At 45.9% G+C, this 71,587-nt stretch overlaps 3 protein-coding genes and 1 pseudogene across 7 annotated transcripts; 1 reads left to right on the forward strand and 3 right to left on the reverse strand.

The window, feature by feature from the left end:
* Nucleotides 1–15,165: 15,165 nt before the first annotated feature.
* LOC103651435 (guanyl-specific ribonuclease pgl-1) lies at nucleotides 15,166–17,887 on the reverse strand. Its single transcript, XM_035966601.1, has 8 exons — nucleotides 17,831–17,887; nucleotides 17,628–17,704; nucleotides 16,833–16,895; nucleotides 16,668–16,742; nucleotides 16,455–16,553; nucleotides 16,131–16,372; nucleotides 15,980–16,057; nucleotides 15,166–15,690 (listed from the first exon to the last, which is right to left on the reverse strand). Exons 1-8 carry the CDS (start codon nucleotides 17,885–17,887, stop codon nucleotides 15,353–15,355), a joined length of 1,029 nt encoding a protein of 342 aa, XP_035822494.1. The 3' UTR covers nucleotides 15,166–15,352.
* A 22-nt stretch (nucleotides 17,888–17,909) lies between these two features.
* On the reverse strand, nucleotides 17,910–24,404 carry LOC111589258 (uncharacterized). Of its 3 annotated transcripts, XR_004857387.1 has the most exons (5): nucleotides 23,865–24,404; nucleotides 23,646–23,726; nucleotides 23,461–23,538; nucleotides 18,594–20,034; nucleotides 17,910–18,521 (listed from the first exon to the last, which is right to left on the reverse strand). XR_004857387.1 is itself a non-coding variant. In XM_023302066.1 (4 exons), the coding sequence occupies exons 1-4, from the start codon at nucleotides 23,976–23,978 to the stop codon at nucleotides 20,294–20,296; spliced, it is 363 nt and encodes a 120-aa protein (XP_023157834.1). In that variant the 5' UTR covers nucleotides 23,979–24,404; the 3' UTR covers nucleotides 20,041–20,293. The 3 variants fall into 3 exon arrangements, 1 of the variants encoding a protein (XP_023157834.1); XM_023302066.1 differs by lacking the exons at nucleotides 17,910–18,521; nucleotides 18,594–20,034; nucleotides 23,646–23,726 and adding exons at nucleotides 20,041–20,357; nucleotides 22,955–23,061; XR_002750327.1 differs by lacking the exons at nucleotides 17,910–18,521; nucleotides 18,594–20,034 and adding an exon at nucleotides 20,583–23,061.
* A 241-nt stretch (nucleotides 24,405–24,645) lies between these two features.
* On the reverse strand, nucleotides 24,646–27,941 carry LOC103651438 (probable sodium/metabolite cotransporter BASS2, chloroplastic; annotated as a pseudogene).
* A 21,632-nt stretch (nucleotides 27,942–49,573) lies between these two features.
* LOC100273982 (uncharacterized) lies at nucleotides 49,574–51,895 on the forward strand. 3 transcript variants are annotated; one of them, XM_008674274.2, is made up of 3 exons: nucleotides 49,574–49,790; nucleotides 50,261–51,038; nucleotides 51,141–51,895. In XM_008674274.2, exons 2-3 carry the CDS (start codon nucleotides 50,313–50,315, stop codon nucleotides 51,471–51,473), a joined length of 1,059 nt encoding a protein of 352 aa, XP_008672496.1. In that variant the 5' UTR covers nucleotides 49,574–49,790; nucleotides 50,261–50,312; the 3' UTR covers nucleotides 51,474–51,895. The 3 variants fall into 3 exon arrangements, with proteins under 3 accessions (XP_008672496.1, NP_001141840.2, XP_020405180.1); NM_001148368.2 differs by having other exon boundaries at nucleotides 49,726–49,790; nucleotides 51,144–51,817; XM_020549591.1 differs by lacking the exon at nucleotides 49,574–49,790 and adding an exon at nucleotides 49,798–50,036.
* The last annotated feature ends 19,692 nt before the right edge of the window (nucleotides 51,896–71,587 follow it).

Consider the following 71,587-nt stretch of genomic DNA (forward strand, 5'->3'; position numbering starts at 1 on the left):
AATATTGTGGTGACAAATGAAAATTATTCTTCACGAAGCATGAAAAGAAGGGAAGGTGTTTTTTCGTCAAAGACTAAAAAACGATACGTATGTAAAATTTCATGCATCGTAAAGAATTAAACAATAAAAGCAGGTATATTACATTCAGGGCTACAAGATGTCACACATATTACATTTCAGAAGTTTAATTTACAATAGTATTTAATCTTCTCTCAGAACAACTTCTGCAGCCTCATTCAGGAGCCGAATGACGACTTCGTCCATAATAGCTTCATCCATCTTTTTAATTTCGTCGTCTCCTTTCGGTTGAGGGCCCGGAGACGCTTTAGCAGGATCTGAAGTAGGACAGGATACAGCTACATTGCTATTACAAATTGCAAACGAAGCTTAAAGTCAAAAATTACAACACAATAAAAACTATTAGTTAATACCTAATTGCCCTTCGGGCTCTTCGCTCTTCTCAGCAGCCTCAGTTACTTCTCTAGCATCGTGAATGCCCTTTTCGCTTTTTCGAATAATTTCTCGGGCCATTTCTCGGCCACCATTATCCCAGATATCGGTGAAAAATTTTCCACCAACCATGCTAGCTTCGGCCGAAGGATCCCTTGCATCTTCGAAGGACAAGGCAGCTTCGGATTGCGCTAAAATCTTTATATGCTCACAGCCCTTTTTCTCTAAAATAGTGGCAATCCCCCTGGCACCCGAGAAAGCACATATGTCTCCGCGGCTATTTAAAATTTCTTCGAAGGCCTCAGCTTCGTGTTCGATCCATTCGATGGGACCTTCGGGGTTGCCTCTTGTAAAGTTTTCCTCGCTCGAGAATGCGCCGACGCTGGCGAAGCTAGCTTTTAGCTTCTTAACACATTCTATAGATTTGATATAGCATCTTTTCTTGGACGAACGAAGCTCTTCAACAGTTCCCTCTAAATGACTTGCCCATTGGTCGCTGAGTTCTCGCTTCGTTTCTTCAAGTATGCGTTCTTCTTTGGCTCTGGCCAGTTGTTTCCGTAGATCTTCAATTTCATGCTTCTGAGCCTCAGCTTGACTTTTAAAAGTAGCTTCGTTTTCTTTTATTCTATTTATCAATGAATGTAATATTTTATCTTTTTCGAGACCTTCGTTCCTCAGTTCAATTACTTCGGAACGAAGGTTGCTCAGAGCTATAGCGCACCCTTCATCCTCAGCATCTTTTTGGGCCCTGAGGGCATTGCTAAGTATCAGACCCTGCAAAGAAAAATGTCAGATTTAAGCAAACGAAAATTTTAGTCTCAACAAAAATTACAAAGATCCCATTTGTTGTACCTTTAAGCTATTATATGCCAGGCTGTCGGCCAAATCATTTTTCGATAGCACTGAGAGCCCGTCTTCCAGTGTTGGGAATCCGAAGCTCTTGCTCATCTCCCGACAGACAGAAATCTCCTTGCTGTCAGGGAGACAATACAAAAAGTCTTCTTCTCCACTGCCATTGAATATTAACGCCCCCTTTGGATACTTCAGTTTTTGGGCGTAAAGCTGGGCCTCTTGTTTTTCTTTTTCTGATAATTGTTTCCCCGAAGCATGGCGAACAATATAATCAAGGACTTTGGGGGATGCTTCGGGGGCAGCAGCACTGATTTCTTCAACAAAAGATGGCTCTGTTATTTTTTCTTCCTCGATTTCCAGGGATTTTATCTTCGTGGGTTCTGAGGACCCAGCTTCGGCTTCAGTTTCTTGCTTTGGAGCTTTAGTATCAGAGACTTCAGTTTTTGCTTCGGGGATGACAACAGTCTTCTTCGGAGGTGTGCTTGAAGATTTAATTGTCTCCAGAACATCTAGCACATTGACCATTCTCTTCCTTTTCGGAGTCACTGCTGGCACCTTTTGGTTTTTTACTGTCTCAATATTTGCTTCAGGACTCAAAACTTCTGATGTTTTTGATCCCTCAGTTGCTTCTTTTACTTCTTCCATTTTTTCTGTCGATGGCGCTTCGGCCTTCTCTTTCGTTTCTGGTAACAAAATCTTCGGTTCTTCCAATTCTATCCTTGTTGGCGCTTCGGCCGTTTCTGCGACTTCTGGCAGCAAGGTTGGCTCGGTTGGTTTTTCAGCTTCGGTGGCCGAAGAAGTTTCCCCGGTAAACTCAGGCACCGAAGCTGGTTCAATATAGCACGGCCGATGTGTGAGGACCTTTATCCTCTTTCTTTTCGGTTCTGGCTCGCTAGGAGCAGTTGCAGCTTCTTCTTTCGCAGAGGTTGTGTTTTTTCTTTTCTGCCCTCGAATGGGATAACGATAGTCAGGGTAGACGAACCCGATTGCATCAAACACCCGATTAAGCCTTTTCTTTTTTCGGCCTCCGAAGGCTGCTGACAGTGCAGTATCTTCGGCCTTCGAATAAGCCCCAAGCAATTCATCACTTAAATTTTCAATGCTTTTTAACCAGTCATCGTCTGGCTCAACGAATTTATCTCCAAACTTAAAAGTGTACTTCAACCTGATAAGTCCACCTTCGTCGGCCTCTTTTATGGTTTCTTGCGGCATTTCCCACTTCTCCGCAAGCGGCCATACCCTGAAGGCAATATGCTCTTGTACCAAATCTCTCGTTCCAATAAAAGAACAGATAACGCCGAAGGCTCTCTGGCATTCTTCGGCAGCTTCATTCATTTCAACCTTCGGCCTCCAAAGGCCGAAGCTTTGCCAAATAGGGCGCATAATTATACCTTTGATATCTTCTCGTACTAACAGGTCATTCTTCACATAAAACCATTCTGTCATCCAGTCGCCGGGCCATCTCTTCCGAAAGGTTGGCACGGGACAGCTTGACCCGGATCGAGAAACGAAACTGTAGCAGCCAAAATTATTGTGATACTGTTCCTTACCCCAAGGTTTTGTTTCGTATGATAACTCGTGTATATTGCAGAAACTTTTTGCATCAGGCTTCAGACCTTGGCTTCTCACGGCCCACACGAAGATATTCAGCCTTATGATTGCCTCGGGGGTAAGTTGGTGAAGATAGACTTCGAATATTTTCAGCACCTCTACGACAAACTCGCTCAAGGGAAATCGTAGCCCAGCTTTCAAAAAGCTTCGGTACACTACGACTTCATTCTCTTCAGGATGTGGACAAGTCTTTTCCCCTTCGTCGGCCCTGACAATGGACAAATCCCGGAAATACCTTCCTCTCATGTTGACAAGATGATTTTCTTTGATAGTTGATTTGCCGAAAACCGCATGGCTTGGTCGCCAGGGGCGATCTTCGGAGTCTTCACCACCACTGTCCACATCATAACTGTCACTGTCACCAGTATCTTCAGACAAACCTTCCAGAATCTCTTTGGTGATTTTTTCTGTATTGGTCTTCGACATCGCTATAAGAAACCCCAAGTTTTTCTTTTCGTCGAGACTCAGCTTCATCTCAGCAGCAGCTTTCTTATCTTCAGGCATCTTCGGAAACACTAAAAAACTGTTTTCAAAGCCGAAGCTTCAAAACTAAAAACTCAGCAAATCTTAGTGCACAAGAGCTAAAAATTGAGTGAGCGGGAGCAGATGGCAAGAAAGCGTGCCAAATGAGTTTGCGGTATGACCGTATTTATACGCCCAGTGCGTTGAAAATTGAAAGACCCCGCTTGTCAGTGAATGTTGCTATTCTAGCAAAGGGAAGGTGTTTTTTCGGACCTTCGGCGTAAAGCCTTCATCCATGTCGCAATCTAAATTTATTATTTTAAACAAATTAATATTGCGAGGGGCTACTGTTGGGGGCCTTCGGCTTACGAAGGTCCTCAAAAACAGGATTTAACAGTATTTCTGGAGTATAATGTGTGAACAGGTATCTTCGGACTCAAGTCGGTATCACAGCAGACCAGAATGATACGAAGGTTGATACAGCGCCGAAGGTGTGAGCAGGAAAGCTTCGGCGTGGTAGCAAAAAATGAAACCGACTTAAAGATGAAAAGGCTATTCAGACCTCGATAGATTACTATAGAATTATTATCAAATGTAAAGGGCATAAATGTAATTTTGCATAGGCTGTGTCCTGTGCCTATAAATAGGTGAACAGTACCCCCGTACTGTTCACGCTGATTTGACATTCACTTTCACGTCACGCTTGTACTCTCTTCTCCTTCAAGTTGAAGGTACATTTGTAATTCGACGTTATTTCTGTTTATACATGATAATAATATATAATGGTCTATGTTATCATTTATATTCCTTATAATTCATCCTTCGTCACTGTATAATGTGTTTATGAAGGTACGCTTTTCATAACCTTCGTCCGAAAACCATTATATCCTAAGGGGAATAATGCTTCGAAGGACGAAGGACTTAACCGATTAACATTTTCTATGTTGCCTTGTTCTTAACTCATAGCAGTTGAGAACAAGTCCCCAACACTTGTATACACACTTTTAGAGGGGAGGTTACTATATAATCTAATCCTTTGAGACTAACACTGTTTTCAAAGACTATTATGTGTGTAGTAGTCTCATTTAAGGAAAATGGAGTCCTTGGAGAAAGATAATAAGTTTCCACTGCAAGACCCTTTATTCTACAAGTGGTTTCATTCCACAATTGGTATCATCTACATGTCTTCTCCAATTTTGAATAGACTATTCCATTTCACATATTGTACCCCCCATGTTGCCACATATGCATATGCTTTTAATTTCTTCATTTGGTATCTCTAGAATATATCTTTTACCATTTAACTATGCATAGATAAATGGGGAGTTAGTCTGATCATTTATGTCTTGTTTCCTCTTGTATATATATGTTTTTTCTAAGGAGGAGATTTTACGATCAGAGGAGTATGTCTTTCCTCAAAAGGGGAGAATGCTTTTCCAAATGCGGAGAACTTTCATTAAGGAGGAGAAATCTTTTAAGAGGGCAAGTCTCTAAATAGTTTCGTATATGCTTTAATATGTCTTCCTTTTCGGTGTTTGATTTCGAAGGGGAGAAATTTGTGGACCAAAACAAACCAATGTATATCAAAATAACAAAACCACCATTTTAAATTTTTGTGATCTTTTAATTGGTTAATTATGATTGGTTTCGGTCCAAGATAGGAAGTATGTGGATTATGGAGTTACAAGGAGGCTTAAGTCCATAATCAGACATTTTGGAGACTAATTTCATAAGCAAGAATTTTTTTAAAATCTAATGACCGCATATATTTCAATTTGGTATCACATTCATCTTGCCTATGCACATGCATCCGTAGCAAGTAGATTGCAATTTTATTTTGTTATTTAATATTTGCTTGCTTTGGTTGTGTTGTCATTAATCACTTAAAGTGAGAGATTGTAAGGAAAACGTACCCTGACCCATCCGACTATGTGATTTTGGTGTTTGATGATCAACATAACTGGTGAACTAATGTGTTGCAAGTGTTTGTGTTATGTAGTTCACATGATGCAAAGTGAATTGCACTAGGGTTCTAAGGATGCAAAAACCTCAAAGAAGACTTAAAAAGACTCATAGAATACTTACAAATACTTTGCATAAGTCCAAGATACAAGACCAAAATAGCCCAAGCAAAGAAGATAGAAGAATGAAGAAATGTATTGTCGACTGGTTCATTGGACTGGTTACGTAGAGAGCTCTTCAAATCGGCTCTCGTCCAGCTAGCTATCCCGACCGATCCGGTGGTGCACTGGACTTAAGTCCAACGGCTAGTTTCCAACGATCAACTGACGTGGTGGTCTCTGGACCGGTCCGGTGGCACACCGGACCACTGCGATAGTGCAGAACAATAGTCATACTTCCAATGACTAACTAACATGGAGGGCTCCAGACTCGGTCTGCGACGCAGAAAATTTGCAGTCCTCCAATGTCTATAATTGAAGGTGGGCACTATATATACCCCCATAGTCAGACATTTAAAGGTGTTGAGAGTTGGACAACCTTGCTATTGAGTTAATACACATATCCATTGCTCCATACATCCAAGTGGTTAATAGAATCACTCTATGATTAGCGTAGGTTCTTTGCGAAGTGCTTATGTTAGTTAGACCGCTATTGCGTTTGGTCTAGGTTTGTTTCTAGTTGATTGAGTGAGGTTAGAGAACCCTCAGAACCCTTGTCTCTTGAGCGAGTTGTTGTAATATTGTACCAAAGTGGGGCAAGGGTCTTGCGAGTCCACACCAACCGAGTTTATGGTGTGGCCGCACCGTGTAACGGATGGGACGAGGCCCACGACGTTTCGGCCGAAAGCTATATAGTGAAGATGGTGGGAAGCGTACGAGAGAATGCCGAAAGCAGAGCACCACTTGCATGTGAAGGTTCGTGGCTCTCTACGGAGTTACTCGACCGGGTGCTTGACCCTCGTGTGGGCTTGCTTTTTGTAGAAGGACACCAATGAGAATTAGTTAGGACCTTGGGTGGTTCTGGATACCTTGGTAAAAATACCAACGCGTCCACGGGAGTTTGCATTCTTTACCTTTGCTTTTTACCTTCCGCACTTACATTGATTACTTAAGTTACAATCTTTACTATTCTTAGTTTAGAATATATGAGATAGGAACTTTGGTTGCATAACTCCCTTTTGCGGTAGAGATAGCAACACTTAGACAAAACCTAGTTTGCACATTATTGTTTAGTTATTTGCATAGGTTTGGTTTAGAAGAATCATTTGTGGCCTATATTAGCGAGAGAACTAGAAGTCCTAATTCACCCCCCCCCCTCTTAGGCTTCCGTAGTCCTTTCACCCTTGTCCAACTAGCATGTTTCGGTGTCTGGTACATGCAACACACCACATGATATATCACGCAGTGCATTTTATGGTTGGCGAGATCGACGATAGCTCGATGGTTCGTGAGCAACACGGCGGAACACGAAGGTTTATACAGGTTCGAGCCACCGGAATGCGTAATACCCTACGTCATGTGCTCTCTGTCGATGATATTGATCTGAGTTTGAGGTTCCAAAATGGAGTTCTCTATTAGATTAGGGGGTGTGCAATCGTTTCGTAGGGGTACCTGTCCTGCCTTATATAGACGATGATGACACATGTGATATCTATCTCCCACAATATGGGAAGAACAAAAGGAGTTGGATCACATGTGTTACTTTATTTGTTAAATAATTTCCTACTCATTATATCTTTAGGTATCAAAGAATTTGTTATACCCTATAAATAATTACATATAAATTAAATTCTCCTAAAGTATTAAACGCATATGTATTGTCGATAATGCCTATTGTCAACGGTTCATATTATAGTAAGCATTCTAATTATAGGAGAGTTACATGCTTTCTCTCTTCTAGATTTTAAGATGCTTTAGTTTTTCTGATATACAATTGTTACTACAGTATATATCTAAATTATTTGCTTTGTCCTGGAGCCTGTTCTATTTTTTAGGATATCTATATTTAGAGAGAGAGAGAGTAGTCAACGACTCAACGGAACCTGTTCTAAACTTTTTAGGGCATCTTTTATTCAGAAAAGAGCGAAGGGAGCAGAACGCCGAAAACACTGGGTCATTACTTGCCCAGGTCCCAGGAAGAAAATGAAGGGAGAAAGGAGGGTGCCGATTTGATCACTCAAACAAGTGTATTCGCCGGACTTGCCAAGTAAAGTAGGGCATTCCGCCCCTGCGTCCCCGGCCCGCTGACAAAAGGGAAGGACGATTAAATGACAAAGAGGCAGAAAAAGATAAAAGACCTCGTCATCATCATCTCAATCATTCACCGTCCGCTGGGACGGGACGGACGGCCAGTGGAGTGGAGCCAGCCAGGCATACGGGGCCGCACCGCACGCAAAGATCGGGCAGCAGAGCAGGGCGCAGGAGGTGGGGTGGGGGAAAGGCGTGGCGTCAGCCTCAGGTCATCTCCACCGGCCAGGGCAGGCGCCAGGCCTGTGGTCGCTGGCCCACGCGCGCAGCCGCAGCACAGCACGGCAGCAGCATGCAAGGAGCACGTACTACTGCGGCATGCAGGGCTGGGCCACGCGGCTAGCGCCAGCGGCGTGGGCGTGTCCCTGACTGTGAGTACGTGTGAGGTGAGGTCACGCGCACGGCAGGCGGCAGGCCGGCCGGTGCGTCGCGCGCGATCCAGCGGACGGGACGAGACGAGACGAGACAAGCTGCGTGCGCGCGGGGGCACGTAGGATCCATGATCCGCGGGCCGGGATATTCGTCGCTCCTCTTCCCCCAGCCGTACCGTACGTCGTCCCCAGTCCGGCAGTCCCCACACCGCGCCCACGAGAGCTTTTCCCGCCGGGGAATGCGTGACGCGAAGGTTTCGATGGGATCGGGCAGGCAGGCGTCCAGCGTCGCGGTCGCCCCACACCGGCGCGCCACCACTCCACCATTCAATTGCACGCCTGCAGTATAGATGTCCATCTGGGCCGGGTCCACCGGGTGGCCCGCGACACGGCACGAAAATGGCCCGGCCCAGAACCGGCACGGCCCAGCTTCTAACGTGCCTGGGCTGGCCCGGCCCGTTCACCGTGTTGGACTGGGCCCCAGAATTCGGCACGTCCGGTTTAACCCGGCCCGGCCCGTCTGAGGGGGAGGCACGCGGCGGCCCGGTTACGTTAACCGGCCGCGCGCGACGCGCCCCGCGGCCCAGCCCACCCCCCGCCGTCCCATAATGGGACGACTCCGCCTCGCTCGCTTCGCCAGTCGCCACTCGCCAGTCCCATACTCCCATTTACGCAGTCGCCCTCGCCTCGCTCGCTTGCTCTCGACGACTCCGCCCGAACCCTAATCTCCTCTCTCCTCTCGGATCTGCGCGCCGCCGTCCGCCGGTGTCTCTTGTGCTTGGAATCAGTTGCACGTCGGTCGCCCGCGCCGTGCTTGGACATCTATGCTTCCTCTCTGTCCTTACCTTCCTCTCTCGGTTCTCTCCCTAACCCTAATCCCCTCCGGTGTTCCTCGCTCCACGGATCTCGGCCATCGTCCGTCGTCTCCGGTGCTCCGACTGCACAAGGTGAGTCCCTCGGGCCCTACTCCTTTCCCTATTCTATGATTCTATCGGTGTGTTCTTCGGGCAATACTCCTAACCCTAATTCTTCCGGTGTGTTCCTCAACGTAGGTATCGGTTAAATCGGGTGCCGTGCAGTCGTTGAGGAGTCGGAGACGGGTGTCGAGAGCCGAGAGCCGAGAGTCGGAGACCGGTGTGTTCCTCGTGCTCGTTGTCGAGGTCAAGGTCTCAATACTATGGATCTTGACCCGGCTGCAGAGGATGAGGAGGCGGAGCGACAACTTGAGGACCACAATGAGGCGATGGATGCTAGACAAGCCTTATTGGGTGTTGGTGTCACTCATTTAGATCCGGTCGACCTCGAGGATTTCGTTGCCTCTAGAACAGGCACTGCTACGGACTCCACGAGCCCACCAGCATCTACCACTGCCTGTGCTGGTGGCGGCTCAAGGAAGAGATCCAAAGTTTGGAACAATTTCGACGAGTTAACCAATCTGGTAAATGGTAAGCGTGTAAGGTATGCTGCTCGATGCAAGTTCTGTCATGAGACATTAAGTGCTAGATCCTCTTCTGGTACTGGTCACTTGCTTAGACACAATTGTAGTGCTAAGAAGGCACATGATCGATCTGGCCAAACCCAAACTGTGCTTAAGTACAACCCTGATGGTTCTTTGCAGCGTTGGGAGTACTGTCCTTCTGTTGCAAGGAATGAACTTTGTCGTTTGATAGCTAGAGATGATCTACCTCTATGGCATGGCTCCACTGATGCATTTCAAGAATACATCACTCGTGCACATAACCCTAGATTTGTGCATGTTTCTAGGCAAACCACTGCTAGGGACATGATTAAGTTATATAATGAGCGTAAGGTAAACTTAATTGGTACTTTGAAAACTGATGTTACATCTGTTTGTCTAACCTCTGATATTTGGGCTGGCAAGGCTAAGGAAGACTATTTAAGTGTAGTTGCTCATTTTGTGAATTCTCACTGGGAAATAGAAAAAAGGTTGCTTGGTCTAAGGTTAATTGATGGTAAACATAGTGGTGTTAGTATTGCTAATCTGGTTGCTACTGTGATAGATGATTATGCTTTAACTGATAAAGTATTTGCAATCACCTTAGATAATGCTTCATCAAACAATACTGCCATGAAATATCTCAGACCTTTCTTGTCTGGTTACCTACTGATGATCATTGGACAATTGCTGAAAAAGTTCTTTCTTTCCTAGAATTATTTTATGAATCCACTGTTGCATTGTCTGGTGTGTACTACCCTACTGCTACTTTGATGCTGCACCATATTCTGAGGATAGCCAGACATCTAAATTCATTTGAGAATGATAGACTTCTTAGGGCTGCTGTTGTTCCTATGAAAGATAAATTTTTGAAATATTGGAGGGATATTCCTATTCTATATGCTGTTGCATTTATTTTAGACCCAAGGGCTAAGATGAGGGGTTTTAACAAACTCCTTGTCAGGTTAGCTAGCTTAACTGGTACAAATTATTCTAATGTTCCAATTGAAGTTAGATCTAAACTATCCAAGATATTTCAGTTGTATGAAGCTAAATTTGGTGACACACGCCTGCGTGCTAATCAACACCCAACATCTCTTGGTTCTGGTAAGAAAAAAATGGCATGGGATGACATCTATGGTGATGATGACTATGATGGTGAGTTTTCTGTGGGAAGGAGACCAGGTTCTAGTTGTATCTCTACTGCTGCATCCACTTCTGAGCTGGCATCTTACTTAGATAGTGATACTATAACTGAGTTTGATGAGGACTTCAATGTCCTATCTTGGTGGCATCAGCATAAGCTCACTTATCCTATTCTTGCTCTACTTGCTAAAGATGTTTTGACAGTCCCAGCTTCTACTATATCTTCAGAGTCTACCTTTAGTCTTGCTGGCAGGGTGATTGAAGAGCGTCGACGTCGCCTGGCTCCAGATATGGTCGAGGTTTTGTCTTGCATAAAAGACTGGGAGCTTGCTGATGCTCACCTGCAGCATACTGTGGAAGAAGAGACACGGGAACTTGAAGCTGAACATGAGAACTTGTACCTTGATGATCCAGAAGAACACAACCAGTAGTTGGTGGTGGACAGTGGACTGGTGGAGTGGTGTTTGGCTAGCTTAGTTGTTTGCCTGATGCCTGATGGCTTATTCTTGTAATGAACATGAACTCATGGACTGTACTGTATGAACTTATGCCTTAGGGCTTAGGAGCTGTGGCTGTACTCTTTTTTCCTTCTTAGGCTTTTTTTCTCACGAGGTGTGAGTTTTTGCCTAAGAAGGTTTTTAATGAGGCAGCCATTGCACACAGCTCCATAATTATCTGTTTCCATATTATATGTGTGCTTGTGTTTTTCATATTAGTTGGTTGCCTGATGCCTGATTTTAGAATTTTAGTATTTTAGTTTTTTTTGTAATTTTGTGTTTTTTCGGGCCAGTGGAGGGCACGGCCCGGAATGGCCCAGAGGTTTTCGGGCCAGCACGACACGTTTTGGGCCTCTCTGGGCCGTGCTTGGACACATGTCCTGGCACGTGACCCGAACCGGCACGGCCCGAGGCAACAGCGTGCCGGGCCAGGCACGACCCTGTTCGTGCCGTGCCTAACCGGGCTCGGGCCGGGTCCGTGCCGGGCGGCCCGGATGGACATCTATAGCCTGCAGAACGGAAGAAGGGAGCGACGAGCGCGGCGCGCGTGAAGGCCATTGGTAGCTAGATCAGCAGCAAGCTTCGTCCATGCAGCAAAAAAAGTCGACGACGATGTAGTGTAGCGCAGCTTTATTTAAGAAAGTTGCCCAATAGTTCCCAGTGGACTGGACTGGACATGACGATCTTCTATATCGGTTCTTCAACGCCAGCTGGTCCTTGCTAGGGTTCATAGTACGTGTCGATTTGACGTTACGTACAGGCCGGCCGGAGAGATACAGAGTAGCGCGCGGCGGTACGTATGGGCTGGCATGGCGACTGCGTCCGAGCTTATGATGGCACCATGATATGTAAGCTGGATCCTGCCCCTGCTCCTGCCCATCAGAGAACGATGGCACAGAGCCATGCTGCGCGCACGGAAGCGATGGAGCGTTCGAGCGAGCCATAATAATGTCTGCGGCCGTCTCCCAGCCACATCAGTACATCACTATGCTCACTCGGAGTGGTACCGGCGGCCTGCGTGCTGCTAGTCTGCTACTATAGTACGTGCCCCCTACGTGATCCTGTCAGCGGCCGGCGCAGCTGCGCAGTACCCGCCGGCGACCCTCAGGCATGCACGTTGTTGCGTACAGTACAGTGCAGTTGCCGGTGACCTCACGGCCTGGTGGTATGTGCGTCACAGCGCTGCGCCCGCGCCAGCTCCATTCAATGCATGCGTGTGCTCCAGCAGTAGTGTGCACTGAGGACTGGGGCCAGATGTGCAACGCATCAGCAGCTAGGCACACACCACGCATGCTGCATATGCAGACGAAACGACGTACCGGTTTTGAGTTTTACCTACCCGTGTGCCCGTGGTTTTCACGTTAACCAGTACTCCACCAGCAATCATGTCAGCGCGCGCTAGCCAGGTTGATACTTGGCAACGCAAGTCAACCTTGATTAGATTAGATTAGATGGACTCCGCACGATAGTTTGGATTATTACGAAGTTGCAATGTTTTTCTTTACAAAATGCTCTCTTCATCCAAAAATAGCTTGTAAAGTCGTTGTCCTCAAATCAAAGTATAAGTTAATCTAATTTATAGAGAATGTGCATATATATTGAAGGCACCCGATTAGTATCATTGGATATATCATAAAACTTATTTTTAGTGTATTTGTTTAGTATTATTATAGATATTTCTTTTTCATAAAGTTAGTCAAACTACCCAAAGTTTGGTTAATTTTGTAGGAAAAACCAACATCATTTATGAACCAAAGAATTGTAATATTAAAATAATAATAGAAATAGATATTTTAAAATAATAGACATTTTATAAACTATGCCACTGCCTATAAGAGTAACTTCAAAAAAAACTTCTTGATATACCATTTTATATCAATAATAATAGAAATAGATATTTTAGTAAAATGGTTCTCAAATAGCTTCTTTAGTTGGATCTTTAAATATTGATATATTTTATTCTGAATTTCTGGCTGACCAAAAATAGGGAGCAAAACAAACTCTCCCAAACACACATACATAAAGAAACTATTGCATGATAAAAAATAAGATTTTAGATTTATATTTAAGAAAGCCTTTTAAAAATGTTCTTAGACTACTAGGTGAGTGCCCGTGCATTGTGACGGTGTACAAATTATTCGATATTGTTAGTGCACAGCAATTACATGGAAACGAACAACATATATATCAACACCAATATCTGACATATGAGGAATGGACATGTCAGTCCGTAATAGCAAGTGATTGTTCCCCAGAAGACGTGAATGGTGAGATTAGGAAGAAGGGATATTGGGGAAGTAATCTTCTATTTCTTAATTGCCAAATGTTCGACTACAAGAGATAAATAGGCATTATGCCATCTAACAAACATAGATGGAAAATCTCCTCAAATTGAGACAGTGGTTTCTGGCTGCGGTGACTCGGTCTCCATCGATGATTTGTTGCAACTCAATGTTCAGGACCTTGAGATAGTGGTTTTTGGCTGCGGTGACTCGGTCTCCATCGATGATTTGTTGCAACTCAATGTTCAGCACCTTGAGATAGTGGTTTTTGGCTGCGGTGACTCAGTCTCCATCGATGATTTGTTGCAACTCAATGTTCAGCACCAAATTAAATTGACTTTCGCTAACATCGTTCCTATAAATTAGACACAATCAGCTTGATGCTATAACAAAACAGAGAAAATAGAAGTGGCCAAATCAAAAGAAGAGAGAGTATAACCATTGAGTTTAGAATCACATGAAATTATCTCATACAAGGGAATCCTGGTCAAGGTTTTGCTCTTTCTCACACAACATTGAATTATCTCAAACTCATAGCAGGGTACTTTATTCACCTCATAACCATTAGCGTAATTTTTTGGTTCTCACAACAAATCTTGACTTCATTATGAGGCAAAGAAGAAAAATTACAGCTTCAGCTTCTGTCAACATGTAAGACTGGTTTTAAGATATCAAAAAGCTCAGGTAGAAAGTCAAGAACCTAGAAGTGAAAGTAGTACAAAAAACTTCTTGATATATAATTTTATATTAATAATAATACAAATAGATATTTTAGTAAAATGGTTCTCAAATAGCTTCTTTAGTTGGATCTTTAAATATTGATATATTCTATTCTGAATTTCTGGCTGACCAAAAAATAGGGAGCAAAACAAACTCTCCCAAACACAAATAATACATAAAGAAACTATTGCATGATAAAAAATATAAGATTTTAGATTTATATTTAAGAAAACCTTTTAAAGGTGTTCTCAGAGCAAGTATAATGGAGTGATGTGAGCGGGCTGCAAGATATATTATGCCAGATTTATAGTGATATGAAAGAAAGAGAAACAGAGAGATAAAGAAAACTGGATTGCTCACTGGTAGCTATCTGATCACAAACTTCAGAGCACGTGTAAAAGAAAGAGATGGAACAAATATTAAATGTATAGTTCGTATCATGAAATGGTTATTATATGAGTAGACTTTTTAATGTCTATTATATATATATATATATATGACATGTCAACACTACGAGCTATTATTAAACTTGCTCTAAAAGCAGCAGCAGCACGGGCAAGGCACTGGGTCAGATTGTCAGAAGAGAAACGAACCCCTTTGGTCACGTTCGATGTTTAGCCAATGCAGGCTGCAGCTTAGCTGCTTAGGCGATCCAGGCATCGATCGATAAAGCGCGCCAACAAAAAGTAAAGATAAGAAACCTGCCTATCACTGTATTTAGCAACATCCTCTATATACATAATCTATATCTGTCTTTTAAAGTCTTCTCTAAAAGTTTCTCTCATCTATATCTCTCTTTTTCAACAACATCCTCTATATGCATCATCTATATCCGTCCTTTATAGAGATTCTCTCCTCTATATCCAATGGCGGAGCCAAGATTACAATAAGGGGGACCGACCAATTCATCAGTACTAGGTGTGTGCCCGTGCGTTGCAACGGAACCGTATAATAACACGATAACTTATGTACATATGTGTGTTATATTGTTATAAGAAAATGTTTCGGAATCCATTTGTGATCCTACTCATACATAAATTTTGTTATTTTAATCTAGCTATTTCACCATTACATTGCAACAATAAGTACCATATAGACTTCTATATATGATTTTAATAATGTCATTGAGTTATAATGATAACGCGATTAGGGAAGTGTTACTTACAACTCAAATCTCAGAAAAAAGGTACTAAGAAAGCACGTAAATAAGGTAATTAACTCTGTCACATGAACCAAGTGAACAATGAAATATCTCCATTCCAGCAAACAACATGACAACCTAAAACTCGGAAAAAGATCAATACAATATTGACCATATATCATAGCCATCACCATTGTCATCATTTATCAAGCATGGATAATATCGATCACATCGCGCACCTCCAGCATGCATTGAAAGCTCTGTTTCCACCCCTAATGATGAATAGGTCGAAGCAGAGGTCCTTAACGGAACGACGGTGCGGGCGTCCCGGGCGAGCTTGCTGCACCAGGCGAGGCGAAACTGCTCGAGCACGTGCGCGACATCGGTGCAGGTCCGAAGCGCGGTGACCGCGGAAGCGAGGCCGGCGTCCATATAGAGGCAGGGCTTAAAATACCACATGAGCATGAGCTGATGTTTTTGTGCTTGGTTCACCCCTGTCATAGTACAGAGAACAATGGTGGTCAATGATCACAATGTAGTCGGAGGAAGGCAATTGAATGGTGTCGAAAGGAATTTTGGAGATACAGTCGACGACAACACTCTGCAAATGCATGGGTAATCAAATTTTGTCAATGTGCCAAAGTCCAAACTACAGCAGAACAAGAGGACTGACTATGATCAACAAATTAATATAATGGGAAGGCAAATTCAATGAGAAGGAGGACTCAAGTTGAAGTATTCAGTTTTAAAACACATGTATGTTATGCAGGGCAATAATCATACCTCCTCGGTAACCCCAATTGCCTCTTCCTCGCATACCACTTCCTGTGTCTCGGTTATATCCACCATTTTCTGGATCAACTTATCAAGATGTGTCATTGCCTAAAACATCACACGAGATCAAGGATATCTGTACCAAGACATCATTCAGTACCTTGATAGTTCCCATATCTGCCTTGGTTATAGCCATATCCACCACCATACCCACTTTGATTATCATAGCCACTATATCTGTCTTGATTATCATAGCCATTATCTCCACCTTGATTGTCATAATACCCACCACCCTGATGATAGCCACCTTGGTTGTTTCCATATCCACCATAGCCACCGTAGCCACCTCTACCCCAGCCCCTTCCACGCCCACGCCTCTTCCTCGACCCCGTGCATAAGAATCTAACAGAGCAACAATTAAGATGCTAGATAATCAACAAAAATACCACAATCAGTGTGAATAATCACTGCCATACCTTCATACTCCAGCTGCTGGAATTGTGCTGGTGGTCTGCGTGGTTGGCGATGTGGTGGTGGCACCTGCTGTTGCCTTGGTTGTTCAACATACACTGGAGCTTGGTACCTATATAAAGATATTAATGTTACAACCATTTATATAGTGCACAAGTACTTTTCTATATCTTATAAAATAAAATCGGCTCCTAAGCACATGAAAAAAGATACACATCTGACTCACCCGGGAGTGTGCTTGTCCAGCTCTCTGGGGGACAGTGTAATTGAAATCATGGAAACATGCTGAGTCATATCCAATCTGAAAACAGGGAAGCCTTTAAAAAGGTAGGAATGTGGATTGCACACACAAAAACGCAGATACGAAATAATCTAGGAGTAGAAATTTTACGGGACAAGGCCTTCTTCTATGGGTTCCCAGACATCAGTGAACAATCGAATGCCAGATATGCATCTTACAAATTAGGCAAATGAATGCAATGCAGAAGCACATTCCTAGAAACCAAATACGAGGCCTATTTTGGTTAGACAGCAGCAGCTAAAAGTACGCGGGGCTGGCGGGGCACGGCTGTGAGCACGGGAGGCAGAACGTGCGCCACAGACGGCTTTGGACGCCTACATTACGTACTTAAGAAGTAGTACCGATAATGAATTCCCACCTGCACACATTAATGCATAGCCTTTCACAATTCATAGAGCATGCTAGAATGTCCCATTTACTCAATTCTCAGTATGCACCAAACACATTAACATATTGGAGGAAATGTAGAAGGTTAGGAACCGAAACATGATGCATAATTGCATATGCAAAATCAATAACTATGCAAGATTTACTGACTTACATATTGTGTGCGATACAGGATTCTTCGTTCACTGGTGCACAGATCTCTTGCTAGCTGTTTTAGCAGTAATGTTCTGTTGGCTTGCTTTGCATTCATTGAAACTTCTGGAGAGCCAGCGCCACCCTGAAACATTATCGGTTCACTCTAAAAACTGATCATGGTGATTTGTGTACAAAAGCATTTATCAAAGGATGACATGATCAAATAATAATGATGATGATAGGATAACAGATTGTCAAGATCTTATGAGAGGTTGTAGTGTGCAAGAGATGACATGGAAAGGACATCACCTCTAAGTACTTTGTATATTTTCTATATTAGATTCACAGCAGTCCAAGATAAACTGAAGGGTCTGTTCTTCCAGGCCAGGATAATTCAATCCAGGTTTGGATGAAGTTTTATTAGATTTAGCAGCAGCCATCTGCAAGGATAATTTGGTAGATGTTATTACTAAGTGACACAAGCTCAATTCATACTGAATTTCCTTCTAACTATAGCACTGTTGACAATTTGAAACCATATCAGTTTCAAACTAACAGCCACAAACCTCCTCAAAGCATTGACTCATGTCAGGTGGACTAACCACAAGGAAGGCATAAGCCATCGCTCAACTGGCCATCCTGTTGAGAAAAGATCTGATAATATCAGAAATATACATTGTAAAATATACATTGTAAAACTGATCTGGAATTCAACTACGCAAATCTGATAATATACATTGTAAAATCATCACATGGAATTCAAATAAACAGAGAATGATGTACATGATGCTGAGCTGATAGTAGGTTCAGTTTCCCCCAAACAAAATTAGATGGCATAAGCTGGCTTATTCTGGTAAAAGAACTGGTTTCTGTTTCAATAAAATGCATTTTACATCTACTATATGCAATCATGATTTTCGTAATCTATTCTGAGTACTATATTTTTGTATTCTATTCTGAATACTATGTCGAAGTAATCTATTCTGAGTACTATATTTGAGGATAGTAGGTTCAGTTTCCCCCAAACAGGAAGCATGCTTTTTGAATTTTGCTGCACCATTGATATGAAACCCGCAATTGTGCGGATTAGCACCTTAATGAAGTTGTATAAACCGTCTCCAAGGATCAAAGCGATGGAAATGAAAACCCTGTAAGCCTGCAACCCATGTAAACTTGAGTCTTCCAGGTTAGCTGGGTACCAACTCCCCTTCTTCTTGGCAATGAGAGGCCACATTAAACCCCATGAGAGGATACCACCTAGCAGAACAGACACATTCACGATAGTAGATGTAAAATGCATTTTATTGAAACAGAAACCAGTTCTTTTACCAGAATAAGCCAGATGCAAACAGTACCAACTCCCCTTCTTCTTGGCAATGAGAGGCCACATTAAACCTCTGCACACGCCATTATAATTATGCAGTTAACAGTAACAGACCTGTGCTACTGAATTAAGATAGTGTCAATAACTTGAGAGGTGAGTTAGTACATAGCTAGGCATGTCTGCATCAGTACCACCTAAACCTTGCACACATGGCAGGAGATTTGACTTTTTGCACCACATGTGACGTGTAGTGTTTATGCAAGGCATGAATCAGCTGTCTTCAGAGAAATGGTTCAGTTGTCACAGACACATTTTTTTCTTGCCCAAATCAGATGCATGGTCCCATGAACCGAAATGAAAGGACCCTTCCTTCATCATCAGTCATCACTAATAATGAGATGAGATGAGGCGCCCTTCATCTAGAAGCAGGGAGCAGTGACCTATATACCATCACACAACTTAGATTTATGAGGGCCTACTATTAGTAGGATAGCATAGTAGGACGTGCATGCTTAAATTGACAGGACACCCATTTCAAATCAGTCACTATCGTTAATTTAGTGATGTATGATAATGAGATGTGGCTTGGAGAAATCTAAAATTCAGACTTTCAGAGTAGTATCTCATAAGCCATTATCTCTCAAGTCAGTGATGATATACAGTTAGGCCTGCCTGGTGAAGGGCTGGCGGAGGAAGCCCATCCTCTCGGCGGCGGCGGTCCACATGCGGACGAAGAAGAAGCCGAGCAGCCCAGCGGAGACATTGAGGGAGGGGATGATCCCCGTGGTAAGGTTGAGCTTCATGACTATGACGCTGAACATGACGGCCAGCAGCGCGCTGACGACGAATGCCCGCAGCGTGAGCTGCTCCTGCCACGACGGCACCGCCTTGTCCGCGAACACCCGCTCCACATACGCCTGGTCGTCGCCCCCAGCGACGCCATTGCCGCCCAGCCCCTCGCCCTCGCCCTTGCCCGCGTGGCGGTGCCGCAGCGCGGGGGATGCAGTCGCCGCCTCGGACACCTCATCCTCGGCCCCGGCCCCGCCCTCGCCTCCAGCAGTGGTGTGCGGCGCCATTTGGTTGGGCGCTCGTGCTCGGGACTCGGGTTGGTGTTTGGTGCCCCTCGCCCTCGCCTTTGAGTGGTGGTTCAAATCGCGGGGGGCAGCGAGGGGGAAGGCGGCGATTGTCTCGATGGCATTGGGGAAGGCGACGATTGTCCGAGCGGAGCGAGGGAGACGACGGATGGGGGCGAGGGGACGACGATGGAGGGGTACTGTGCGGAGAATGGAAGGGCACAACACAGATAATGGAGGGGCATGGGCGTGGCGGCAATGAAAGCGCGACCGAGATCCCGGGAGGGAGCGGAGCCGATGATGGCGGCGACGAAAGCGCGACCGAGATCCCGGGAGGGGAGCGTCGGGAGGCAGAACATCACTACTTGGACGCCTACAATACACAATTAAGTAGTAGAGATTATATGGTGAAAAAATATTACATCATATTACAAGCTTAAACACTCGATATGGAATACAATTTCTAGTTCTTTATAAATTACCTTAGTCCATGAGTTCATTTTCTAGCTAATTGATATATTGAACTAAAGTTGTGGCATAGTAACAATACCAAATAATAAAGACGACATAACGATGAATGTCCGATTGATGAGATTCAACTTTTATATAATGACTCCGTATTCATGAGACGTCTAACAATTTTTGAGAGAATTCAAAATTTCAATTAGCCTCGAGGATCCATGAAAATTCGTCAACCTGCATAGGTACATGTCAAATTAGTCGTGTACACACCAACTGTCAGGTGATAACTTTAGTTGAAATTTGTAGATTTTATTATCCACGAGATCTAATGTAGTGTGTGTGTGTGTGTGTGTATATATATATATATATATATATATATATATATATATATATATATATATATATATATATATATATATATATATATATATATATATATATATATATATAAGTTAGCCATATTTGGATCTAGTATTTGTAGTCTATACGGACGTCCCAGCTGCGACATGTGGTTCTGGTGATCGATGTTGTTAGCGCTTATTATGTTGCTTCACGTGATCACCTTCTCTAGTTTTTGTAGTCTATACGGCTATGTCATAGGCAAGTCAAGTGGTTAGCGGCAATCGACAGCTGCCCAGCTAGACGATAAGATGATTCATATAGAGGTGAGGTTTAGATATGTGTCTGCAACCAAATTAGGTTTAATGTCTTGTGCCATCAATTGGTCATTCAACAAATATTTTATCTTATTTTTTGGTCTCTTTTAGACTTTGTTGGCATACTACAAGAGTTATGTATTATATATTACCAACAACTATATTAAACCTTTGATTAATTATGTTGATAAAATTTAGAGTATATACATTTAGACTACACAACATTTAGAATATAGCCTTGGAAGGGGCCATGGCCCCTGCCCCATGGCTCCGCCCCTGTCTATATCTCCCCCTCTCCAACAACATCCTCTCTATATACGTAAATACCTATATTAAAGACATATTTTACTTTTTTTAATATATATTTGTCATACTTTCAACTATATTGTACGTATTTTAGTTTTGTTAATTCTGTTGCTTAAAGTATTAAAATGGATAGAAAAGATGAGGAGACTCTATATATAGATAATTTAGCAGTGTCCCCTAAATTTAGTGGACCGTTTAGAGAACACTATTGAACATGTAGAGGATGTGAACCTTCTCTAAAATTTAGGTAAAATTTAGGGTACACAATGTTATACAACATCTGTTGGAGTCTTACAAAACGTAGTACGTGAGTGCTACAACGGAGACACACAAAAACAGAATTTACCTCGTGACCTCGATGTTAGCATACCTCTTCCGGTCATGGTATGTTGCAACATGCAAAATCGAGGTTCCTGTTGGAATTTATTCTTCCGAAGGTTCTCAAAAACACGGCTAACCATTTGCTTTCAGCATACTACTGAATATTACAGTAGTTTCGTCAAAAGAAAAGCTTCGACAAAACACAAGAGAAGCACGACGAAGCAAGCTTCGTTTAACGGGCTTCGTCACGGTGAAACGGGAAGTCAATGTAAGGAGAAGGTGTTCAAGTTAATAAGTACAAATGGCGATACTGTCCTTGTGACATTTTGTAAACTCTGTATGTAATTGTTGAGGGCATGAATGTAATAACGCATAAAGTTTTACGGTTACCTATAAATAGATGAACAGTACCCCCGTACTGTTCACGCTGAATTGTAATTGCTCTCGCGTCATCAACTTCAAACAAGCCGAATGTATCAATTTAATGTAAACATTATAATTTTTATACATTTGTTATGAAATAAACATATGGATGGATATTACATTTCATGTATATAAATTCTTACTTTTATGAATAATGAAGACTTGTTTTCCGTGACATTCGTCTGAAGATCATTATACTCAGAAAGAGATAATGCTTCGAAGATCGAATGTTTTTAATGTTTGACATTTGTGTTGCCTTGTTTTTGGTTCACACCAATCAAAAACAAGTGAACAACAATTCCTTGTCCTCTTCTTAAAATGAGTTTTTTACAGCGCCGTAACTGCTCTAAATGTTACTCCCTCCGTTACAAAATTAAAAAAATTGTTTTTACATTTTTAGTTGATTCATACAATAATCAATATATGTGTTATATATATATGTCTAAAGTTATTATCATCTATTTAAATATAGATATAAAAATTAAAGGCTAAAACAACTAATATTTTAAGACGAAGAGAGTACTAACTAAGAGTAGTTTAAAATAAAATTTGTGCAAACAATAATACAATATAATCAAAATTCTATAAACAAGGTCAAACTTTAAATAGTTAAACTTAAAATAACTCTAAAAATTAATTTGTTTTGAGACGCCGAGTATTGAAACAAACATATCAGTTTCCTTAAAATACTCCCTCTGATTTAGAATATTAGTTGTTTTGGATCTAGATTATTATATCCATATTCATATGAATGATTATGAATTTAGATATATAAATATAGAACACATAACATTAATTATTGTATAAATTCAGTAAAAAAAGTAAAACCAATTTTAGTTTGGGACTGAGGAAATATTAATTAATCACGCCTGCATCGTAAATTCGTAAATTCGTAATAGAGGATCAACATTTTGATACTGCTCTGCACGGAAGCTACGTATTTCCAAATCTTTTTAAGATTGGCCGAATTTTCAGAATCGAGCGTTAAAACTTATGACACTAAACTAGGTAGGAGACCGTGCGTCACTATGGTTTCTATATATCACATAATTATATCTTTTTTAAAGAATGTTCTGATGGTGTTCCGTAAAAGAAGTGGAATGGATAACAGAGAAGGGCTCCAACCAGAGAATGCTTGGTACACATCTCTTCATTGCAGCGAAGTGGAATTTATAGTCCCTTGCTTCAAACTGAAGAATGTTGCTTTTATCTCTTTCTTGCCCTACTCTTCGCTTCGATGTCCAACGAACACGAAGGACAAAGGTAGTCAGCGCACGAGTACAGCGTTGACAAAGAACAAAATTTGCTACGGAAAATTTAATTTTGAATCTACAATTTTCATAGAATCAGGAGCTCTGCAACATGCCGAGCATGAAAAAACGCCGTCACCGACACAAAGAAATGATCCATCATATAAAGACTGGACTGCATATGTTTATAGAGAGTAAATGAACCAATACTGGCACACACACATTCGAACCTTTATCATCTAGACCAACATACTAAAACCCTGCACACGCTGACGCTGGGTGAGAATGCAAAAGGAGGTGATACTGATAACGTAAAGCACATAATACCAGTACATCATGTCTCTACCTGAGCAGTAGATGATGTAGAACAAAATCAAGTACCTGAGGTGTGTTTATGTTCCTCTTGGCGAGGAAGAGCCCGAGTGCAGCAACTGCGACGATCGTATTCCCAGCTAATCCCTGCACCGTACAAGTTTTAAGGAGACCTCAGAAGTCAGAACCACACCAACGGCAACCCACACTGGAGAACAGCAAACCACAGAACTGCAACTGGAACAGCAACCCACTTGAGATCAAAAACAAAAATCAAGGATATAAATCCACGAAGCACGGCCGAAACGCCTCCCGTCGTCGTCGTCGTCCCATATCTGCACCGAGAGATCGCCGCCCAAAACACTCGCGGGTTATGACCACGTCGCGATCGGTAATTCAAAAACCCGAGCGTCCAGCGCTCGACGTAAAAATAAAAAACAAGTAGGGGTTTGGCGGGGTTTTAGGGATCGCACCGCGGGGTCGCTAGAGCACCGCGGGGTTTTAGGGATCACACAGCAGAGGAACGCCGATGGCGCCGCGCCCGACGGAGGATTCACGAGCACGGGCCGGCCTCGATTCCGAGTCATCCCCGGAGGAGGCCGTCACTGCCTTCTGAGTCGTCCCTAGAGAAGGTGGAGGAGGAGGCCGCGGCGCCGGGGACCGGCGAGGTGGGCCAGACCCCGCCGCACGCCGAGAGGAGCCTGAGGAGCGGGCCGCATGCTCCCGCCACATCGCCGACCGGGGCGTCCACGAGGCGGCGCGGGGATGACGAGCGGGCGCGGAGGCAGGGCATTTTAGGTGGTGTGGGGAGGCGAGGGCGAGGGTCACAATCGGCCGCGTACGAGAAGAATGGGGAACGGAACGACCGAGCGCCCGAGCCGAAGAGCGGAACTATCGACACGGAGTTCGCGGGAGAGGGTGACGACAAGGTTTCCGGGGAGACGATGGGATGGAGGAGCGCTAGGGCGGACGTAGTCAAGCGCGGATGGGGAGGCGGGTATTGGGGTCGGGGCCTCGGGGGTGTGGGGTGTGGGGTGCGTGGACGGGGAACGAGGCGGGCGCAGTCGGGCGCGGAGGGGGAGGCGGGGGTAGCCGTGGTAACGACAGGGGTTAGACTCTTGATAGAGTAGTGACACACTGACACTAAATTAATACCAATAGATATATCATAAACTATATTTTAATTTTATTTGTTTTATACCATAAATATTTGTAGTTTTTAATAAATCTGGCTAAATATAAAAAAACTTGACCTAGGACAACTGCAGAAATTGATTTATTTATGAACGTACCGGGTATGAAATACTATAGTACACAATAAATGTAGGCAAAGCGGAACCCCTAATGATAATCAACAATAGTGCAGGCCTTCCTATCTACGCCTAAAGTATTGGAACATGGAAAACTAGGAGCTCATGTGTTGAGTTTCTTTACTCCTTGAAATCATTTTTGTCATTCGCTGGAAGCCATTTGTTTCTCCAGTAAACTGCAAGGACACTCCTTCCAAGCTGTCAAGGAAAAAATAGAAGACCTTTGATAAATATATTTTATTTAAATCGCTCAAACAAAAAGCTAGTGGTAAATGCAAATGAATGAATGCAGGGATTAGAGAGGGAAGTAGAAAACTTACAGCCATGCATGCGCACAACGCTGACAGCTGAAGTAACAACAACGAGTGCATTTGTAAACTGCTTTTGAGCAAGTAAAAATCCAAGTGCAGAACTCTGCCACAAAAAAATGTGAGATTGGTAAGCACTAAACAAACGAAAATGCACAACTGCTATATGCAAGGGTTACTGAAGGGTAGTCATCCAGCTAAAGATGTTTTGATGCTTTGTGAACCAAACTGCTAGTATAATCACCGAGGTTCAGTGTGTAACAACCTCATTCAACAGAACAGAGTATGAACCAAACTGCTAGTATAATCACCGAGGTTCAGTGTGTAACAGTCTCATTTTATTTTGTATCAATTGTGGAAGACGAAACAAATTCAACAAGAGGCCGTCTACCCATCATTAACCAATTGTCAGATAACAAGTTTGAGCAATTAGCCAGCAAAATAATGCTATGAATACTGGTGTTTAAGCAACCTACATAATACATAATAAACCATACCAGCACAATAATTTATACAAATAATTGATCAAAATAATTCTATACTTGTCCATAACTATCTAACAACATCCCAAACAATGAATAAGAACCATTAAGCTTTTAACGGTGCTACCAATTTCTATGCCTAGATGAGAACAAATTGAACCTGTGCATATCAGCATATCTTTACCTGCATCCCACATTCAATTGAGATGGTCCTAGAGGTTGATTCCCCAAAGGTAGATAATCTCGATAACCAGTACCCAAGAGCAAATGCAGCAACATGAAGCAGAGTGACAGGGATAATAAGTTGCCCACCTTGAGTTTTCAACGCTTCTGCGACTTGTCAATCTTGCAAAAGTTCAGTTTTGAGTCAAAACTAGAGAAAAAATGGTATCCTATATAACCTATATATAGTTAGAGCCCACTAAGGGTTATTAATAGTATTTCTCTGCTCTCACATTGAACCATGTCATCAGAAAATTTTGATCGTCGGATCATAATAAGCCTACTGTTTTTGTCCATCGGATTTGGATCACAAAGCCTGCTTATAATCTTGGTCCGTTTGATGATAGCACGATCAGCCTTGCATTGAATTATCTCATTAATTGCTGCCATTAACTTATATGCCTGCTCGGTTCCTATTGTACAATTCATTCAAAGTGTCTTCTCATTTTGCTACATTTCTAAATCTACTTGCTAACGAATGATGCATCAGTTATTTTCCTCTCACCACACTCACAAAACCAAACCAATTTTCTATTGGTCCGTGACTGATTATATTAATAGTAATTAATGTAGCATACTAATTGATTTTATCTTCCCTGTCTATATATTATTGAACCACAAAGGTGGTTTGAAGGATTCCTCGTTGTCATCAGAGATTCAGAAGTCTAGCTTGCTCACTCTCTATGCCTCGGTCACATTCACAGTTGTTGCTACAATCCGGTATATCAAGTTTCAATAGATGGATGCTTGAGTACCTATTTGTATCTAATGAAAAATCAGTATTGTTTCTTCACAGGGTCCATGTATAGCCATTTTTATTGGTTGTAAGTATTATTTATTCTTCTTAAAACTTCATATGGTTTCCATTGTATCATTTTCAAATTGAAATGAAGTCTAACTAAGGGGACTTTTGAATGCACTAGAACTAATAGTTAGTTGGCTAAAAATTATTAGTAGAATTAGCTAGCTAACAAATAGTTACCTAATTATTAACTAATTTACCAAAAATAACTAATAGCTGAACTATTAGCTAAGATGTTTGGATGCCTCAACTAATTTTAGTCACTAACTATTAGTTCTAGTGTATTCAAATACCCTCTAAACTCTACTCGTTGATATATGTGGTATGATGCACCATGCAATTGATATATGATGGGTCATAGGCGGCAAAAGGTTCTGATCGCCTATAATAATTTCCTTTCAATATTTTGAGCCAAAGAAAAATTTAAATGGTTAATTGCATGGTGCTCTCCTGCTCTAATGATGAATACTTGTTCTACAAAAGCTCTTGAATAAATAACACGGGTGCCTCATTTTCTCACTATTTATCTATAACCTTTTCTTTTCATGGCATTTGGCAATAACTTCAAGCGACTGTATTTTTGGTGCATCATACCACTGTGTTTATTCATATACCATTGTGTTTATGTTATTGCTAACGAAAGTTGTATTACTATTTACTGCTATTTCTTTAAGTTTTTCTGCTACTTAAAATAGCTTGCAGCAACATGCTAGGTATTACCTAGTTCATACTATTAAAGATATCATTATGATGAGCAAATATTTACTAATATACTCCATTCGCTCCAGATTGTAAATCATTCTAGTATCGTACTAAGTAAAACTTCTTTAACATTGACCAAATTTACAGAAAAATACACAAAATTTGTAACATCAAACAAGATTCATTATATACAACATGACAATGTTTTGATAGTACATTTATATTATATTGTAGGTGTTAATATATATTTCTAATAACTTGGTCAAAGTTAGACAAGTTTTGACTTAGAACAAAACTAAAATGACTTAGGACAACATGGCAATTTGAACGGAGAGTATAATGGAACAGTAGACCTGTACACATTACTATTTAAGAAAAAAATAAGGAAGACCTTACCAATCCTCACATGTTTGTTTTAGGCTAGAATGGGTTATTTCATTTTCTTGAGCTCAACAAAAGTCGAATTTTGGTTTTTCATGAAATATATAAAAAATGATTTTGAATTACTAACAAACAGTTATACAAAGCCTTGAATCTTACTCAGGAAAGTTCTTTATAAGACTTATAGGGCTCGCGCAAAGCAAAGTGGTGAGGAGGACATCAATCAGGGGCATTACAGTGATAATGAGCTCAGGAAACTTATGAAAACTGTCGGAGACCATAATTAGGGGTACCCCCAAGACTCCTAAACTCGATTGGTAATCACCATCAGCACAAGCTGCAGAGGCCTGATGGGCGCAATTCAGGTCAAGGCTCCGTCCACTCAAGGGACACGATCTCGCCTCGCCCGAGCCCAGCCTCGGGCAGGAACAGTAGACCCAGGCGGATTCACGCCTCGCCCGAGGGCCTCCTCAAGCAACGGGCGCACCCTCAACTTGCCCGAGGCCCAGCTCGGACAGGCTTCACAGTGAAGCAACCTTGGCCAGATCGTCTCGCCAACCGACCGTATCGCAGGAGCATTCAATGCAAGGATCGCCTGACACCTTATCCTGACGCGCGTTCCTCAGTCGGCAGGGCAGAAGTGACCGCAGTCACTTCGCCCCTCCACTGACTGACCTGACAGGAAAACAGCGTCGCCTGCCCTGCTCCGACTGCTGTGCCACCCGCCAGGGTGAGGCTGACAGCAGCCGAGTCCAGCCTCAGGCGCCATAGGAAGCTCCGCTTCGCCCGACCCCAGGGCTCGGCCTCAACCTCGACCTCGGAAGACGGTCTCCGCCTCGCCCGACCCTAGGGCTCGGTCTCAACCTCGACCTCGGAAGACGGTCTCCGCCTCGCCCGACCCTAGGGCTCGGCCTCAACCTCGACCTCGGAGGAGTCACCGCCTCGCTCGACCTTGGGCTCGGACCGACCACGCCACAGGGGGTACATCATTACCTTACCCCTTGCTAGCTCAGGCTACGGGGAACAAGACCGGTGTCCCATCTGGCTCGCCCCGGTAAACAAGTAATGATGGTACCCCGCATGCTCCCATGACGACGGCGGTTCTCAGCCCCCTACAGAAGCAAGGAGACGTCAGCAAGTTCCCGACAGCCCTGACAGCTGTGCTTCTACAGGGCTCAAGCACTCCTCCGACGGCCACGACATCACATGCACAGGGCACTAGCACCTCTCCGACAGCCATGTCGGCATGTACATAGGGCTCTGGCTCCTCTCTGCCGGACACGTTAGCATATTGCTACACCCCCCATTGTACACCTGGACCCTCTCCTTACATCTATAAAAGGAAGGTCCAGGGTCCTCGTACGAGGGGGTGGCCGCACGGGAGGACGGGCTGACGAACGGACTCTCTCTCTCTCTCCCTCGCGAATGCTTGTAACCCCCTACTGCAAGCGCATCCACCCTAGGCACAGGACAACACGAAGCCACAGTTTTCCCCTCTTTGTGTTCCGTCTCGCGCCGACCCATCTGGGCTGGGGCACGCAGCGACAATTTACTCGTCGGTCCAGGGACCCCCCGGGGTCGAAACGCCGACAGTTGGCGCGCCAGGTAGGGTCCTGCTGTGTGTTGACGAACAGCTTCCCGTCAAGCTCCAGATGGGTAGTCTCCAGCAACCTCTCCAGCTCGGGACACTGCTCTGTTTCGGGAGTCTCGAGTTCATGTCCCTCGACGGCAGCTATGACATGGTACTTCTTCCTCCGCCGCGCGACAGCGACAACGGTGGCCATCAGCCCGCCCGGCGGCGGCGGAATCGACTACGTCTTCCCCCCATGGCAGAAGAGCAGCATCCGGGTCTGTCCCGTCACCTTCCCCGCCGCAGGAGGAGGAGGCGGGGCAACCATGGCCAAGCAGGAGGCGACACCTCGTTGACTGTCGAGCGAGTCGACGACGCCGCCGCCCCAGCGGGAGACATGTCGGGCGTTGACCTCGCGTCTGAGACGAAGACGAGTGTCGTTTCCCCGCAACACGCCAACCCCAAGCGGACGGATGATGCCAGCACGCTCGCGAAGGACTTGCTGGGTGTTAGCCTCATACCTGAGATAACGGTGCAGTCCGTCCCCGACGCGACTTCGTCACCATCCGTCGATCAAGAGGTACCATCCGTTTCCCACCCTGTGCCTTTTAGATTCAGCTTCGACCTACCAAGTGACCCCGCTTCGGTGGACACTTTCATAAAGGCATATCCTAACCTTCCGGGGTACCATATGTGGTCAACCTGGGACCGACTGACGGCCGTCTCGACCTACGGGCCCCCGGGTTCCGAGGAAGATGACGAGCCCGACTCTGGTTGGGATTTCTCCGGGCTCGGTAACCCCAGTGCCATGCGAGACTTCATGACCGCATGTGACTACTGCCTCTCCGATTACTCCGATGGTGGCCACAACCTTGACGACGAGGACTGTGGCCCAAGTCGCGAATGTTTCCACGTCGATCTAGGGGGTCTCGACGAAGGAAACCACCTTGGTATGCCGGAGGACGACGATCCCCCTAGACCTGCACCTCGCGTTGACATCCTTCGAGAGCTAGTTGTGGTCCCAGTCCCTGCGAGGGGTCAAGACACACAGCTCGAGCAAATCCGCGAGATGCAGGCCAAGCTCGACGAGGAAGCAGGACAACTTGTGCAGCTCCGGCAGAACATCGGGCAGGAGTGGGCAGGCCGAGCACTAGCCAGAGAAGCGCGTCGTCCGGCCCAGGACGTCCAGCACCACATCACTGATGATGCCAGGGCAAGGCTGCCCCCGGCTTCCAGTGGCCAGAACCTGGCTGCAGCAGCAATACTACTCCGAGCGATGCCGGAGTCATCCACCTGAAAGGGAAATGTGCCCTTGGGCCATTTCTAAGTGTTTTGGTGATTTAGTGTCCAACACAAGTGCCTAAGTGTAAAAAGGTGAACAAAGTACAAATCAAGGATAAAGGTATGTTTCTCAGACTTAGTACATTGTTTTATGGACTAATGTATTGTGTCTAAGTGCTGGAAACATGAAAAATCCAATTGGAAATGTCTTGGCTCGAGCAGCCAAGAATCTGCTGAGTCTGGGTGCACCGGACAGTGTCCGGTGGTGCACCGGACAGTGTCCGGTGCGCCAGGCTGGCTCGCTCGAAGTGGCCGCTCTCGGGAATTCGCCGACGGCGTACGGCTATAATTCACCGGACTGTCCGGTGTGCACCGGACTGTCCGGTGAGCCAACGGTCGGCCGAGCCAACGGTCGACCGCGGAATCTGCGCGCGACACGTGGCCTGGCCAACGGTCGGAAGGGGGCACCGGACTGTCCGGTGTGCACCGGACATGTCCGGTGCGCCAACGGCTCCCAGATCTGCAACGGTCGGCAACGGTCGACTGCGCCGTTTAAGGAAAGAAATCGGGCACCGGACAGTGTCCGGTGTGCACCGGACTGTCCGGTGCACCCGACGACAGAAGGCAAGATTGGCCTTCCAGATTTGCTCTCAACGGCTCCTAGCTGCCTTGGGGCTATAAAAGGGACCCCTAGGCGCATGGAGGATACACCCAAGCAACCTTAGAGCATTCTTGATCATCCACACTCAGTCTTTGCGCATTCGTTTGTCATTCTCAGTGATTCGAGCTCCGTTCTAGTGAGAACTTTGAGATAGTCTTTTGAGCTCGATTCTTGGTCGTGTGTGTGCGCATTTTGCTGTGGATTTGTGTGTGTTGCTTCTCTCCCTTACTCCGTGCTTCTTTGTGAACTTCAAGTGTAAGGGTGAGAGACTCCAAGTTGTGGAGATTCCTCGCGAACGCGATAAGAAAAGAAAAGCATAACACTGTGGTATTCAAGTTGATCATTGGATCACTTGAGAGGAGTTGAGTGCAACTCTCGTCCGTTGGGACGCCACAACGTGGAGTAGGCAAGTTTTGTACTTGGCCGAACCACGGGATAAATCACTGTGTCTTCTCTGTGTTGAACTTCTTGTGATTATCATATTGTACAAGATCTTCGCTCTAGCCACTTGGCATTAACTGTGCTAACGCTTAATCAAAGTTTTGTGGCTTAAGTTTTTAAGTTTTACAGGATCACCTATTCACCCCCCCCCCCTCTAGGTGCTCTCACCACCACCGAGGGGCGGCGTATCTAGGGAGAACTCAAGAATCTCCTAGAGGATGCTGCGGTCCGACGGGCCGAGAGCTCTGCCTCCTGAAGGCAAGGGTATCCCCCGGAGCATCGCGTCGTGACTTCCCGATTCATGCGGGAAGCCTCGGTCCACACCGGGCGCACGCGGGACACAACGCCTGCAGCCCCGGGTCGCCTCGGCAACGAGCATCACCGCTGCGACCGTCGAGCCCACCTCGACGAGAAGGTGCGCCGAGGCTACCACCCCAGGCGTGGGGGACGCTACGACAGCGGGGAGGATCGGAGCCCCTCGCCCGAACCACCCGGTCCGCAAGCTTTTCAGCCGAGCCATACGACGGGCGCCGTTCCCGAACCGGTTCCGAGCCCCGACTACCATCACTAAGTACTCGGGGGAAACAAGGCCGAAACTGTGGCTTGCAAACTACCGGCTGGCCTGCCAGCTGGGTGGAACGGACGATGACAACCTCATCATCCGCAACCTCCCCCTGTTCCTCTCCGACGCCGCCCGAGCCTAGCTGGAACATCTGCCTCCTGCGCAGATCTCCAACTGGGACGACCTGGTCAAAGCCTTCGCCGGAAACTTCCAGGGCACATACGTGCGCCCTGGGAACTCCTGGGATCTCCGAAGTTGCCGCCAGCAGCCAGTAGAATCCCTGCGGGACTCCATCAGGCGATTTTCGAAGCAGCGCACCGAGCTGCCCAACATCACCGACTCAGATGTCATCAGCGCGTTCCTCACCGGCACCACTTGCCGCGACCTGGTGAGCAAGCTGGGTCGCAAGACTCCCACCAGGGCGAGCGAGCTGATGGACATCGCCTCCAAGTTCGCCTCTGGTCAGGAGGCGGTCGAGGCCATCTTCCGGAAGGACAAGCAGCCTCAAGGATGCCAGCAGGAAGACGTCCCCGAGGCGTCCGCTTAGCGCGGCACGAAGAAGAAGGGCAAGAAGAAGTCGCAAGCGAAACGCGACGCCACCGACGCACATCTTGTCGCCACCGCCGAGCACAGGAACCCTCGGAAGCCTCTCGGAGGGGCCAACCTGTTCGACAAGATGCTCAAGGAGTCGTGCCCCTATCATCAGGGTACCGTCAAGCACACCCTTGAGGAGTGCGTCATGCTTCGGCGCCACTTCCATAAGGCTGGGCCCCCGGTGGGAGGTGGCAAAGGCCATGACAATGACAAGAAGGAGGGCAACAAAGTAGAGGAGTTCCCCGAGGTCCACGACTGCTTCATGATCTACGGTGGGCAAGTGGAGAACGCCTCGGCTCGGCACCGCAAGCAGGAGCGCCGAGAGGTCTGCTCGGTGAAGGTGGCGGCGCCAGTCTACCTAGACTGGTCCGACAAGCCCATCACCTTCGACCAAGGCGACCACCCCGACCACGTGCCGAGCCCAGGGAAGTACCCGCTCGTTGTCGATCCCGTCATCGGCAACATCAGGCTTACCAAGGTCCTCATGGACGGAGGCAGCAGCCTCAACATCATCTACGCCGAGACCCTCGGGCTCTTGCAGATCGATCTATCCACGATCCGGGCCGGTGCGGCGCCCTTTCACGGGATCATCCCGGGGAAGCGCGTCCAGCCCCTTGGGCAACTCGATCTGCCCATCTGCTTCGGGACTCCCTCCAACTTCCGAAAGGAAACCCTCACGTTCGAGGTGGTCGGGTTCTGAGGAACCTACCATGCAGTGCTGGGGAGACCATGCTATGCCAAGTTCATGGTCGTCCCCAACTACACCTACCTCAAGCTCAAGATGCTGGGCCCTAACGGGGTCATCACCATCGGATCCACATACCGACACGCGTACGAATGCGACGTGGAGTGCGTGGAGTACGCTGAGGCCCTCGTCGAGTCCGAGGCCCTCATCACCAACCTGGAGTGCCTCTCCAAGGAGGTGCCAGATGCGAAGCGCCACACCGACAACTTCGAACCAGCAGAGGCGGTTAAGTCCATTCCTCTCGACCCCAGCAACGACGCCTCCAAGCAAGTCCGGATCGGCTCCAAGCTCGACCCCAAATAGGAAGTAGTGCTCGTCGACTTTCTCCGCGCAAACGTTGAGGTTTTTGTGTGGAGTCCTTCGGACATGCCTGGCATACCGAGGGATGTCGCCGAGCACTCGCTGGATATCCAAGCTGGAGCCCGACCCGTGAAACAGCCTCTGCGCCGATTCGACGAAGAAAAGCGCAGAGCCATAGGCGAGGAGATCCACAAGCTGATGGCTGCAGGGTTCATCAAAGAGGTATTCCATCCCGAATGGCTAGCCAACCCTGTGCTTGTGAAAAAGAAAGGTGGGAAATGGAGGATGTGTGTAGACTACACTAGTCTAAACAAAGCATGTCCGAAGGTTCCCTACCCTCTGCCTCGCATCGATCAAATTGTGGATTCCACTGCTGGGTGCGAAACCTTGTCATTCCTCGATGCCTACTCAGGGTATCACCAAATCAGGATGAAAGAGTCCGACCAGCTCGCGACCTCTTTCATCACACCTTTTGGCATGTACTGCTATATTACTATGCCATTCGTTTAAGGAATGCAGGCGTGACATACCAAAGGTGCATGAACCACGTGTTCGGAGAGCACATCGGCCGAACGGTCGAGGCTTACATTGATGACATCGTAGTCAAGACGAGGAAAGCCTCCGACCTCCTCTCTGACCTTGAAACGACATTCAAGTGTCTGAGAGAGAAGGGCGTAAAACTCAATCCAGAGAAGTGTGTCTTCGGAGTCCCCCGAGGCATGCTCCTGGGGTTCATCGTCTCCGAGCGGGGCATCGAGGCCAACCCGGAGAAAATCAAGGCCATCATCAACATGGGGCCTATCAAGGACTTGAAAGGAGTACATAGGGTCATGGGATGCCTTGCGGCTCTTAGCCGTTTCATCTCGCGCTGTCACACCCGGATTTTAGGGGTCCAAAACCCGGGCGCGAACATAATCACCAGGTGTGCTGGGACCAAGTCTCACACATATGATGAATCATGGCACAGGATCGAATGTCACATCTTTACTACATAACAGGAGTTCTATACAAAATAAATAATTACATTATAAGGAGACAACGGTCCAGCAACCCAAAGTTGACTGGGAGACGACGGCCTAGACCACTCACGAACTCGTCACAGCATCCTCCATGCGCCTCATCCTGTGGTACCTGTTCTTGACCTGTGGGGGGAGTGTGAGACAGCAAGAGTGAGCTCACATACGTTCATCGCTCAACAAGTTGTGGGGAATAATGTGCATGAACTCGCCAAAGGTGGGAGCTCACGTGAAGTGTAAGGCTTACCAAAGAGAATGGTTAGAGCTGAGCATTGCTTTTAAAGTTGGTCAAAATTTTATTAGCAGTTACTAAGTATAAGTAAATACCAACCCAATTAAGAAAAGTAATAACATCACCTGCGATGCAATGCATATGACAAATTGAATTTAGGTTTCATAAATTAATCATGTGAGGGTCCGAGCTGCTCATGACCGTGAGCACGGCTAGTATACCAGTTTTACACTCTACAGAGGTTGTGCATCTTTACCCACAAGTCATGTTACCCGTCTGCCAAGGGATCGCGACTTCCCATACACCTCTACCGAGGAGGCGAGGCAGGGTAACACTACGAGGCCTTTACAAAGTTCCACTAGCTTCAGAAAACCCGCTACAGTTTATAGGAAGCTCCAATGCAGGGATCCCTCGCATGATCGCCATCGCAGCAAAATCATCCCAAGGACCTCCCTACACTGACCACTCCCCTACTGCCCTTGCCCCTTTCGGGCAAGGTAGTCTTCCACTAGCTTTCCTAATTAATCAGCCAAGGGCGTCCATAAACCCTTGTGGTAGCACTGTTTTCCCGGGTGGTCGCTCCATGTTCCAATTAACATAATGATCTTATCATGAACAGTAAATAACAACGGATAACCAAAAGTATAATCATGAATAATGTATCTCCATACCCAAAACCACATAAAGCGCTAGCAAGTACTACCCAAAAAGTTCAGTGGTAAACAAGGTATAAAGATAATCAAACTAGGGTAACCTATTGGGTCCCATCAAAATTAACCTATACAGATCATTATGATTAATTAGAACATGAGTGGGTAAAAAGAAGTGATCAAGGGCACAACTTGCCTGGGACTTGAGATTTCATGTACCAACTTGCTCTTCAGGTGACACGTGTCCTCACTGCTAAACGTAGCAATACAGACAAACATGGTGCAGGCAAAATTAACATCACATCAAACATAAGAACAACTTGTGTAATAATGATTTACGCGTTGCTACGAGATCGTGGAATCGAGAACTACTAAGTTCGGAGTCATGGTTAAGGAGTTATGATTTATGGGAGATCTATGTGATTTAACCATTAAACTATGTTATAACTTGGTTAGTGTAAATCATATGAGAGATTATTCTATAAATAATTAACTCAACATTAGTTTTAATTATAACTTGACTAGAGATCATATTTTAATCAAATTATAATTATGGACATGTTAGATTTGATTTAGAAGAGCTAATCTTGTAGACATAGAATATATAAATATAAAAGTATGTGACATGGTATAATTGATGGTGTTACTGCATAGTAAGTATTTATACGAAGCTAACGCAACTGGAACGGGTCAATTCGGAGTTAAAATGAATTGATTATGAATTTTCGAAGTTTTAAGTGATAGATGCAAAACAAATCAGCGCATAAATTTAAGGAACAATTGGATCTATACCATTAAAAGATCCAAACTTTAGATATATACCATGGACCCCACATGTCATTGACTCATGTGGACCCACATGTAAGTGAGATAGTAATGGTATGGATCCAAAGTGGTGATCTTTTAATGGTATGGATCCAAATTTCCCTAAATTTAACCATGTGTTCCATACTAAAATAAGGTTACTAGATGATAAAAATATTTTCATGAATTTATTGTAACGGAAATTGAAAAAAAAAAATATATATTAGATATGAATTAAGCAAGTCTACGGAATTATTTTTATATAAGGAATTCAATTTCAGTATATTTTTGCTAATTATTAAGCTGACTGGACCGTGGCCAGAATACTACGAAAGATTAGAGGCTAAATCATCAATTTCAGGACCTAGATCTAATTATTTTATAAATGCTATGGGACCGCGGATCAATTATAACATAATCCAGGACCCAACATTAATTAACTGAAGGGGGTGTCTGCCTTCTAATTTCAGCCGCTCACAGGACACCCTACGGTTCGGATCCAATCCCACCAAAGCAGCATGTTTGTTTTGATCCTGACCGCTGGTTGACCGATCAACGGCCAAGGCTATCCCTCATTTCCTACCCCGGCGGCGCTGCGCTTCTCACGACAGCAGCTATGGCCGGACATCAGGGAGATCGGCTACCCCGGCGTACAACTTCGCTCCGACATGCTCTACTCGAAGAGGAAGATTGGTCGGACGACATGGGTGGATTCTTACCGGCCCATGAGTAGTAGCAGTCCTTGTCCACGAAACAAAGGAGCACCGCGGCGGTGATGTACTCCGGCGACGAATTCCTGGTTTCCCGGATGCTGTCCAGACCAAACTCCAATGCTTGTCGATGGCGTAGACACGAGGTGACTTCCTCCTTTCTCTCACCCGCATAGCAATGTTGATGGCTCTCAGATTTCTTCTACAAGAACATGCGGTGGCTTGTTGGCGGTGACCGTTGAGAGGGCGTGGTGGCTGCGGCACTTTATACGCGAAGCCCCAGCCAGGCGAGCGTAGCTGGCGGAGACCGTTTGCGCACGGCCGGAGTTTGTTACGATCGTGAGCCCAAGTTTGTTACGTGCCCAAGTTTGTTACGTGCAGGAAGGATTTAGTTTGCTGGCGTCACGCATGATGTCAACATGACACAAGCATCCAGCTAGAGGAATAAAATAAAAAAAACTTGGAGATTACATGTTAATCGACGTCGTTTGTTTTGTTGGGTCGGCAGAAGGCAAATTTGCCCCAAGGCCATGCATAGGTGAGACCACGTGAGGGAGTCTCCGATAGGTGCATTTTTTTGTTTTTTTTATTCTCTTATTTCTAGATGTCATTTTCCATTTTAAATTTCCAACCCAGTTTAAAATTCGAAATATGCACAGTTAAAGAAATTTCAGTATGATGCAACTATATTTATTTTATATTAAGTACTTTATCCATTTATTTAGGCAAAAATGTCAAGACGTCAAGAAAATATGATATTTTTAATGTGTAGCCAAACTAAATATATTGAAGGTTTCTATATTTATTACTTGATTATTTTAGGAGAACATAATATTTAGTATATGGTGTCTATTAGGAGACACTTTACTTAATTATACTTGAGACGATTTCTTTCATACCTAATAAGGGAATAATTCTATTAACTTAAATAATTGACAATACTTTTGATTCGATAGTGGGATAACTAACCTCATATGGGTACCTTTTAATTAACTCTTTATTAGGAGGGATATTTAATTTAGGGGATATGACTTCAAAAGTTTTGAAAAAATATTCTAACTCAAAATCTTTGGAAAATTTTACATAATTCTCAAAATGAGATTTTGAGGTGTTACACGCGCCTCGATGAAAGAGGTCTACCCCTGTACCGCCTCTTAAGGAAGACCAAGCGCTTCACTTGGACCCCCGAGGCCGAGGAAGCCCTCGAGAACTTAAAGGCGCTCCTTACAAGCGCGCCCATCCTGGTGACCCCCGTTGTGGGAGAAGCCCTCTTGATCTACGTAGCTGCAACCACTCAGGTGGTCAGCGCCGTGATCGTGGTCGAGAGACGAGAAGAAGGGCATGCATTGCTCGTCCAGAGGTCGGTCTACTTCATCAGTGAAGTACTGTCCGAGACCAAAATCCGCTACCTGCAAATTCAGAAGCTACTGTACGCGGTAATTCTGACGCGGCGAAAGTTGCGACACTACTTCGAGTCCCATCCGGTGATTGTGGTGTCATCCTTCCCCCTAGGGGAGATCATCCAGTGCCGAGAGGCCTCGGGTAGGATTGCAAAATGGACGGTGGATATCATGGGCGAGACAATCTCGTTCGCTCCTCGGAAGGCCATCAAGTCCCAAGTCTTGGCGGACTTTGTGGCTGAATGGGTCGACACCCAGCTTCCAGCAGCTCCGATCCAACCGGAACTCTGGACCATGTATTTCGACGGATCGCTGATGAAAACAGGAGCGGGTGCGGGCCTGCTCTTCATCTCACCCCTCGGGAAGCACCTCCGCTACGTGTTGCGCCTCCATTTCCCGGCGTCAAACAACGTGGTCGAGTACGAGGCTCTGGTTAACGGGTTGCGCATCGCCATCGAGCTTGGGGTTCGGCGCCTCGACGCTCGTGGCGACTCGCAGCTTGTCATCGACCAAGTCATGAAAAACTCCCACTGCCGCGACCCGAAGATGGAGGCCTACTGCGACGAGGTTCGGCGCCTGGAAGACAAGTTCTACGGGCTCGAGCTCAACCACGTCGCTCGACGGTACAACGATACTATGGACGAGCTGGCTAAGATAGCCTCGGGACGGACAACGGTTCCCCTGGACGACTTCTCCCGAGACCTACATCAACCCTCCGTCAAGACCGACGACACGCCCGAGCCCGGGGAGGCCTCGACCCAGCCCGAGGCGCCCTCGGCCGCCGAGGGTGAGGCACTGCGCGTCGAGGAAGAGCGGAATGGGGTCACGCCTAATCGAAACTGGCAGACCACGTACCTGCAATATCTCCACCGAGGAGAGCTACCCCTCGACAGAGCCGAAGCTCAGCAACTGGCGCGGCGCGCCAAGTCGTTCGTCTTACTAGGTAACGAGAAGGAGCTCTACCACCGCAGCCCCTCAGGCATCCTCCAACGATGCATATCCATCACCGAAGGTCAGGAGCTATTGCAAGAAATACACTCGGGGGGCTTGCGGTCATCACGCAGCACCCCGAGCCCTCGTTGGAAACGCCTTCCGACAAGGTTTCTACTGGCCAACTGCGGTGGCCGACACCACTAGGATTGTACGCACCTGCCAAGGGTGTCAATTCTACGCAAGGCAGACACACCTGCCCGCTCAGGCTCTGCAAACAATACCCATCACCTGGTCGTTTGTTGTGTGGGGTCTGGACCTTGTCGGTCCCTTGCAGAAGGCACCCGGGGGCTTCACGCACATGCTGGTCGCTATCGACAAATTCTCCAAGTGGATCGAGGTCCGACCCCTAAACAGCATCAGGTCTGAACAGGCGGTGGCGTTCTTCACCAACATCATCCATCGCTTTGGGGTCCCGAACTCCATCATCACCGACAACGGCACCCAGTTCACTGGTAAGAAGTTCCTGGACTTCTGCGAGGACCACCACATCCGGGTGGACTGGGCCGCCGTAGCTCACCCCATGACGAATGGGCAGGTAGAGCGTGCCAACGGCATGATTCTGCAGGGACTTAAGCCGAGGATCTACAACGACCTCAACAAGTTCGGCAAGCGATGGATGAAGGAACTCCCCTCGGTGGTCTGGAGTCTGAGGACGACGCCAAGCCGAGCCACGGGCTTCACGCCGTTTTTTCTAGTCTATGGGGCTGAGGCTATCTTGCCCACAGACTTAGAATACGGTTCCCCGAGGACAAGGGCGTACGACGACCAAAGCAACCAGACTAGCCGAGAGGACTCACTGGATCAGCTAGAAGAGGCTCGGGACATGGCCTTACTACACTCGGCACGGTAGCAGCAGTGTCTGCGATGCTACCACGCCCGAGGGGTTCGGTCCCGAGACCTCCAGGTGGGGGACTTGGTACTTCGGCTACGACAAGACGCCCGAGGGCGCCACAAGCTCACTCCTCCCTGGGAAGGGTCATTCATCATCGCCAAGATTTTGAAGCCCGGAACATACAAGCTGGCCAACAGTCAAGGCGAGGTCTACAACAACGCTTGGAACATCCGACAGCTACGTCGCTTTTACCCTTAAGATGTTTTCAAGTCGTTCATATACCTCGTTCTCTTTACATACACAAATAGAGTCTAACCGTCAAGGAAGGGTCAGCCTTGCCTCGGCAAAGCCCTACCCTCCCTCGGGGGCTAGAAGGGGGGAACCCCCTCTGCGTCAAAATTTTCCTCGGAAAAGTCTTCTACCAAAACGACTTTCGTGTTTCCCGACTATATCAGTAACAAAGCCCCGCGGAACGAGTAAGAGTACACGTAAGCGGCGAGGCCGACCGAGCCGAGGGACTCCTACGCCTCCGGGATACGGATACCTCACTCATCACCTTCCGCGATAAGTAACTCTCGCTCAGATAAGCGATTCTGCTACCGACAAACAAGTCCTGATACTCGAAACAAGAGGAAAAGAAACGCAGCTTTATAACACGACAATGATATGTTTGGGCCTCGGCGGCCGCAAAAAACATACGCGTACTACAGACAAACTGTTCCTGCAGGTTCAGACATCAACAGGGGGAGCAGCAGCACCCCCGGCATCATCTCCGAAAGCGGCAACCGCCGCTCTGTCAAGGGAAGCACCCTCCGGCGATGGATGGCGGCAACCACCCCCGCGGCGGTAAGCCCTCCGTCTCGCAGCTCCTGCAAGGCCTCCAGAAGGGGCTGGAGTTTCTCCTGTTTCTCGCGCGCGGCCCCATAGAGCTAGTTGCTGCCTGCGGCAGTCACCACTCGTTGAGAAAACGACGGGAGCCTCCCATCGTCATTTCGGAGGTAAAACCACCGGCGCTGCCACCCCTTGTTCGAAGACACAAGGATGGCGGGGATGTACTATTGCGCGCGCGCCTGCCTCAACTGGAGGATGCAACCACCGGCCCGCACCGCCATGCGGACCTTCTTTTCCCCCGTCGTCAAGGCAAAAGGCTCCGCGGAGAAGAGATGGGTCCACAGATCCCAGTGGGGGTCAATCCCCAAAAAGCCTTCACAAACCGCCGCGAAGATGGCCGCTTGCGTGATGGAGTTGGGGTTGAGATTGTGCAGCTCCACCCCGTAGTAATGCAGGAGCGCCCGCATGAAACGGCTTGCAGGCACTCCGAACCCCCGCTCATGGAAGGAGACGAAACTCAGCACATACCCCGGCGGCGGGGTCGAGCCGGTCCCGCTCGGAGGGACCATCCACTCTGGCTGCGGGCCACCGGAGAGGGGACGGAGCAAGCCATCGGCGACAAGGGCCTCCAGATCGTCCACCGTGACGGTGGAGAAAGGCCACGGGTCGCGCGGCGGAACGACGGTTACCCGGTCGGCCATCACCAAGTGAAGGGGGTGGCGGCGGAGCGGACAAGGTGCGTGGTTTTCTTTCTCTGGCTATTCCCTTGGGTTGCGGAAACCAAAGCAGGAGGCGAGCAGCAGAGTAAAGAACCATCATCGGTCCCTCTTCCGGATATATAAAGGCCCGGGCAAGACCCGTTCAACACTTCGCCCAAACCCACCGCGAAATTCAAACTCGAAGGCGAAACGCCCGTTCCTCGAACGACTCGCGCTCGCACAACGGCTGCCCCGCGAACCACCCGTTCAGTTGCATTAACTTCGCGGCAGGGCAGGCGACACCTTTGGCAGGTGAAGCGGGCGACGTTTCACCTCCACCATGATGACCGCGTCAAAAAAGGTGCGCCACATCGTTTAATTTCGTATCCTTTTCCTCTTCCCCTTTCTCTCTCTTGCTACAGGGACCGGGAAAGGGGATACTCCGAAAGGGATCCTTCTCCGCGAAGGAAGCGGGCCTCGAGCCCTCCTACTGATCAGGGGTTCGAAGGCTGGCCCCTCGGAAGGGTTCGACAACCGCCCCAGAGCACTCGGGCTTCAGGCTCATTACTGATCAGAGGTTCGAAGGCTGGCCCCTCGGAAGGGTTCGACAGCCGCCTCAGAGCACTCGGGCTCCGCGCCCACTACTGATCAGGGGTTTGAAGGCTAGCCCCCCGAAGGGTTCGACAGCCGCCCCAGAACACGCAGAGCGAGGGATGACTCTGGGTATGTCCGATACATGGCCGAGGCTCGGGCTACGCTTCCGAGGTACCCTAGGACATTTCCGAGACCAGCAGGAGCGATTCTGTAACGGAATCCCATCAGAGGGAGGCATAGAGCCCTCGGACCCTATCAAACGGGACCGGGTCCGGCAAATCACCTGCAGGTACTTTTGGAGCGCGCCTCTGGGCCACTAGCCGACCCTTATCGAACGGGGCACGGGCGTCCACTCGGATCACCCGTTAGCAACTCACTGGAGACACCATGTTCGGAGCCCTCCGAGGGCAACATGGAGCTTTCCCCCCTCCTTGTGGAAAGGTGACGAAGGGGCGTATGATAAAAGCCGAGTCAGTCCTTGACCGTCCTCTCGCTCTGTGAAGAGGCTCGGGGGCTGCTCTCGCAAACCCGGCTCCGGCCAAACCGTTGACAGCGTCAACATACCAGCCCGAGAACTCGGAACCTGACCATGCACCCGGGCTACGATCAGATCGCATGAGGGAACAACCAGACCGACCGAGGCGTCACGAAAGGCATTAAGACCTCGGAGGAGTCAAACCACTCCTCCGAGGCCTCGGGGGCTACACCCGTCGGGTGCGCTCGCGCGCACCCACCGGAACAAAATGTAACCGAGAAAGGCCGGTCCCGTTGCAAAAAATGCGACAAAGCCTCCAAGCGAGTGCCAACACTCCCTTTGAGGCTCGGGGGCTAGTGTCGGGGACCATAATTAGGGGTACCCCCAACACTCCTAAACTCGGCTGGTAATCACCATCAGCACAAGCTGCAGAGGCCTGATGGGCGCAATTCAGGTCAAGGCTCTGTCCACTCAAGGGACACGATCTCGCCTTGCCCGAGCCCAGCCTCGGGCAGGAACAGTAGACCCAGGCGGATTCACGCCTCGCCCGAGGGCCTTCTCAAGCAACGGGCGCACCCTCGACTCGCCCGAGGCCTAGCTCGGACAGGCTTCACAGTGAAGCAACCTTGGCGAGATCGTCTCGCCAACCGACCGTATCGCAGGAGCATTCAATGCAAGGATCGCCTGACACCTTATCTTGACGCACGTTCCTTAGTCGGCAGGGCCGAAGTGACCGCAGTCACTTCGCCCCTCCACTGACTGACCTGACAGGAAAACAGCGCCGCCTGCCCTGCTCCGACTGCTCTGCCACCCGCCAGGGTGAGGCTAACAGCAGCCGAGTCTAGCCTCAGGCGCCATAGGAAGCTCTGCCTCGCCCGACCCCAGGGCTCGGCCTCAACCTCGACCTCGGAAGACGGTCTCCGCCTCGCCCGACCCCAGGGCTCGCCCTCAACCTCGACCTCGGAGGAGTCACCGCCTCGCCCGACCTTGGGCTCGGACCGACCACGCCACAGGTGGGGTACATCATTACCCTACCCCTAGCTAGCTCAGGCTACGGGGAACAAGACCGGCGTCCCATCTGGCTCGCCCCGGTAAACAAGTAATGATGGCACCCCGCGTGCTCCCATGACGACGGCGGTTCTCAGCCCCCTATGGAACCAAGGAGACGTCAGCAAGGTCCCGACGGCCCCGATAGTTGTGCTTCTAAATGGCTCAAGCGCTCCTCCGACGGCCATGACATCACATGTACAGGGTACTAGCACCTCTCCAACAGCCACGTCGGCATGTACATAGGGCTCTGGCTCCTCTCTGCCGGACACGTTAGCATATTGCTACACCCCCCATTGTACACCTGGACCCTCTCCTTACATCTATAAAAGGAAGGTCCAGGGCCCTCGTACGAGGGGGTGGCCGCGCGGGAGGACGGGCTGACGAACGGGCTCTCTCTCTCCCTCGTGAACGCTTGTAACCTCCTACTGCAAGCGCATCCACCCTGGGCGCAGGACAACACGAAGCCGCGATTTTCCTCTCTTTGTGTTCCGTCTCGCGCCGACCCATCTGGGCTGGGGCACGCAGCGATAATTTACTCGTCGGTCCAGGGACCCCCGGGGTCGAAACGCCGACAAAAATTTTCATAGGCCAATACTGCATAGTGAAAGAAATAGTCACACCAGCTGTCAAAAAATAGTTCTAAGACACTAAAAGCCATAACTTAATCTCCCATTAAGCTTTTTAAGCACGCCTAGTGCTGACGCTGATATTCTTCCTCCTAGTTGGGTGACTCGTAGTCCCCCTACCATTGTCGTTTTGTGGCGACGTTGCCCCGAAATAGGCCCTTTCGGCGCTTCGTCGGCGTCAAAGTTGGACCCAATCAAATCATGGCTTGAATTTTCCTCGAGCAAGTCGAGGACGTATGTCGGCTTGTGACCGACGACAACCACTAGAGTTGAAGGCGAGGCTCATGGTGCCTTCTTCTTGATGGCGTCGATGTGCCTGTTGAGGCACCACTTCTTTGCCTTTCTCCTAGTGTATCGTGCGGGTCGTGTGCCCGTGGTGACAGGTACGTCGGGGCCAGCGAGGTGGAGCTCGCTAGTGGCAGTGGCAAGGAAGTCAAGGGTGTCGAAGATGATGTAGCTCCCTAGCTGAAAGTTTCGCTGCTAGCGAATGTTGATGCATGTGCCATCAGAGTGATGAATGTCTATTGGCAGGCTAAAAGTTCCCTTATCGGGCGCACCAACAGTCGTCGTTTCAGAAACCGGGGACAATAAGATTTGTGTTCGGAGGGGATGTTAGTGTGGACTCACTCTGAATGGTGAGTTGCAGGGACTCGAACGAAGGGTTTGAGGCAGTGGGTTTATACTGGTTCAGGCTTGCGACCTATTACAGTGTAGTGCTGGTCGTAGTACTGCTGGAAGGCGTGTTACAACTGGTGTGCTTGTGTCTGAAGAAAGAGTGTCCTCGCCTTTTTATAGCTCAAGGGTCGGACTTTACAGTGGGGACTTGTATTCTACTAGAGGGAGCTCGTCCTGTTGCCCTTGGGTGGTGTAATCCTCTTGACGTCGTATGTAGGGTTGTGGGCTATCGTACTCCACGTAAGGTGTACCGCTTCTTCCATCCGGCATACGAGTCCCTGTAGCGAGTTCGATGTTGATGTAGTGGTTCCTTGCGTGTCCCACAGGGTAGACTTACAGTAGGGTTCAGGGTCATGCTTGGTGCAGCTTCGTCTCTTGTCATGGACCTCGCGTCACCTTCCAGCATGTGTAGGTATACACCCGGTATGATGTATCGTCCCGTCCTTACTAGTACGTGGGTCAATGTAGAGACTTCGATGCTGAGGTCCCCACGATTGGGGTTGAGTGGCCCCACAAGTCAGCGGGGCTACGCTAGAGACTGTACGCGTGGGCGTGTCGTCGTGTTCGACAGGGACTTCTCGACACCGTACTCGTGGTCCGAACATGCTTTGGTGGTGACACGTCTTGTCATGCAGATGTAGGTCCACTGTATTGGATCAGCCCTTCCCCTTGCTGAGTTGCTCGCCGAGGACTAGCTCGTATGCTTCGCCTTGCAGGACCGTGGGGTGGGATGGGTGGGATGGGAACTGAGCCTTTTCGAGGCCACATGGCACACGCCCACACCGATGATCAGCAAGAGTGCAAGACTGTGCACTAAAGAAATACGTGCTTTTACGTGCCTATAAATGGGTCTTTTTGTATTTGCATAAACGGGCCAAACCGACCGAAATTATTTGGTGTCGTGTTGTATTTGAGCCGTGCTTTTTTTCGTGATAGCCCATTAGGCCCAACCCAAATATACACATGTACACACAACATGAGAGCCACGGCAACCATCCAAAGATAACATCCATTTCTGGTCCAAGTGGCACGTCCGTCCGTCCGTCCAAAGCAGATCGATCAGCGTGCATGCCTTCATTCGCACGACCCGTCGGCGTCACCAAACGCAGCCGTGCATAACAAACCGGATGGCTACCGGCGACCGCAGATCCGGACCCAGGTAGTCGCCCTCACCTAACAAAAAAGTCCATCGATTCCGTTTGGCCGTCACGCCGGGGACGAAGGCTCTCGCGCACACCATGCACGCGACGCACACAACACAGCAGCACAGCTTCTTTTTTTTTCTTTTATTTTTGTCTGTCTTTCGCTCGCGAGTCGCGGTAGGCGAGTTTGTTAAAGCTGTAAGCAGGAAGCAACATGATGATGCGCGTCAGTGCGCGGTGTGGTGGTGTGACCGGGTTTGTTACTCTGATTTTCCTAAGACGGGTGCCGCGATCGAGGTGGTTAGCGCCGAGAGGGACTGCCCCGTGGAAGCAAAGCAAGCTCTCGACCGGAGCCGCTGGCCGCGTCCCCAACGGAGAGATGAGCCTTCACTGTCAGTCTGTCACTCACTCCCGCGCGAGGGTGCAAGTGATACGTCTAGGTGTAGGAGTGATACGTGTGTACCCGATAGAGGTACGTACTTCCATGTCGTGCGTGTAGTAGGATACGTGGACCGGACCTGCCATGATTCGTTGCTCGTGCTCCTTCCGAAAACAAAGATTCATTTACTGTTAAGCAACGACTAATGGATGCTTGATGTGGAGCTTAATTGAATCGCCTTTTGTTTCCCTTCCCTGCCGGATCTACACCTCTAGGGCATGTTTGGTACAGTGCTCTGCTTGGATACAGTTCCCAAGCCAAGCCCACCTATTAGCTTTTTTTCTTCTTCTTTTTCCTTCTTTTTTTTTTTGAAAAGACATACCACAAAATTAGGTTGGCCACGAACCTACCACCAAATGTTTTCTTCCTCTTCTAAAAAAGATACTAGTTACCACATATTATTATATATACAAAGCTACACAGAAAAATAATATGTTGCACGAGTTAGCCTGGCCACAACACAAACTAATTAAGACCTCTTTTCGAATTGAGAGGATGGAAGAAACATATGGATAGAAAAAAAATACACGAATAGAATAAAAATGCATGTGGAAAAGAGGAATTTTGTTACATGAGGTCTTTGGTCGAGTATAAACAAATGTAGGAAAACAGATATATAATAATATTACACACTATGATATGCCTCTCCAATTTGAAGGGTGGAGCTCGAATTGGAAGGACCACATAGGTGTTGTCAACACAAATCTCCTAAACTTGGTTCTCAAGATATACGAATTCTAGTATGGGTAGTTTGATCCATAAAAAATTGTTGCTTATCAATGCCACACTCTATGTCGCCTTCTCGAATCAAGAACCAGCAAAGGTGGATTGATCTTTGACCCGCTTTAATACCAATTTAAGGATCAAACAGGTGACTAGAACAGGAATGAATGGGGGCAAATAAAAAAGGCAATCTCAACTTGTTTCCCAAATCTTCACCCAATCCCTCCAAAATACCAAAACTCACAAATAAGATGCTCTTGAGCAAACAAGTGTATGGATGTTCTCGGTAATGACTAGGGAATATAGCAAAGTACTTGAACCGACCAAAACAAGTGCACGAGTGAATCTTTCCAAAATCCAAAAATTGAGCTATGCGCTCCAGTGGGAATGAAGAAAGAGCCTAAACCAAAAACACCACAACCAACTAGTGGTTGGATGCTTTGAAAAGGTTCCTATGATATATAAGAATCAAAATAAACAAATGGATCACCTAGAACTCTTAAAACACTCAAAACGTTAAGCTGCCCAAGAGAGCACGATAGTGTTGCGCTCATGACTGACACCACTGCTCCCTGGCATTGTTGCTCCACATTAGGCAGCACCATGTTGTGTGCTGTCAGCAGCCTAAACCAAAAGTCCGAAAGACAAAATGATCCAAACAAACTCTGATTAAAGGTGTCTATAAAATTTGAGCTTCCAAAGATTAAAACCTAAATCGTGGATAAAAAAAATACTTTCCCAACTTTGGTTTTTCTCAAAATCGATCAAGAGGTTGGATTTTTGTGCTCGAGTTGAATCTGTCCAAACCACTTGGTGGGAATCATCCTGGGAGGTCCTTGCACGTTTCTATCTAACCCAAAAGTCCCCAAGTACTCATATTAAAAAGATCGTAGAAAATATCAAGGAGAGGAGACCAAGAAGAAAAATCCATAGCGAAAACTTAGAAAACTCAAGGGGCACAAAAATATATTTCACTTCACCATAAACCACCGTGGTAAGGGTCACACATATCTCTACTCCTTTAAAACACGAGTTTCATGTGTCGTGTGTCACGCGCGAACCGTGTAGATCTATCTTTCTTTCTGTGTCTCGCCGAACAATCATATAAGATAAATCTTATCTCTTTCATGTGCAACCAAGCATGAAACAACCATGAGCTTTTCCTCCTCCTTCTCGCTGTTGACGTTGTAAATTAACCCCTAACTTAGGAATATATCATTTTTCGTCTTCGTCTCTTTCACCTAGATTCTTCGGCACCACCATAGAGTACATCGACCTTTCTCCGTCAGCAAGTGCCTCGAACCGCCGCGCTGACTCTCCACCGCCACACGTCTTTGCGAGGGGGAGGAGGAGACGCTCTGGATACTAGGTTAAGTTTTGTATTGGTTGTTGACAAATAATTTATAACATATTAATGTCAATAATAATATATGTATTGCTCGTTTTCATGTAATCGTTGTGTGCTAATATTATATTATATTATATGTCGTTGCAAGGCATGCACATGTTACGAGTTTGTTTACACTGTCCGTGGCTCCGTGAAAAACAAACAGTATGCAAACATGTTCGTAAACATTGAACGTTAGCAGGTAATGAACCATATTTGATTCGAATAAAGCCTAATAAACAACTCCATATCACATAGATCTTAAAGAGAAATCGACGGACCACATAAAAACCAGACACTGATGTAAAAAAAAAAAGGTTCACAAGACAACATCACAATACTGATGAGAGCAATCGCCGCACTCGAACATGCTCCAGTCTGTACATTGTGCTGAGCACTCGAACCGTGATTTGCAAGCATCACAGCTCGGGCAGTCGTCGTGCGGCACCAAACGGATACTGCTAACTGCTCCATCGATGGAATAAGTAAAAAAAAAAACAAGCAGAACTCACAGGCGTCCAAAAGTTTGAAACCCAACCAGAAGCAGAGCCATCTTCCAACCACCGACTGGCTCATTCCCCTTGCCGTCTCGCTCTCGCAGACGCGCGGGGCCCACGGTCTCCCCTGCTCCTGGCATGCTCCCCAGTTATTATATACTAGGCACGAAGCCACGCGTTCGTTCCCAGCAGCACTCAACTCCCTCCACAATCCTCGATCGTCGTCTCCAACGTACCCTCTGCTTCCGTCTCTTCGTCCACGAGGTACGACTGCTCCTCAGTTTAATGGCATTTCGGTATATAGCTAATGGAACGCCGATCGCACTCTTTCTGTCGCTCGCTCAGACTGCAATTGTAGTAGGCTCGGGTCTTGAATTTGGCTGCTTTACTTGTGATTCAGTCATTCAGTGGTTGTATCCGATCAGATGGAAATGGAACCACTGTTTCGTGACACACTCTCCCCCCCGTCATTTTTGGTACCGTCGCATGGTTGTTTCGAGTTCATCCAAGGTCAGTGGTGGTTAGACGTCAGTACAGGGGAGCCAGTCAAAACTCGGATCCTGCATTTGGCACCTTGCTGAAATTTTGTGGCCTCTGGCCTTGCTAATCCGTTCTAGTCGTTTTTCTGTCGTAAACTCCGTGAACCTTTGTGCAAGAACACCACTTCATCATCATCAATAAAGACAAGTGATTGATTTTCTTGTGACATGTCCATGTGCTTCCTCAATTCGCAGAGGCCGAGTAGCCGAGTACTCCTCGTCTCTGCCTTGGAAGCCTCCCTCGACCATGCAGGAAGCTCTCGTATCTCCGGCCAATGCCGGCCGCCTTCGCTCGGCCTTGGAGCTCAAGCCGTTCGCCTTCGGGGACCAGCGCCTCGCCTCGCCGCGCTACCTCAACCTCGCCTCCGTCGCCGGCGGCGGCGGCGGCGACGACGCGCTGTTCCGCTGCTCCTCGCCGTTCAGCCCCAGCTTCGGCTTCTCCTCGCCGTCGCCGCTCGCCACCTCCTCCACCATCTCGCTCTCACCGTCCTCCTCCTCCTCCCTCGTCGGCGACTGCGACTGCGACGACGACGCCGACGCCGACGCCGCCACGGGCCACAGGCTCCAGCTCGCCCGCCTCGCGCTGCAGTACCAGGAGGTGGCCGACCGCTACGAGCTCTGCCTCGCCCGCCTCGCCGACGCCGCGGACGAGGCGGCGGCGCTCCGCCGCGAGAACGCCGAGCTCCGCGTCGCCAACGGCGACCTCACGCGCCGCCTCGCGCTCCTCAGCGGCATTGGCAAGCAGGCCGCCGCCGCCGCGATCGCCGACGAGGTCCGCCGGCTGCGCTTCGGGGAGCAGAAGGCCGCCAAGGAGCGCGCTCCCGAGAAGCCTGCCGTGCTGCCCAAGAGCATTTCCGTCCGCTCCAACGACTACCTCAAGATGAACCAGCCGCAACAGGTACAGGCCCCCGCCACGCCGGCCGAAGACAACCGCAAGCCTCGCGCGTCGAACCCGACCACCAACCGAAGCTCGGTGAGCTCCCCCAGTTCACGATCACGCCTCGCCAACCTCACACCCCGCTCGTTGGCATCCGACATTGTTGCATGCACCTTGCTGATGCGATGCATGGATCAGCAGCGCGTGTACAAGGGCAATGGCGGCGACAAGAGAAGCGAGGAACCCAAGGAGCATCGCACGGCGGGCGGCGTGGAGCTGGAGGTGTACAACCAGGGCATGTTAAAGACGGAGCTGTGCAACAAGTGGGAGGAGACGGGGGCGTGCCCCTACGGCGACCAGTGCCAGTTCGCTCACGGCGTCGCCGAGCTCCGCCCTGTCATCCGCCATCCGCGCTACAAGACCCAGGTCTGCCGCATGGTCCTCGCCGGCGAGGTCTGCCCCTACGGCCACCGCTGCCACTTCCGCCATACGCTCACCCCCGCCGAACGCCTCCACCTGCCCCGCCCTTAACAAAGCCCGGCACGCGGCAGGGCACGGCGAAGGGCAGTCTTCCGCAGCGCTGGAACCGTTGGTTTCTGTTTCATCTGAAGTCAAGTCAAGTATGTGTTTCACACGAAAATGTATAGAAATACGAACAACGTAAGCAAGGTACATGTATATGAGTAACATACATAAGAGCATAAAGTAAACCTGATGGTACAATTAGTTTTCAGGCAATGTGAATATTCACACACAATATAGCTTCACCGTCGATCAGCTGTGGGTTCTCAGGTGCTTAAATTGTGTCTTCTGTTCTGTCTATGTAACCCTTTTTTTTAAACGACATGTAATCTATTTTTGGGGTGTATTTGTTTAGGTGGTGTTAACTTAGAACTTAGCATAAAACAGGATCTTAAGATAGAGCAATAGAGCCAAGAGACGTGTCTCCGTCAGTGACGTGTCTTGAGTTCTTTTACATTTAGCCTCCTAAACACAGTCAAAAACATATCTCAAGGCACCCATTGTACATGCCCTAAGATGATGGTGGGTGCACCAAATACTTATGCCTTAATTAATCTCATGATTCATCTTGGGATTAGCCGAGATCGCATTTCAACATTCTCACACTTGGTCGAACGGGTAGCGCAATACACAACTAATGTTCATATTATACTTATGTTAAACACTATATCAAGACCAAATCAATGGATTGTCAACAACATATAATCATTGTTGGGGCACCATTACCCATAGTTCACTACAGTACCATGTTAGAACTCTTATTGCTCATTGGGAATTAATTATATGACCATGTATCCGGGAATCAAGTTAGAGGTTCTGCACTTTAATTTATGCCTCACAAAATGGAATAAGTGTTAAGCCTCAAATAAAAAGATATGTTAGCATCAACTTAGTTCTTATTTTTTATGCTTAGAGAATTGATAATTGGTTCTTCGTTTGATAATATGCTAGTTGATCAATGTATTTGGCATCAACATTTGATGTGTTATTACTTATAATAATACAGTAACTCAAATGTAGCATTGTATTGATACTTAACTTTGTTAAACGTCTCGGTTTGTACTACACTCATGAGGCTACATACATAAACATGTAAAATTGGCTTGTGGGGAAATATAGTGCTACAAATGTAATGCAACATTATTGTATTGCTTTTTGGGTGGATAGTGCACTATTGTTAGGTACTATAAATCAATGTAAGGTATTGGATTCACACAAGGCCATGATATGGACAAGCCCAACCTATCTCATACTTATGTTGGCCCTTGGACTTTGACCCATCTTTCTCCTCTTTTCATACTTTCAGGTCGAGTCCAGTCTCTATTATACATAGAGTGAACCTGATAGTAGAATACTAGAATTGGTTTTCAGACAATGTGAATATCCATTCACAAGATTAGATTCATTGACAGTCCGATCAGCTAATGTGAATATCCATCAAAGACTTCAATTGTGTTTCCTATTCATCTAGACGTGTATTTGTTTAGGTGATAGGGGCCTTGTTCTCGTGCCTCCCCCATCCACCCACAAGTGGGTCTCCGACATGACCTCTTCTATACACCACTCTATCATTTCGTTATCGAGCTTCTGAATAAAACATTGTAGGACTTGTTTCCTCTAGTACACTGTGGCAGCATAGCACAAACATGATTGGTGTGATCTTGTAATAATACAAGTCCCTCCAAGTATAACAAAACTATGTGCAAGCACTACATTCTAAGAGGTATGCAAACTTCACTAAGTACTAGGCATAAACCTAGATCAAAGCACAATTAAGTGGGTCACACTAGCCTAAGAACCATTATCATTAGCTAAACTTCTCTTTAGTACTTGTGGTCGCTAGAGCACTCGGTGAAGTGTATTAACACTCCTATATCTTCAATACACTTCAACTCTATCCAAATGGCGACCCATGGGGATATAAATAGTCTCCCCAAATAAACGAGTCATTGGAGTAAAGGAAAGCACATGTTGTGTGACCATCAAATGGTTCGATGCCTAGCATCAGATTGTTTTGATCCCTTCTCCTCGGCAAGCCATTGCATATAGCATTGCCAAATGTTGGGTAGCTCCTTGGTAGTATATAGTCTTATGCATGCCATCAAAGTAATATGATGCCCACCAAACCTCTCTATAACCTCTATATTGACCATCGTATCGAGAGTGTAATTGTGATGTTCTTATTTACTTCAGTCTAATGGGTGCCCTGTTTGGTGAACAATGGAACCAAATGCTCATATGCCTTCCTTGCTGCAACCATCTGAGTAATCAGATGCATGTCTAATACAATACCACCCTTGCTAGAGTTTGATACCCTATAATTTGACGCCCCTAGGGAGGGCCCATCAGACTAATCTGATGTTCATGTATATCCCTTTCTATACTTGTTTCTTTAAAATCTTCATGTCTAACTAGGTTCCATCTTATGTCTTCAACTTCTGCATATCTTATAGGTCTTCAATGATGGCTTATTGTGTCTTTGCTGAGGTATTGATCAATTAGATCACCACTTTTGCTAAGCCCAACCACCTTACACCCTTTCAGCTATATCCAGAACACTAGCATATTATATTATATAAGTCTAAATGGTCATATTGATAGTCAAACACCAAAACCAAATATAAATGAACTATAGGCCCATTTTTGCTTACAAAACCATCTTCTTCCAAACTTGGCATCACTGCTTTGTTCGGTCAATCTTTCTTGGCTCTAGCTATGAGGATTGTTGACATCACTGTTATGTTAAATTGTCTTAGCGAAAAGGATCACCTTTGTTGATTACTTGTTTTTTATCCCTTTAAGATATCAAAGGACAAGGCAACACACTCAGATCAAGCTTTATCTTTATCCTTTCATTATCTCATTCTCAAAGAGGAGGTTGAATAAAAGGATGAAGATGAAAAGGGAAATGGATAAAATGTTGAGTATATTAAAGATGAATGATGCATAAGTCAAAGATATAACACATGATTCGACCTTATAAGGTATTACTTTCTTTTCCTTCTATATTTAACAAAGGATTACATGAACACCTTTAGCTTCGTATGATTACAAGAAGAAGGTAAAGAAAGTACAACTTCGTAGGCAGAGTGATGTATTCTTCTTCGACCAAAAAGCGTGTCTAATGCATGACACTGTTCCTCTATTTATAGGCGTGGAGTATAGCTTCGGCGAAATTACAATTGTGTCCTTAATCCTATACATTTAAGCTATCTAACATATTGAGGGTAATGTTATCTTTTCTTCTATTGTCTTGATGAATGAGTTCCGAAGATGTTTCATGATTTCACCTAGCTTTGCCATTCATGTGTGCACATTGTTTGTCCGAAGCTACAGTCTTCGTGCCCGCGTCTATTAACAGCTTTAACTGAAGGTAACCTTTGGTACTACTCTTGCAACGCTTGAAACCATCTAGAAAAATAGTTAAGTTAGTGTTTTGAGAACCTTCGAAAAAAGGAGAACCCCCCCCCCCAACAACCATGTCCAAGACAAGTTTTGTCTAGAAGTAGGAATCTACTTGGTCATTTCCTTCCATTCCTACATTACCAGTGAACAAACATGTCAATCCATTTACACCATTCCTGGGGAAGCCTTTTGTTATTAATGTCGATTGCAAGAATTTTCCATTGTAAATTCTCAAAAACTTTTTTAAACTAAATTTGACAAGCTCGTCTTATTCAAAAAAACCATAGTTATTATTTATTTTTACTGTGTTATCGTTTAGCATATAATATACTTTAAGTACAGCTTTGAATTTTTGAATTTTTTGCAAAACATTTGATTAAGACGAGCCAGTCAAACTTGGTATAAAAAAAGGCAAACAAACCATAAATTGGAATGGAGGGGTACATCATAAAAAGATTTTTTTTATTTCTCTATGTACAAACTATCTTTCAATTTAATATTTTGTGACGTGATAGAAGACATCAAATTTTATGTTAAGAATACATTATTAATTTTTTGTCATGTTTTATATGATATTGTGTCCTAGTTTTATTTATCAAAAAATTATTAAGCTATCAAGTTAGTGGAAAATTAACATATATTTTTGTAACAATAACTTAATGCCCTCTATTGCCTCACAAGTTTTCATATTAAGACTCAACTTATACATAAAGAAATAAAAAAATCCTATTAAGGAATAAATTGGACCAAGTAAAATAGTTAGTGGGAGTAAATTGAATCAAATGTTAGTTTAGATTATCTGAAAAATTGAAGAGAGTAATTTGAACTTCTTTATTATTATGAAAAGCCTAAATGATTTATAATTTAGAATGTGAAGGGGGCTATTTTTTTGTAGCAAAAACTTTGTGATGGTATAATAATTTCTTTGGAAAATTAGATGGTCCCAACATCTGCCGCCGCCGCCAAACTGAATAGGGTGCCGTCGCAGCTCAGCTCAAGCCTCCGCTACTGTCTGGGGCCTAATTCTCAAATGAAAATGTGGTATGTTCCTTTTTATTTGTCGTAATTTAGTTTAAAAATAAATTGATGGGTGACAAATTTTTAAGAACGGATGTAGTATATTATATCAAATTTTATTATAATTGTCCTTTATATTCAGAACATGTATCAGAACCACAAATTCACGAACAAACATGGGTTAAAGCAGTTACATCATTACATTGGTCACTACAGGTTACTGGGATTGGAGAAGTCTAACAGAACCACCCCGTGCTTTTATGTTTGTTTGTGATTTGTGAACGTAAGACGTATCATGTACATATGGTTAACCAGAGAGGCAAAGAAACGTGGATGACTTGTGTTGCTTGTCGTGCCGTGCGTGGCATACCGGAGATTTGCCACAGCAGCACACCTGCTTGCGCTATCGCGCCACCGACGCTTGGAGCATGCCGGAGATGTTCCTGGACGCGAGCACGGACTTGTACATCTCCATGACGAGCCTCTGGCCGAGCTCATCGGGCTTCCGCCCGGCCTGGCTGCTGCTGGACCGGCGCACGGGCACCCGCTTCTGCCACAGCGCCTCGGGCGCGCTGGGCAGCGCCCGCGCCGCGGCCGGCCGCGTCTTGGCAGCGCCCAGCATCACGTCGACGTAGGCGTCCCGTATCCGCCCGAGCACGCGCATGGGCACCTTGGCGACGGTCGCCGCTCGAGACGGTGCCGCCGGCGCCGTAGCCCTGACGCGGCGCGCCCGGAACATGCCGCCGATCCTCGCGGCCCACGGCTTGGGCCCGCTGCCATCCCCGAGGCGCACCAGCCCGTGACGGCGCCTGCCGCGGCCCGCCGCGCCGCTGCCGTCCGCGCGCCGGCGCCAGTAGGACCTGATGCCCTTCGTGAACCGGATCGGGAACGCCTCGGCTTCCATTGTCCTCCCGCTTGATGACCAGGTCGTCGTCGCCTTCGTCGGTGTACGTGTCTGGTGACTTGGTGCGAAGAGAGGATTGGGCTGCTGTTCTGAATGATCATGCTGGCTCCCGTTTTTATAGGCTGGCTATCGTGGAGAGCTGCCGCCGCCACGTGCGCGCCCAGATAATAGTAATTTGCAGCGGAGAAATGCTGATGAGCTTTAACCGTTATTCGCAGAAGCCGCGTGGTCGCGTGCGTGGCGTCGGTCAGTAGGTGCTAGAGGCGGTAGGTGCAGTGCTCGCTTGTGGAAAGGACGATATATCATTCAGCTGCGAGTTACGGCGGCGAGCGAGTCTTGGAAATTTTAGTACAGATAGCGGCTACTTGGCATGGTGAGATGCACGGTCCCCAACAGTGGCGTAGTTAACTTGTTCAAATTAAAATAACGAGTCACGATAATGTGGTCAGCGAGGAGTTTCTTTGTCTGACTAGGCTTCCTAGGTGTTGGAGATTCAGTCAGAACAATCAGCTGCATAAAAATGTCTGTGACCCCATACCAACATGTGGTTATTAATCGGTCGTTATCACTTTCAGGTTTATTGTTAGAGAAGCTCACTTGTTCCTTTGTCGGTTATCGTAGCAGGCACATCGTTGACATTAGCAGTAATAATAGCAATAAGCAACATGGCACGGGCACGGCAGGAAGAATTAAGCACGAGAGAAATGGACAAGTTCCATCGTAAACAGAAAAAGAGAAGTATAGTGTATAGGAAAAAACAATTTTTTCGCGAGATTTTTTTTGTGAGTCTTTGAGAAACCTAATAAAAAATAATTATTTTTCATCGGCTAAAAGCCAACCGATAAAAAGTACCCCTCCGTTTTTTAATTGGGTTTTTTACATGGGTACCCTAAGTTATGGACCACTGCTCAGTTTTATCCATATGTTTCTCGGTTCTACACTTGATGTGCATACACTGCCCAATAGTGCCCTCTAACGTCGTTTCTGTTAACCTTCCGTTTCTTACCTATGGAACCAACGAAAAAAATCCCCAATCCATCTCCTATTCTCCTTCGCTGCAGTCTTCACCACTGTCGGCGCTGACGCGCTGTCCTGCTCTCCGGTCGCACTCCGGCTGACCGCCGCTGCGTGTCCGTCCTGCTCTTTGGCTCGCCCGCTCCGGCTGACCGCCGCCGTTGCGTGTCCGTCCTGCGCTCCGGCTGACCGTCGCCCTGTCCAATCTACCGTCGCCCTGTCCAATCCACTGCCGCCTCTCGTCCAGCCCGCTCGCGCTCCCGTCGCCGACTCTCGTCCAGCCCGCGCTCCGACAACCCACCGCCGTCGTTGGTCCAGCCCGTGCTCCCATCGCCGCCCTCTCCAATCCCCTGCTCTACAGCGCGAGCTCCTGCCTGAGCGGCTTCCTCTCGAGGAAGAGGGAGCATCGATGCTGTCGGTGTGGCCGGCGCTCATGTTTTGTCCCACCCGCCAGGCTTCCATTAGCAGCACAAACGCTGTCATTACAGAGGAGGAGCAACTCTCCATAGCGGCACCAGATCTCCTCCACGCTGGATCTTGATAGCAGCATCAACGCGTCGCGTACTTCGAGCAGCTCTCCACGCCGGCGAGGCAGCAACACCTCTCCTCTAGGCTAGACACTCAGCAGCACTCCTTCAGGCAAGTAGTAGAACTTTCTCCTCTCCTCTTTATGTGTGTTGGCTACTAATATGGGGTGGATTGTATATGTTGGATAATATGTGGTGGATTGTGTATCAAATTTGGTGGACGCTTTGTTTTTGTAAAGCCCTAAAATTTGTAAAATATAAAAATGATAAAATAAATAAATACACTTATAAAAGTGTGTTGGGGATCATGTAACCTTTAGAGGTTATCTAGATTTCTTCTCTTTGTGCATACTCAATTAATGGCATTAAACTATTCAACTAACAAATAAGTGGATAAAGAGATATGCATCTGCTGAAGTTTTTGTATTTTAACAATAGTGTTTAAATTTGTGAGACAAATTTGACTTCGAAAAATTAGAATTTGAAAATATAAGGAGAAAGAAAATCCTATGTAAATAACAATAAAATATATAAATAAATATTATTTGCGCTAGGATTTGAATTTGCACAATTGGCCAAAGTATGAAACCAACCATCAAAATTGAATTCAAGTTGAAATCAAAATTTAGAAAAAGAAAAAATGGAAATAAAACAGAATATATATAAAAAGGGATAACTTGCTCTCGGACTGGACTTCCCCATTCTAGCCCAGCTCCGGCATCCCGCGCTCGGCCCAGATATGTTTTCCACCTCGTGTGGCCCACTCAGAGCTCTTTTTCTTTTGTTCTGTCACGCTGACGTGTGGGGCCAGGCAATCAGTGATTGAGGCCGTGCACACACGTGAAATGTTCTCCTCGCTGACGTGTGGGTCCATGGCATCATGGCGTCTTCAACCTCCCAGCACCGAAGCTACCGTGTGGATCTCACGGGTGTGGCGCGAACTCCCCCTCTTCTTCGGGACGCTCGTGGAGGATATCGTTGATGAGACCTCCTTCCGCATGCTGGCGCCTAGTCTCGCTCGGATGCTTTCCCCACCGGATAAAGTTATCCCCTCTCCGCATTTCGCACTCGGCTAACAAACTCCGACCGCCGCGCAACAGCCTGTGGATCCTGGGACTGCCCGCCTGCTTCCCCTCGGGCCCCTCGGGTATAAGTACCGCAGCCTCGCGCCCTTGCTCTGCTCTGCTCTCCCTTCGACTCTCATCCATCTCGCCCAAACACCTCAAAACTGTGTGTGAGGGGGAGGAATTCTTGCGGCAGCAACTGGCGGATCGCACGCGATTCTCTGCCATCATCGAGAATCGAAGCGCCAGACCGAGCTGGGTGTTCGACGTCTCTCGCTACGGGTGTTGATGGACTCCTCGGACAAGGCTATCAACCAGGGTCGTGGGAATTCGTCGCCGTTGTCCGATTTGCCGCCGTGGCCGCGTCTCACCGTGCGCAGGGAATCCCACTTCTCCGATCTCCATGAGATTTACTTCTCTAGATTCGCTATATCCTCCTATTCGAGTTGCGCTAGTCGGGCAGTGAGTGAAGGCCTCGGGTCGCGGGATCGCTGTCGCCGACCATGGCGTCCGCTGTGGGGTTTGGCGGTGAGGCCGTCTGGTCGGCCAGGCGTTAGGGGCAAGGCCGTTCGGCCGTCTGATCTTAATGGACGGACATGATGGGTTGCGGCGTGCGGATTCAGGCAGGTGATTTGGCGCCGTTGTGATCCGATCGGATGGATATGATGGATTCCGAGTTATTTTAAATCACGACCGTAGATGTCGGATCTAATGGCTGTGGATCGCATATCGATTCACGCAAAACTAATTCTAATCAGGACCGTCCATATCCAATCGCACGACCTGGATTACATGATACTGCTTCGGCTCCGTAGCTTTACAAAAGAACCCCTGGCAAATGTAATAATCAACCTGTCGTCCACCATAAGATAAGTCTGAGTCTGGTAGATTTTTGCAAGTTAACCCCCAGACTCTCTGTATATTATGCGCCCAGTCCAGGAAACAAGTAAATCAGGGGAAAATGAAATAGAAATTTATTTTTGATGTAAAAATAATTATTAGAACTTGTTTAGTTCCTAGAAAATTCATACTTAGTCCAAATTAATCTATTCCAGTTCCTATAATTTTGTAATAATGTTGTTTATCATATAGTGTCTCTGTTTTGACATGAAAACCATATTAAAGTTGATTTCATAATTAATCCTGTATCAAATATATAAAACTTTTGGAAATTCATAACTCTGTTTTAATTCCGATTTGACTCATTCCAGTTGCGTTAGTCTCGTATAAATATTTACTACGCAGTAACAACATTGATTATACCCTGTCTCATACTTTTATAATTAGATATTTATTTATCCTATGTGAATTGGATTAATCTAGGTCTATTGGATTAACTTATGATCTTATGGTTATAATTTAACTAGATGATCTTTAGTCAAATAATGACTTAGATTAAAGTTAGGATAATTATTCATAGAATATTCTCTCATATGGTGTATTCTAACCAATTTATAATATAGTTTAATATTTTAATCACATAGATCTTCCATAGATCATAACTCCCTAACCATGACTCCGATTTTAGTATTTCTCGATCCCACGATCTCGTAGCAACGCGTAGATTATTATTATGCAGTATGTGCTTATGTTTGGTGTGATGTTAATTTTGTCTATACCATGTCTGTTTGTATTGCTACGACTAGCAGTGAGGTCGCGAGTCACCTGAACATCATCCTGGTGCCTAGAATCTCAAGTCTTAGGCAAGTTGTGCCCTTGAACACTTCTATTACCTAATAATGTTCTTTATTATCACTTATCAATGCATATGTTTAATTTTGATAGGACCCAATAGGTCACCCTAGTCTGTTTATCCTTTTACCTTGTTACCCCTGAATCATTTGGGTAGTTTGCTATTGCTTTATTGTTTTTGGGATAATATTTCATTATATCCATGTTCCAATTATTTTATTATTTTATTTATGTTCATGTCAAGATCATCATTATCTTTGATTGGAACATGGAGCTTAACTTGAGAAACACGTGCAACCACAAGGGTGGAATTTGACGCCCTTGGCTGACTAATTAGGAAAGCTAGTGGAAGACTACCTTACCCAAAAGGGGAAAGGGTAGTAGGGGAGTTGCATGCAGGGAGGATCTCGGGTTGATTTTGCTGCGATGGCGGTCAGACGAGGAATTCTTGCAAGTGCTCTTCCCATAAACTGTAGCGGGTTTTTGGAAGCTAGTGGAACTTTGTAAAGACCTCGTAGTGGATCCCTAGCCATTCACCTCGGCAGTGTCTAAGGGTCTAGCTAACCCTGGCGACATGGGATACACGACTTGTGGTAAAAGGTACAACCTCTGCAGAGTGTAAAACTGGTATACTAGCCAAGCTCACGGTCAAGAGCAGCTCAGGACTCTCGCATGATTAAACTATGAAACTAAATTCAATTTGTCATTTTCATTGCATGGGACTTATTATTAATTTTGTTCTATTATTATTCTGGTATGGTATTTACTTATACCTAGTAATCGCTAATAAAATTTTGACCAACTTTAAAAGCAATGCTCAGCGTCAACCATCCTCTTTGGTAAGCCTTACACTTCATGAGCTCCCACCTTTGGCGAGTTCATGCACATTATTCCCCATAACTTGTTGAGCTATGAACGTATGTGAGCTCACTCTTGCTGTCTCACACCCCCCACAGGTCAAGGACAGGTACCACAGGATGAGGCGCATGGAGGATGTTGCGATGTGTTCGTGAGAGATCTAGGTTATCGTCTCCCAGTCAACTTTGGGTTGTTGGATCGTTGTCTCCTTATCATATAATTATTTATTTATTTTGTACATAACTCCTATTGTATAATAAAGTTATGACATTCGTTTCTGTACCACTATTCATCATATGTGTGAGACTTAGTCTCAGCACACCTGATGTTTATGTTCGCGTCCGGGTCTCTAAAACCCGGGTGTGATAGTTTTGCATCATATGTTGAATTGGTTGAGTTCTTATCGCCTCATTGTTTTATGAAATAGGATGGATCCCATTATTCCAGATGATGAGGCAAGACACGTTGAACCAATAGAAGAAGTTGTTGCACCTGATGATGATGAGAGGCAATATCCTGAGTTTGTTGACAAGTGGGATATGCTAGAATTTTAGGACTATGATGGATATATTGTCACAGGGGCACAATTTGAAGAGACTGATGAAGAGGAGGAAGAGAACATAGCTATGGGAGTGGATGAGCAAGGAGAGGGTGATGATGTACCAAGAATTGATTATGACAGAGATAATCCATCCTTAAAAGAAGGCAGCGCATTTGCATCGATGACCGAATTTAGGAATGCACTTGCTACCTATTGCATCAAAGGCGAGTATGATTATGTAATTGACAAGAGTGAGCCAACTAGAATAAATGTTCATTGCGCATTTGAGAGGTGTCAGTGGAGGATACATGATTCCTGTATGCGGAATAGTACAATTATTCAGGTCAAAGTGAATCCATCTCCTCACACTTGTCCAGGTGAAAGAAAAGGGTCACATAAGGTAGCTAAAAGTAGATGGTGTGTAGATGCAGTATTAGAATGGGTGACAGATAACCCATGTATTGGTACAATTGAACTGGTAAAGAAGATTAAAGAGAAGTACAACATTTTGGTGCCTTACATGAGGGTGTATTATGGCAAGGAAATAGCTCTTGACCAGATTTATGGCCCATGGAAGGAAATCTTTAACTTATTATTCACTTTCAAAGCTGAAGTGGAGAAGGCGTGCCTAGGTAGTGTTGTTGAGATTGACCATCATATGGTGGATTATAAAGTGAGAGGCAAGATTTTGACCAAAGAATGTTTTAGAAGGGTGTTGGTTTTACTCAAAGCATGTTGGAGTGGGTTCTTAGCTGGTTGCAGACCTTATCTAGCAGTGGATGCAACAGCTCTTTATGGGAGGTTTAGAGGCCAGTTAGTAGCGGCTTGTGCCATTGATGCACATAATTGGCACTTTCCAGTGGCTTATGGTGTCCTCGTGGCTGAGTCAATAGAAAGTTGGACATGGTTCCTACAAAATTTGTGTTAGGTTATAGTGTTTCCACATGGATTGAGTATACACATAGACGCTTGCAAGGGTTTAGAAACTGCAGTGGATTATGTGTTTCCTGGAGTAGAGCACAGGGAATGCATGAGGCATTTTGCTTCAAACTTGGGTAAATCATTCAAGGGAAAGTTGATTGATGACAACTTATGGCCAACATAATTGACATAGCCTTAGAAAGCATAACTATTGAAAGGGAAATAGGGTTAACCTTTTCCCACAATTAATTTTAGTGGTTGAATGCCCATCACAAATATATGGACTAACTAGTTTGCTCTAGAATACATGTTCTACAGGTGCCTAAAGGTTCAACACAAACCAATAAATATTTAAGTTAAGGGTTCAATTCAAAGGAGCAAATAAAACCAAGTGTGTTGTGGTCTGGCGCACCGGACAGTGTCCGGTGCACCAGGACCGTACAGAGTCCAACTAGCCACTCTTGGGTTTCTTCGGGCGCACTCCGCTATAATTCACCGGACTGTCCAGTGTGCCACCAGACTGTCCGGTGCACCAGCGGAGCAACGACTCCTTCACGCAACGGTCGACTACAAAAGCTGAAGAACAGATGAACAGTGCGCAACAGTGCACAACAGAGTCAGAGTGTAGTGTCAGAGGCGCACCGGACAGTGAATAGGACTTGTCCGGTGTGGCACCGGACTGTCCGGTGCCTCAAGAGGACAAGCGCTCCAACGGTCGACTGAGTCAGAACCCTAACGGTTGGGTGATGTGGCGGTGCATCGGACAGTGTCTGGTGGCGCACCGGACCCGACAGCAGCCTCACCAACGGCTTGTTTGGTGGTTGAGGGCTATAAATACCCCCCAACCACCACAACTCCAAGCGTCCAAGATTTCTGAGTATCACATTCATTACAAGAGCTCTAACATTCACTCCTAGACACAATTCAAAAGATCAAAGCCTCTCCATGTCCCAAATCCATCTCAAACACTTAGTGACTTGTGAGAGAGTGATTTTGTGTTCTTTTGAGCTCTTGCCTCTTGGATTGCCTTCTTTCTTTCTCTTTCTTGTTCTCGAGCAACTTGTAATAAAAGCAAGAGACACCTAAGTGTGTGGTGGTCCTTGCGGGGTCTAAGTGACCCATTTGATTAAGGAGAAGGCTCACTCGGTCTAAGTGACCGTTTGAGAGAGGGAAATGGTTGAAAGAGACCCGGTCTTTGTGACCACCTCAACGATGACTAGGTTCTTTGGAACCAAACCTCGGTAAAACAAATCACCGTGTCCACTCGCCTTGTTTGTTGGTTGATTTTTTCCTCTCTTTCGGACTTGAGTTTTAATTCTAACGCTAACCCACGCTTATAGTGTGTGCTTAAGTTATAAATTTCAGGTTTCGCCTATTCACCCCCCTCTCTAGGCAACTTTCAATTGGTATCAGAGCCCGGTACTTCATTAGAGTCTAACCACTCGAAGTGATGTCGGGAGATCACGCCAAGAGGGAGATCGTGACCGGCGACAAGCCCGCAAGCTCGGGGAGGACTCTCTCAAGGGAGTCCGGCAACAAGCACAAGGAGGAATCCTCTTCCTCCATCAAGTCCCATCGAAGAGACGACAAGAAGAAGAAAATGAAGAAAGTGGTCCACTACGAGACCGACTCATCGTCGCCCTCCACATCCGGCTCCGACTCGTCGTCCACTACTTCTAAGCGCCATGAGCGCAAGAAGTATAATAAGATGCCCCTATGCTAACCTCGCATTTCTAAACGTGTTCCTCTACTTTCTATTCCATTAGGCAAACCACCATATGTGGAGTGATAAAATGAGGCATCATCTAACCTCACTCCACAAAAGTATTTGAGATATTGTTGAGTATGGAGCGTAGGTACCTAATAAGGGGGACAAGGACTACAACTCGGACGATGCCGACCAAATTAGGCACTTTAACTCCCAAGCCACAACTATACTCCTCGCCTCCTTGTGTCGAGAGGAGTATAATAAGGTGCAAGGATTAAAGACCACCAAGGAAATTTGGGACGTCCTCAAAACGGCGCACGAAGGGGACCAGGTGACCAAGATCACCAAGCGCAAAACGATCGAGGGAGAACTCGGTCGATACGTCCTCAACCATGGTGAAGAGCCGCAAGCAATGTACAACCGGCTAAAGACCATGGTGAACCAAGTGCACAACCTCGGGAGCACCAAGTGGGATGACCATGAAATGGTCAAGGTTATTCTAAGATCCCTTGTTTTTCGCAATCCTACTCAAGTTCAATTAATACGTGGGGATCCTAGATATAAACTAATGTCTTCCGAGGAAGTGATAGACAAGTTTGTGAGCTTTGAGCTAATGATCAAAGACTCTAAACATATTGTCAACTTGGAGCAAGGCGCCACCTCAACACCCAAAGTGCAACCCGTCGTATTCAAGGCAGCGGAAGAAGAGAAGAGTGAGTCTACACCAAGTAGGCTTCCAATCGATGCCTCCAAGCTCGACAACGAGGAAATGGCGCTCATCATCAAGAGCTTCCGCCAAATCCTCAAGCAAAGGAGGGGGAAGGACTACAAACCCCGCTCCAAGAGGGTGTGCTACAAATGTGGTAAGCCCGGTCATTTTATCGCTAAATGTCCTATGTCTAGTGATAGTGACAGGGGCGACGTCAAGAAGGAGAAGAAGAAGGAGAAGAAGATGTATTACAAGAAGAAGGGCGGTGATGCCCACGTGTGTCGGGAATGGGACTCCGACGAGAGCTCCACCGACTCTTCCTCCGACGAGGATGCCGCCAACATCGCCGTCAACAAGGGCCTCCTCTTCCCCAACGTCGGCCATGAGTGCTTCATGGCAGAGGACGGTAAAAAGAAGAAGGTACAATCTAGAACCACCCCCAAATATACTACATCTAGTGATGAGGGTAGTTCTAGTGAAGATGAAGATGATTTGCTCACTCTTTTTGCCAACCTTAACATGCAACAAAAAGAAAAATTAAATGAACTAATAGGAGCTATTCATGAGAAGGATGAACTCTTGGATAGCCAAGAGGAATTCCTTATTAAAGAAAACAAAAGGCATGTCAAAGTAAAAAATGTCTATGCTCAGGAAGTAGAAAAATGTGAAAACTTTACTAAAGAGCTTAGCATTTGACATGATTCAATTTCTAGTCTTAGAAATGAAAATGCTAGTCTAAATGCTAAGATTGATGAATTAAATGCTTGCCATAACACAATCTCTAGTCTTAAAACTGAAAAATGCTAGCTTAATTTCTGAGATTAAAGATTTAAATTGCAATGATTCTATTTCCTGTCTTAGAAATGAAAATGTCATGTTAAAATCTAAGATAGATGAATTAAATGTTTGCAAACCCTATACATCTACTATTGATCATGTTTCCAATTGCACTAGATGTAGAGATATTAATGTTGAAGCTATTAATGATCACCTCGCTATGATTAAACAACAAAATAATTATATAGCTAAATTAACTCCTAAAATTAATGAGCATGAGATTGAAAATGAAAAATTTAAATTTGCTAGAAGTATGCTCTATAATGGGAGACGCCCTGGCATCAATGATGGTATTGGTTTCCAACAGGGAAGCAATGTCAAGCTTAATGCCCCTAAAAGATTGTCTAATTTTGTTAAGGGCAAGGCACCCATGGTTCAGGATAATGAGGGCTATATTTTGTATCATGCTAATTATTCTGAGCACAAAATTTGGAAAATTCATGCTAGGAAATCTCATTCTGTTTCTCACCATGCTTTTATATATAAGAATGAGGCATCTAGCTCTAGGCAAACTACTCATGTTAAATTGCCTAGAAAGAAAATTTCTGCTGCATCAAATGAACATAACATTTTATTTAAGACTTTTGATGCATCTTATGTGCTTACTAACAAATCAGGCAAAATAGTTGCCAAATATGTTGGGGACAAACACAAGGGTTCAAAGACTTGTGTTTGGGTACCCAAGGTGTTTGTTTCTAACATCAAAGGACCCAAGACTGTTTGGGTACCTAAGAACAAGGCCTAAATTGTTTTGCAGGTTTATGCATCCGGGGGCTCAAGTTGGATAATTGACAGCGAATGCACAAACCACATGACAGGGGAAAAAAGAATGTTCTCCTCCTATGAGAAAAACGAAGATCCCCAACGAGCTATCACATTCGGGGATGGAAATCAAGGTTTGGTCAAAGGATTGGATAAAATTGCTATATCTCCTGACTGTTCTATTTCCAATGTTTTTCTTGTAGATTCTTTAGATTACAACTTGCTTTCTGTTTCTCAATTGTGTAAAATGGGCTACAACTGTCTTTTTACTGATATAGGTGTTACTGTCTTTAGAAGAAGTGATGATTCAATAGCATTTAAGGGAGTGTTAGAGGGTTAGCTATATTTAGTTGATTTTAATAAAAACAAAGCTGAACTTGACACTTGCTTAATTGCTAAGACTAATATGGGCTGGCTCTAGCATCGCCGACTTGCCCATGTTGGGATGAAGAATCTTCACAAGCTTCTAAAGGGAGAACACATTTTAGGACTAACAAATGTTCGTTTTGAGAAAGACAGGGTTTGTAGCGCATGTCAAGCAAGAAAGCAAGTTGGCACTCATCATCCACACAAGAACATCATGACAACGGGCAGGCCGCTCGAGCTACTCCACATGGATTTATTCGGCCTGATAGCTTACATAAGCATCGGTGGGAGTAAGTACTGTCTAGTAATTGTGGATGACTATTATCGCTTCACTTGGGTATTTTTTTACAGGAAAAATCACAAACCCAAGAGACCTTAAAGGGATTCTTGAGACAGGCTCAAAATGAGTTCGAATTGAGGATAAAAAAAGATAAGAAGCGACAATGGGACGGAGTTCAAGAATTCACAAATAGAAGGATTTCTTGAGGATGAGGGCATCAAGCATGAGTTCTCTTCTCCCTACACACCTCGACAAAATGGTGTAGTGGAGAGGAAGAATAGAACTCTACTGGACATGGCAAGAACCATGCTTGATGAGTACAAGACACCGGACCGGTTTTAGGCCGAGGCGATTAACACCGCCTGCTACTCCATCAACCGGCTCTACCTTCACCGAATCCTCAAGAAAACATCATACAAACTCCTCACTGGTAAAAAGCCCAATGTTTCATATTTTAGAGTCTTTGGAAGCAAATGTTTTATTCTTATTAAAAGAGGTAGAAAATCTAAATTTGCTCCTAAGGCTGTAGAAGGCTTTTTACTTGGTTATGACTCAAACACAAGGGCATATAGAGTCTTTAACAAGTCCACTGGACTAGTTGAAGTTTCTTGTGACATTGTGTTTGATGAAACTAATGGCTCCCAAGTAGAGCAAGTTGATCTTGATGAGCTAGATGATGAAGAGGCTCCGTGCGTGGCGCTAAGGAACATGTCCATTGGGAATGTGTGTCCTAAAGAATCCGAAGAGCCTCCACAAGGACAAGATCAACCATCATCTTCAAAACAAGCTTCTCCACCAACCCAAGATGAGGATCAGGCTCAAGATAATGAAAATGAACATCAAGAGGATGAGCCACCTCAAGAAGAGGTCAATGATCAAGGGGGAGATGAAGACAATGAAGACAAGGAAGATGAGCAAGAAATGCAGGGTCAAAGACCGCCACACCCAAGAGTCCACCAAGCAATTCAACGAGATCACCCCGTCAACTCCATCCTCGATGACATTCATAAGGGGGTAACCACTAGATCTCGGGTAGCACATTTTTGTGAATATTACTCTTTTGTTTCCTCTATTGAGCCTTACAGGGTAGAGGATGCACTAAGAGATTCGGATTGGGTGCTGACTATGCAAGAGGAGCTCAACAACTTCACGAGGAATGAGGTATGGCATTTGGTTCCATATCCTAATCAAAATGTTGTAGGTACCAAGTGGGTATTCCGCAACAAGCAAGATGAACATGGTGTGGTGATAAGGAACAAAGCCCAACTTGTGGCCAAGGGTTATTCACAAGTCGAAGGTTTGGATTTCGATGAAACTTATGCACCCGTAGCTAGGCTTGAATCAATTCGCATATTACTTGCCTATGCTACTTACCATGGCTTTAAGCTTTATCTAATGGACGTGAAAAGTGCCTTCCTCAATGGACCAATCAAGGAAGAGGTCTATGTTGAGCAACCTCCCGGCTTTGAAGATAGTGAGTACCCTAACCATGTCTATAAACTCTCAAAGGCGCTTTATGGGCTCAATCAAGCCCCAAGAGCATGGTATGAATGTCTGCGAGATTTTCTTATCACTAATGGGTTCAAAGTCGGTAAAGCTGATCCTACACTGTTTACTAAAACTGTTGAAAAAGACTTGTTCATATGCCAAATTTATGTTGATGATATCATATTTGGGTCTACTAACAAGTCTACCTGCGAAGAGTTTAGTAGGATTATGGTTCAAAAATTCGAGATGTCTATGATGGGGGAGTTGAGATATTTCTTAGGATTTCAAATCAAGCAACTCCAGGATGGCACCTTCATCAGCCAAACTAAGTACATTCAAGACATTCTTAAGAAGTTTGGAATAAAGGATGCCAAACCCATCAAGACACCCATGGGAACTAATGGGCATCTCGACCTCGACATGGGAGGTAAATTCGTAGATCAAAAGGTATACTGGTCGATGATAGGATCTTTACTCTACTTATGTGCATCTCGACTGGATATTATGCTTTTCTGTATGCATTTGTGCAAGGTTCCAAGCCGATCCTAAGGAAGTTCACCTTAGGGCCGTGAAGAGAATTATGAGGTATTTAGTTTACACTCCTAAGTTTGGGCTTTGGTACCCCAAGGGATCCACCTTTGATTTAATAGGTATTCCGATGCCGATTGGGCAGGGTGCAAAATTGATAGGAAGAGCACATCAGGGACTTGTTAGTTTCTGGGGAGATCCCTGGTGTCTTGGGCTTCAAAGAAGCAAAACTCCGTAGCTCTTTCCACCGCCGAAGCCGAGTACATTACCGCAGGCCATTGTTGTGCGCAATTACTTTGGATGAGGCAAACCCTCAGGGACTATGGCTACAAATTGAGCAAAGTCCCTCTCCTATATGATAATGAGAGTGCAATTCGCATGGCAGATAATCCCGTTGAACAAAGCCGCACTAAGCACATAGACATTTGGTATCACTTTTTGAGGGATCACCAACAAAGGGGGGATATCGAGATAGCTTATATTAACACCAAAGATTAATTAGCCGATATCTTTACCAAGCCATTAGATGAGAAAACCTTTAGCAAACTTAGGAATGAGCTAAATATTCTTGATTCTCGGAATTTTGATTGAAACATTGCACACATAGCTCATTTATATACCTTTGATCATATCTCTTTCATTTGGTACATATACATATTTCTTATCATTTTGTGCCAAGGCTAAGACTAATGTGTTTTCAAGTATATTTGTATCCTTAGTCTTAGATTGAAAGGGAAATGGAGTATTCGGCAAAGACAACGCTTCCACTCAACTCTCACGGTATTATTTACCCTTTGCCGGTATTCCACCATCTCTCCGATTGGTATACTCTTTCACTCATATTTCTTTTATCAATGGGGAAGAAAATATAAAAAGGGCTCCAACGTTCTCCATTTTTGGTGATTAATGTCAAAGGGGGAGAAAAACATTAAGCCCAAAGCAAAAGGACCGCACCACCATTTCAAAATTTTCGAAATAAAGATTTAATTAGTTTTCAGAAATGTTTGTTTTTCAATTGATATCAATTGATATCCTTGCTTATGAAAATAAGATTTCAAAATTGGTATCCATTTAAAAACCCTCTTGAAAGCTAAGAGGAGAATTTCATTCAGGGGGAGTTTTTTATTTAGTCAAAGGAAAAGCATTTGAAACAGGGGGAGAAATTTCAAATCTTAAAAAAATGCTTCTTGCAATCTTATTCATATACCTTTGACTATTACCAAAAGATTTTGAAAAGATTTTCCAAAAGGATTTGCAAAAACAAAAACAAGTGGTGCAAATGTGGTCTAAAATGTTAAATAAAAGAAAGCAATCCATTCACTTTTATTCGTATGCAATAAGACTTTCAATTGGTTTAATTCCAATTAACCTATGCACTTACCATATACAAACTAGTTCATTCTGTACTTTATATATTTGCTTTGGTTTGTGTTGGCATCAATCACCAAAAAGGGAGAGATTGAAAGGGAAATAGGGTTAACCTTTCCCCATAATTAATTTTG

This window comes from Zea mays, chromosome 3 (genome assembly GCF_902167145.1).
Source record: "Zea mays cultivar B73 chromosome 3, Zm-B73-REFERENCE-NAM-5.0, whole genome shotgun sequence".
In the NCBI taxonomy this organism is placed as follows: Eukaryota; Viridiplantae; Streptophyta; class Magnoliopsida; order Poales; family Poaceae; genus Zea; species Zea mays.

Bases quoted from the DNA above. Each gene is read 5' to 3' on its own strand.
- LOC103651435 (XM_035966601.1), bottom strand. From the start codon at position 17,887: ATGGCTTATGCCTTCCTTGTGGTTAGTCCACCTGACATGAGTCAATGC. The intron at 16,058-16,130 runs GTACTGAATGAT...CATCTTGATAAG, and splicing joins CAGATATGGGAACTATCAAG to TTGATCCAGAAAATGGTGGA. The intron at 15,691-15,979 runs GTATGATTATTG...GTACTATGACAG, and splicing joins CAATTGGGGTTACCGAGGAG to GGGTGAACCAAGCACAAAAA.
- LOC111589258 (XM_023302066.1), bottom strand. From the start codon at position 23,978: ATGACTCGGAATCGAGGCCGGCCCGTGCTCGTGAATCCTCCGTCGGGC. The intron at 23,062-23,460 runs GTACTTGATTTT...TGGACATCGAAG, and splicing joins GGAACATAAACACACCTCAG to CGAAGAGTAGGGCAAGAAAG. The intron at 20,358-22,954 runs GTTGGAGCCCTT...GTACCTATGCAG, and splicing joins TGTGTACCAAGCATTCTCTG to GTTGACGAATTTTCATGGAT.
- LOC100273982 (XM_008674274.2), top strand. From the start codon at position 50,313: ATGCAGGAAGCTCTCGTATCTCCGGCCAATGCCGGCCGCCTTCGCTCG. The intron at 51,039-51,140 runs GTGAGCTCCCCC...TGCATGGATCAG, and splicing joins CGACCACCAACCGAAGCTCG to CAGCGCGTGTACAAGGGCAA.